The sequence below is a fragment of the Balaenoptera physalus genome, assembly GCF_965194825.1.
Source record: "Balaenoptera physalus genome assembly, chromosome: 20".
NCBI classification, from domain to species: domain Eukaryota; kingdom Metazoa; phylum Chordata; class Mammalia; order Artiodactyla; family Balaenopteridae; genus Balaenoptera; species Balaenoptera physalus.
The window spans coordinates 37,964,498-38,035,911 of record NC_138901.1 but is presented as its reverse complement, the minus strand read 5'-3'; the positions used below and the strand labels follow the sequence as shown (position 1 = coordinate 38,035,911).

At 49.2% G+C, this 71,414-nt stretch overlaps 1 protein-coding gene across 7 annotated transcripts; it reads right to left on the bottom strand.

The window, feature by feature from the left end:
* Nucleotides 1-35,217: 35,217 nt before the first annotated feature.
* AKAP1 (A-kinase anchoring protein 1) lies at nt 35,218-70,650 on the bottom strand. 7 transcript variants are annotated; one of them, XM_082439992.1, is made up of 12 exons: nt 70,430-70,650; nt 60,425-60,748; nt 47,171-48,818; nt 44,543-44,676; nt 42,854-42,980; nt 41,892-42,019; nt 39,838-40,015; nt 38,365-38,515; nt 37,897-37,964; nt 36,939-37,012; nt 36,643-36,705; nt 35,218-36,222 (listed from the first exon to the last, which is right to left on the bottom strand). In XM_082439992.1, the coding sequence occupies exons 3-12, from the start codon at nt 48,792-48,794 to the stop codon at nt 36,148-36,150; spliced, it is 2,622 nt and encodes an 873-aa protein (XP_082296118.1). In that variant the 5' UTR covers nt 48,795-48,818; nt 60,425-60,748; nt 70,430-70,650; the 3' UTR covers nt 35,218-36,147. The 7 variants fall into 7 exon arrangements, with proteins under 7 accessions (XP_082296118.1, XP_082296119.1, XP_082296117.1 ...); XM_082439993.1 differs by lacking the exon at nt 70,430-70,650 and adding an exon at nt 66,037-66,075; XM_082439991.1 differs by lacking the exon at nt 70,430-70,650 and adding an exon at nt 66,037-66,073 and having other exon boundaries at nt 60,425-60,824.
* Nucleotides 70,651-71,414: the final 764 nt, after the last annotated feature.

Sequence of the window (71,414 nt, the reverse complement as noted above, 5' to 3'; positions counted from 1 at the left end):
TACCCCCAAGTAGAAGAAACTTACCAAATCCTGGAGAAGGAATGGTTTGGGGGCCCAGGTCCACTCCCCATTCAGTACTTGAATCCTCTTGAAACCATCTCTGGACACATGCTTCTCCAACAGCAGGAGTTTAGTGTCAGGCAGACCTGGGTTCAAATCCTGCCTTGCAATTTACTGGCTATGTATAGACGTCTGCAAGTTTCTTACTTTCTCTGAGCCTCAATTCTCTTATCTTTAAAATAATCCTTGCCTCACAGACTTTTTGGTGGAAATTGTCTCACGGTAAAAGAAAAAAATAGGAGAGTCCTTGGCACAGAGTAGGCACTACATTGTTAGTTCCATACCCTCTGGTGATGAAAATTAGTCTGAGGTAATTCATGCCATTTTCCTGGCACTTCACTGGATGAAAAGATCTTCCCCAGGTAAAGCTAAACACGCCTCCCTGTATATCCACCCACTGATCTCCTACATGTGCTTTAGGATCACATGCAATAAACTTAATCCTTCTGTCATGTGACAGACCTTAGTTTCTTTTTAATCTTCTGTTCTCCAGATAAGTATCCTGTCTCTGTCAATCATTCCTTAGAGAATTCCTCACCATCCTGCTCTTATCGGTCAGCTATTGCCAGAATAATGTTGTATAACAAACCTCTCCAAAAACTCAAAGGCAAAACAAACAACTCAATGGCATAAGCTAGGCTTAGTGGGGTTTGACTCCAGGATTCAAGATGGGTCCAGGTCTGCTCCAGGTGTCTCTCATCTTCCTTGGACTCCCCAAGGCTTGTTCTTTTAATAACAAAAGGCAGAAGTGTAAGGCGTTATATTCATTTATGCCTGCATATTTCCAGCCTTTGTTGCCTTCACATATCATTGGCCAAAGCAAGTCACAAGATGAAGCCCAAACTCAAGAGGCCATGGCAAGGGTATGGATGTAGAATATGGAGGAGTGAAGAATTGAGGCCAGTAATTCAACCTTTCCACTGCTCACTTTCCCTTTGTCTTATTTCCATTGACCTTGACCTATTTCCGTTGGACACATTTTTCTAAGAGCTCACTGGGATGTGGGGAGTAGGAGGCTAGGGAGGAAAAACAAGACCTTGCATGATCTGTCCCCTACCTACCTCTCTGACCTCACCTCCTATCACTCTCCTCCTTGCTCTCCACTCATTAGCCACAGTGGGTTCCTTTAATTTTCTTGAAGACACTAATTTCTTTGCCACCTCAGGGCCTTTGCAGTGCTGTGCCTTATGCTTTGTGTGGAAAACTCTTCTTCTCCTAACCTCTTCCTCTGCTCCAAGATGGCTTTCTTCTTATATTTAAAATAGAATTTACAAAACAGACGTAGAATCACGGATGTAGAAACAAACGTATTGTTACGCAGGGATAAGGCAGGGAGGGATAAACTGGGGATTGGGATTGACATATACACACTACTACGTATAAAATAGATGACTAATAAGGACCTGCTGCATAGCACAGGAAACCCTACTCTGTAATGGCCTATATGGGAAAAGAACCAAAAAAAAAAAGTGGATATATGTATAACTGATTCACTTTGCTGTACACCTGAAACTAACACAACGTTGTAAATCAACTATGCTGCAATACAAATTTTTAAAAAATAAATAAATAAAATAGAACTTACATGGCATGTCCTAAAAGAGATGTCTTTCTGATCATCGAATCCAATTAAGTCTTCCTCTTTTGTTCTCTAGGGTCTTGTTTATTTTCCTCCTGGTACTTTACCTTGATTTTTAATTATTTGTTTATTTAATTTTGTTTTTCTTCCTCTGCTAGACTCCAAGTTCCACGAAGGCAAAGACCATGTCTGCCTTGCTCACTTCTGTACCCCCATTGCCCAGCACAGACCCCAACACACAGGATATGCTTCATACACATTTACTGAGTGAAGAAATGTAGGATTAAATGCAAAGGAATAAGTGAATGAATGGCTTTCATCATTTTCTTTCCATCATACTCATTCACATCCTCTTGCCCTCTGTTCAATGACAGAAGGCAAAGGAGGAAAGGAAGTATAAACCTGCTCTCGGAACACAGCCCAGCAAAGGCTCCTACTCTTTTCTTAGGTGTATGGCCTTTGCCACCAATGCTTAACTACTTTGGGTGAGGATTTGCTTCCACGACTCATTTTGCTTAGACACTTGCTCAGAGGAATTCATGCCCTCTGACCACATGTTCACTGTCGAGGGAGGTGACCAGATCAAAAACATGCTACCAATCATTCACCAGGGAGATAATTGACAAGGGTCAGCCTAGGGGAATTATGGATAAACAGAGGTCCAGGACACAAACTGCTGCTTGCAAGATAGAGAGATCTGATTTTTGATGCTAAATGTGTCCATTCCGGTGCCCACTTTGAAACCCTTCTCTGTCCTCTCACACAGCCTTTCACTGAGACTTTGCTCTTCACACCCCCATGAACCACTGAACCAAGGAGAAGGCTTGGACTTTTCTGTCTGTGGTCCTTTGAAAACATCTGCACCTGTATGATGAAGCCCTCTGTAGCGTAGAGAACAAGCACAACGGGAGCCAGAAGGTCAAGAATTTTCTGAGTCCCATCTCTCTGCCCATTACCAGCTGGAGGATGCAGGCGGGTAGGTGACTTAACCTTTTCAAACCTCAAGTTTCCTCACCTGACAAACGGGCTCAGTCATACCTACTAACCGGGCAGTGATGAGGATTGGTTGAGACGGGACAACATCAAAGTGTTTCCTGAACCGTGAAAGACAATTCTAATACGTGATGTTATTTACCTTCTTCAGTCAAGTAGGGCTGTGTCGTGGCACATAAGGGGTTAAGGATTCAGGAACCAGAAACTCCCTCTATAATAGAAGAAAAAAGAAAAATAATGCCCGCTTCCAGATGCACTTGAAGGACAGATTGCTTAGGATGGGATTGCAATCGGGTCTCCAAGTGGGAGAAATGATTGCCATCCTCATCAATATTACTGCCGCCTAAGTCTACGGGGGACGCGATCAGGTAATTGAGGTCCCCAATTCAGTTTTTATCCAGACACCAAGATTAATAGGAATGACTTCTTGGAATTAACTCTTTGTAGCTTTCTAACGTACAATGCACTTAGGATTTGACATTAACATTTTAGACCTGCACATTTGGAAGGCAAAGATCTGTTGTCTGGTTTAGCTAGCCCAAATGTTACAAAGGCCAGGGTCATAGGATTTCTGTATAGTTGTCAGTTCTGGTTGACCTGAGGGGGTTCAACTACCTGAACCCCTAGACAGCCACTTCCAAGAGGTCATTGTAGGTCAAAAGGACCGCTGGGAGAGAGCGAATGGTGATGACTGGGGGCAATCCTACTTAGATGCCATAAAAACAACAACAGACCAGCAACACAGAAAAACACAGCTAAACTGTGCAGCAACACCACTCTGCTGTTGTCGGGGCAGTGGCACTTATATCATTAACTCAATAAATATTTACTGAATTTTTATCATGCACCCAGTACCATATTAATAGAAAAAAAAAACCTATAGTAGATACAGACAAATCCCTTGGGGAAAAAAAAATCCAACACCCTTTCATGATAAATACAATCAACAAACTAGGCGTAGAAGGGAACATTCCTCAACCTTTATAAAGGCATCTATGAAAAACTCTCTGCTAACGTCACACTTAGACTGATGCTTTCCCCCTAAGATCAGGAAGTAGACAAGGAAGTCCACTTTTGCCCCTTCTATTCAACATTGTACTAGAAGTCCTCGCCAGGGCAATTAGGCAGGGGGGGAAGTGATCCAGGTTGGAAAGGCAGAAGTAAAACTATCTCTATTCATAGATGATATGATCTTACATATGGAAACCACTAAAGAATTCACACACACCAAAACAAAACAAACTATTAAAGCTAATAAACAAGTTCACAAACGTTGCAGGATCAATACACACAAATCACTTGTATTTCTATATACCAGCAGTGGGCAATCCAAAAATGAAATTAAAACAATTCCTTTCACAATAGCATCAAAGAGAATAAACTATTTAGGAGTAAATCTAACCAAAGAAGTGCAAGACTTGTACTCTGAAAACTACAAAATGTTGTGCTGTTGGTGTTATATTTAAGAAACTGTTGCCTAATCCAAGGTCACAAAGATTTATGTTTTCTTCTAAGAGTTCAATAGTTTTAACTCTTATGTTTATATCTTGGATGGATTTTGAGTTAATTGAAAAAATTAAATAAAGCAAATAAATGGAAAGACGTCATGTGTTCATGGATTGGAAGACTTAATATTGTTAAGATGCAAAATTCTCCAAAATGATCCACAGCTTCAATTCAATCTGTATCAAAAATCTAACTGCTTTCTTTTCAGAAATGGACAAGTTTATCCTTAAATTCATATGAAATTGCAGGGGGCCCCAAATAGCTTGAACGATCTTGAAAAAGAATAACAAAAGTGGGGATCTTGTACTTTCCAATTTCAACACTTACTACGAAGCTACAGTAATCCAAACATTGTGGTACTCATAAGGATAGATATATAGATCAATGGAATAAAATTGAGAATCCAGAAATAAACCCATACATCTATGTGTGATCAATTGTTTGTGACAGGATGCCAAGACCATTCAATGGTAAAAGAATAGTCTTATCAACAAATGTTGCTGGGAATTGGACATCCACATGCAAAAGGATGACGTTGGATCCCTATCTCACACCATAAACAAAAATTAATTCAAAATCAACCCAAGACCTAAATGTAAGAGTTAAAACTACTGAACTCTTAGAAGAAAACATAAATGTAAATCTTTGTGACCTTGGATTAGGCAACAGTTTCTTAAATATAACACCAACAGCACAAGCCAATAAAAGAAAACACAAATTAAACTTCATCAAGATTAAAAACTTCAAGAAAGACAGACACCATATGATTTCACTTATGTGTGGAATCTAAAAGACAAAATGAACAAACATAAAGCAGAAACATACTCAAAGATACAGAGAACAAACTGGTGGTTACCAGAGGGGAAGGGATTGGGCAGATAAGTGAAAATAGATGGGGGAGATTAAGAGGTGCAAAATTCCTGTTATAAAATAAATAAGGCACTGCAATGTAATGTACAACATAGGGAATATAGTCAATAATATTGTAATAACTTTGTATGGTGACAGATGGTAACTAGACTTATCATAGTGATCATTTTGTAATGTATAAAAATACTGAACCACTATGTTTTATACCTGAAAATAATACAATACTATAAGTCAATTATACTTCAATAAAAATTTTACACTCGTGTATCAAAGGACATTATTGAGAAAGTAAAAAGACAACACAAAAAATGGGAGAAAATACTTGGGACTTCCCTGGTGGTCCAATGGTTAGGACTCTGTGCTTCTACTGCAGGGGACACAGGTTCCGTCCCTGGTCAGGCAACTAAGATCCCGCATGCCTCACGGCCAAAAAGTAAAAAATAAATAAAATTAATTTTTTTTAAAAATGGGAGAAAATACTTGTAAATCATACATCTGATAAAAGTCTAGTATCTAGAATATATCCATAACTCTTACAACTCAGCAACAAAAGGACAAACAACCCAATTTTTAAGTGAACAAAGGACTTGAATAGCTATTTCTCCAAAGAGCATATACAAATGGCCAATAAGCACAAGAAAAGATGCTCAACATCATCAGTCATTAGGGAGATGAAAATCAAAACTACAGTGAGATATCACTTCACACACACTAGAATGGTTATAATCAAAAAGGCAAACAGTAACAAGTGTTGATGAGGATGTGAAGAAATTGGAACCCTCATAATTTGCTTGTGGGAATATAAGACGATGCAACAACTGTGGAAAATGATTTGGCTTTTCCTCAAAAAGTTAAACATAGAATTTCCATATGTCCCAGCAATTCCACTCTTCGGTATATACCCCAAAGAACTGAGAACAGATGTTCAAACAAAAATTTGTACACAAATGTTCATAGCAGTGCTGTTCACAATAGCCAAAATGTGGAAACAAGCCATATGTCCATCACTGATGAATGGATAGTCAAAATGTGATGTATCTATACAGTGGAATATTATTCAGTCATAAAAAGCAATAAGTACTGATTCATGCTACAACATGGATGAAACTTGAAAACTGCTGAGTGAAAGAAGCCAGACAAAACAAGCCACATAGTGTGTGATTCCATATAGACGAAATTCCAGAATAGGAAAATCCATAGAGACAGAAAGCAGATTACTGTTAGCCAAGGGTTGGGAGAAGGTGAAACGGGGGTGACAGTTTGAGTGGGGGATTTCTTTGGCAGGTAATGACTATGTTCTAGAATTAGATAGTGGCGATGGTTGCACAATACTGATACTAAAAATCACTGAATTGTACACTTGAAAGTGGTTTAAATGGTCACTTTTATTTTACTTTTTAAAAATATTTATTTAGCTGCACTGGGTCTTAGTTGCAGCATGCGGGATCTGGTTCCCTGACCAGGGATCGAACCCAGGCCCCCCGCATTGAGAGCACAGAGTCTTAGCCACTGGACCTCCAGGGAAGTCCCTAAATGATGACTTTTAAATTACAGTTTAAAAGAAAAAATGTATGGCAAGTCAAGATGTTTGCTGATGGAATACAATAAAGGGAATCAAACTCTTCAGTCCCTGCATGTACAATTTGAGGTCCCTGCTTTTAACCCTGTTATGACTTTGATCACATGCAGCTCTCCACAAGATTGTAAGCTTTATGAGGGTAGGGATGGAGTCTGGATCCCAGAAGTCTTTCTCAGTGCCAAGAAAACAGTGGGACCTCTAAAACTTAGAGATGCCACAGAGACAGCCGATCAATAATTGACCCGGGGAGGAAATAGGGCAACCTTTATTCTTGTCCAAATCTAGTGGTCCCTCTTAGAGTAACAGTACGAACAGAAAAAAAGAAACTCCCGTAAAACATGTGATAGCACAGAAGAACAATCTGAATTTCCTCTTCTTCTTCCCTTCCTCCAAATTCTAAGGCATCAGGGCTGAAAAAGAAAGCATCTCTTGCAATGAATGCTAAGGTTACCGAAGGGAAATCACGTTGATTATTGAAATGTGAAGATCTATCCACTCAAAGCACCAGGAGCTGTTAAAAGCAGAATGAGCCATCTCCATGGAAGAATCAGGCAGCCTTTCAAGGGTTATGATGGCAGTGCTAGAATGCTTGTTTCAGAGCAAGTAGGAAGAAAATAAAAGCTAAAACTGTACTTTATCACCTGACATTTTCACCCTCCTCTCCGGGCATGGCTAAGCCCTACTCTCAGATTCTCAGACACTTGACTCATCTTTTTCCTGCTCCACAGTGAAGGCACATCTTTGGGTATGGACTAGAGTTTCAGCCACGTCAAACTCTCCCAGTTGCCCGTTCAGGTTCTTACCTGGGTTCAGTCTTACAGCCTCTGCATTTCTCCAACCATACATGTCCCTAGATCTTGGCTGAAGCTGTCCTCTCTTCTAACACCACCGTTCCAAGTGGCTGACCCTTATTCTTCCATCAAGACTCAGCTGAGATTTCCTCTCCAGAGGGAAGTGCTTCCTGATCGCAGGCCGGATGAGACCACCCCGTCTCCGTCCTCACAGCCTCCTGGACCATTCCATCAGAGCCCACCCCTGTTTCCTGCCTTTTCCTCACCAGACTGTGAGTGCCTTGAAGGCAAAGAGCTCTGAGTTGACTGCCATATTTAAATCGATAACCAAGTAAACCCTCTAGGGCACATTTCCTCCTCTGTGAAATAATGGGGTTGGACAAGATCACTGATATGGTCTGAATATAGCCCACAGACCTATTTGGCCAACACAATATTCATTGCATTTAAACAAGCCTTTTAAAATTGGGAAAGTTTATATTAAAATCTTGATCTCTGCCTTGTCTTGAAAACTCAGGCAATTTGGCAGCATTGGGCCCCCATTCGTGCATGGAGCAGTCAGCTGCCTCTTTAGGTGGGGTGCACACTGGTCCCTCACTCCTTTAGGCTTCTGAAGGCATTGAGCTTGAGTCCCTGGTCTAGATGCCTTCTGCAGCTCTAGATCTGAGGCTCTACCACCCCCTGATTCCAATTTCTCTTCTTCCTCCCCCATCCAGTCAACATTATCACTATTTTTTTTTAATCTTGGTGCGAGCCAATGAACTGAGACATTCAACTTTCCTTGTTTTTTTAAAATAATTAATGAATTAATTAATTTTTGGCTGCATTGGCTATTTGTTGCTGCACGAGGGCTTTTCTCTAGCTACGGAGAGCGGGGGCTACGCTTCGTTGTGGTGCGTGGGCTTCTCATTGCGGTGGCTTCTCTTGTGGTGGAGCACGGGCTCTAGGCACGCGGGCTTCAGTAGTTGTGGCTCGTGGGCTCAGTAGTTGTGGCTCGTGGGCTCTAGAGCACAGGCTCAGTAGTTGTGGCGCACGGGCTTAGGTGTTCCGCGGCATGTGGACTCTTCCTGGACCAGGGCTCGAACCCGTGTCCCCTGCATTGGCAGGAGGATTCTTAACCACTGTGCCACCAGGGAAGTTCCCTTGTTTTGTTTGATTGTTTGTTTGTTTGTTTACTTTCCTTGTACTTTAAGGCAGTAGTCACAAGCCTCCCCAGTTATTTCCTAAAAATTAATCACCAGATACGAGTTAATCATCCTTGGAAACAATGCCAGCCCTCTAAAAAGCACTGTGGCTTTTAGGTTATACAGAGAACCCTCCTCTTTCCCAGCACTGAACTGGGAATAGCAAACTCCAATTTCCAAAGCACATTTCAAAGGTAATCCAACTGAATACAGAATTCTTAAAAGTACCTCAAATGCTTGAACAAATCCTACCTATATATAACCATTTAAGCAATTTCAAATACATTTCCGTTGCATAATTATGCAAGGGCTTTGGTCATAAAACATGCTGCTGCAAACTTAAGTGAAATCACCACAAATGTTATTCGTAAGAAGAATGCCCAGTTACAAGGACACCTGTCATCAGCTCCTCAGTGGATTTCCATCCTTCATTTCCCACCAACCGGCTGGTCCCAATCAGTCCACACTCAGGTCGTTGGAAAAGCTGCCCAGAACAAGCACCCAGCCCAAAGAGGAAACTCAATTAGCATCTAGCTGGGCCCTGAGTAGATTGGCTCATAATGCTGGGGATTTTCAGCTTGAAAGCAGAAGTCATTATGTTTCTACATATTAGTGAAAAGGGACCATTCTTTCCTCCAGAAACCCGCTATTTCTCCTGTATTCCCTATTGACAGAGTTTAGAGCAGCGGTTCTCAACCCTGGCTGTACATTAGAAACACCCAGGGGGCTTTTTAAAAAATACCAAAATTCGGACACCACTGATGACCAATTCAGTCAGACTTTCAGAGAGGGGAGCCAGCTGGCATCAGAATGTGTAAGTGCTCAGATGATTCCAAGGCACGGCCTTGTTATTGGGATGCAGTGGTACCCAACATGTGGTCCTTGGATCAACCGCATCAGCATCACTCAGGAACGCATTAGAAATGCAGATTCTGGGACTTCCCTGGTGGCGCAGTGGTTACGAATCCGCCTGCCAATGCAGGGGACATGGGTTCGAGCCCTGGTCCAGGAAGATCCCACATGCCACGAAGCAACTAAGCCCGTGCGCCACAACTACTGAAGCCCGTGCACCTAGAGCCCATGCTCCACAACACGAGAAGCCACTGAAATGAGAAGCCCGCGCACTGCTACGAAGAGTAGACCCTGCTCGCAGCAACTAGAGAAAGCCCACGCACAGCAATGAAGACCCAACACAGCCAAAAATAAATAAATAAATAAATATTTTTTTTAAAAAAAAGAAATGCAGATTCTCGGGCCTCACCCCAGACCTACTGAACTAGAAACTCTGGTGTAGGTCCCAGTCATCTCTAGTTGAACAAGCATTCCAGGTGATTCTAATACATGCTAAGGTTTGAGGGCCACTGGTATCATGGATTCAGTCAGGCTTGGGTTTCCATACCAAACCACTACTTACTAACTTTGTGACCTGAGTGCTTTCCTAGCTGAGGCTCAGTTTTCACATCTATAAAATGGGCATAATGAGGAATTAAATGTAACAAAGCACAGAATGCACTTAATATACTATCCGATACAGAATCAGCACTCAATTAAATGTCAGCTAATATTATCCAGGTGTCCAAATTGGAAGTTATCCCCCATTTCCCTTCCCCACCATGCCCCCCATCCAGTCCTTGACCAAGTCTATCCATCTTTTACTCAATATTTCTTCCCTTCTTCTCCCCTCCTTCCACTACTGCCATGGAGTCCAAGTTTTCATCACCCCCCACTGGAGTGAAATGCAGATTCTGCACAAGGGCTGAGACTAGGAATGAGATGACAAAGGAAAAGAGACAAAGGAGCTCAGGGCCCCTCCCTGACACAAGTTCACAAGGTCATCAGGGGCAGGGTCACTTCTGAGGAAGAGGATGAGCCAATGCTGGCCAACTGTGCCAATCCTCTCCTCTTGGGATTTCATGCTGAGTGGCAAGTTTGGCCTGAAATTTTTTTTTTTTCAATCAACAGACAAGATTTAATACAAATAATTTGTTAAATAGATATTGGAGAACTGAAAAAGCAGCTGGGCAAAACAGAAATAATAAGTATAAGAGGCAGCTATTATTTCTAAATCTGGGAGAACCAAGGAAAGGTTTCTCCAGAACCCTTTCAGCGGAATCTAGAAGCTTGGAGAAGAAGCCCTGTGGAGTTGGGGAAATTCTAAAATTGCAAAATTAGAAATCTCATATTAGCTAATTTACATAGCTTATGGCATATTGATCCAAAGTCATTTGTATCCCTAAGCTTTAAACCGGCCCTGAAATTTTAAGAAAACCCTTAAGACTGCAGTACTGTTGCCCCTGCAGCAGAGTCATTTCCAGAACTTCCCGTGTTATTTATTGGAGCTCAAGGCATCCTTGAGACCTACTGCTCTGTTCTCAGCAGCTACCCCCCAGGAAGTGAGAAAGCCACGTGGAAGATATTGGCCAAGGGGCCTCAGTTCTAAATGAGGCCCGATCAATTTATCCACAAAGCCCACTTTCAGGTGGGTCCTCACGCCTTCTCCCTGAAGGGCACGATTGCTCATCGAGAGAAACAGCCCCTAATTTGTCCTTCTTGGGTAATGTTCCCAAACTGTCTCCCCAGGTAACTGTCACGTGGATGGAATAAGCAAGAAAAGGGGATTGGGATCCAGAGCCTTGGTGACACAGGGAATGTGACTTCACCATTGCCGTACTTGTCTGGGCCCCAGTGGCCTCCTTACTGTCCCTCAGGCTCACCAGGCACATTCCCACCCTCGGGCCTCGGGGCTGGTCCTTGCTTCTTCCTGGCTCTTGCTTCCCCTCACAAGCCCAGAGAGCACCGCCCCATCTCCTTCACACTTGGGTTCAATCATCACCTCTCACCGAGCCCACTGTGACCAACCTATTTACAGCTGCAGACCAACCCCCCCAAAACACACACACACACACACACACACACACACACACACACACGCTCTCCATCTCCCTCCCACCCTCCCTCCCTCACTGGGCTCTTCTTTTCGTTGTCTGTCATCTACCATCTTTTAGCTCAGAGCATCTCTAACTTGAGTGGCATCAGAATCATCTGGCGGGCTTGTTAAAACACAGGCTGCTGGGCCCCACCCCCAGAGGGTCTGATTCTAGCAAGTCCTCAAGTGATACTGACGTTGCCCATCCAGGGACCTGGCTTTGAGAACCACCGTGCTGACATACCACATACCCTGCCGGGATACAACCCCGTGACGGGTTGGAGTGTATGGTCTTGGGAGTAGGACAGCCCTGAGTCCAAGTACTAAGTCCACCACTTCCCAGGTGTGACCTTGGGCAGATTATGTATGGGCCTTGGTTTGCTCATTTGTAAATTGAGTATAATCAGGACTGGTACCGAATTTGCAGGGCCCAGTGCAACACGGAAACACGGAACCCCTTGCTAAAAAGTTATGAAGAATTTCCAGGTGTTGACAGCAGAACATTAAACTGAGTGCAGGGCTCCTTCTGAGCCCAGGGACTTGCATGACTACGCTTGCGTGTGTACCCAAGCCGCTGGGCCTGGGTGTGATAATAAATAGTATCTGGTCCATTGGGTTGTTGTGAAGACCAAACAGGATTAGGTATGTGGAAGACCTTATACAGTGCGTGGCATATAGTAGCTGCTAAAAGAACACGAATTTCCCTCCTTGCATCTTACCTTCCTCTTCCACCCGTCTGTTACCCCTCAGAATAAGCCTTCTTGGCTCCACGGCTCCAGTCCTCACCCTTGAGCTTGGTCCTGCTGGGAACGCACAGCAAAGCCATCCCCTGCCCAGGACTTGGCCTTGCCCTGCTGTGGCTGCCGGCTGCTATCTCTGCTGCCCCTGGGAAGTGAGGGAGGGACCCCCTTCCAGCGACCCTTTGTTGCCTGGGTAGTTCAAGGGGCAAGTTCTGGGAGGAGCAGGCTGGGCTGCAGGAGTGAGCAAAGGCCAGCCCACAGCTGTGCAGCTGGCCCCGGAGCTGCTCCCCTGGAATGAACGAGAGATCACAGGTGGGGAGGGCACCACTGTGCCCCCTGCGAGGCCGTCGACGTCCCACAGAATGACTGAGCCCCACACAGGGCTGGCGACTTGCTCCTCCTACCCATCCGAGGGAACAAGCAGAGGGACGGTTATTTCGGGACCTGGAAAGCATCACTTTCTTTCTTTTTTTTTTTTTTTTAATTTTTATTTATTTATGTATTTATTTTTGGCTGCGTTGGGTCTTCGTTGCTGCGTGCGGGCTTCCTCTAGTTGCGGCGAGAGGGGGCTACTCTTTGTGGCGGTGTGTGGGCTTCTCATTGCGGTGGCTTCTCTTGTTGCAGAGCAAGGGCTCTAGGCCCGCAGGCCTCAATAGTTGTGGCACACGGGCTTAGTTGCTCCGCGGCATGCGGGAATCTTCCCGGACCAGGGCTTGAACCTGTGTCCCCTGCGTTGGCAGGCGGATTCTTAATCAATGTGCCACCGGGGAAGTCCCATAGCATCACTTTCTATAGCTTTACTGCGCTAGCTTACCTCACAGACTCTGAAATAATCAGACCTGGCAGAAATGACCAGCCCCTCTGTGGATGCTGAGCTGGCAAGGGTGGTGGTAAGGGGTGGAGAAAGCAAGACCCTGGCCCTCACGCACCACTCCGAATCCTGCAGGCTGTGGACGCCTCCTACCCAACCAGGCCAAGGCAGAGAGCCAGTCGGGGGCCTTGCCCACTTCAGGCCACTGCAGACCAAGGCAGGACGCCGAGCTTCCCGCAATGTACATGTGATGGCGGCAGATGGGGTGGGTGGGAGGCGGAGGGGGTCCATGCACCCCTGCTTTAAGCAAGTGTCAATGATAAAAATCTATAGATTCACACCCAAGAAAAGACAGGGTCACATTTTCCAATGGCCTCACCCTATTAGATCTTTTGTTTAAAAGTCACCTCTCCTGGTAAATAATGTAATGCAATTCACAAAACATCCCTTTGTGCTTCGTCTTTCAGAAAGAGCCATGCCTGTCACAGGAGGTAGTGTTCACACGCACACGTCTGTGTGTATGTGCACACATGTGCACACATGTAACTCACAGTAACAGGGGCTCTGCTGGCCCAGGAACCATGTGGCCTCCCCACTGTGCCGGGCGGGCTGGGGCAGGTCCTGTGTTGGTGCTTCCTTGCTCTGTGACCCTGCGTGGGTTCCTTGTCTTTCTGCTTTGCCTTTTTCTCTTTTGTACGTGCAGCAGTCGTGAAGATGGGTGATAATGAGCATTAACGAGGTGCCTGACACAGGGTAATAGCCAATCATGCCAAATTTGCAAGGTTGTTGGAATGGTCACACGAAGTAGCAAATGCACCTGGCATGTCGGAGCTGCCCAAAAAATGTCAGCTGAAAGGAGTCAAGGACCCTGAGTTAGAGTCCATGTGGCTTTGCCTGATCCCACAGTGAGAAATGGCAACTCGGGATCACTTCCTCTCCTTCCTCCCATCGGGCCGTCTCCTTCTCCGGTTAGTTGCCCTTTCCCGACCTCATTGATTGGGAGAACACTTCCCCCACCCCCATCGCTCGGGTGGCTGGAGGATGAGGAAAGGCTGAAGTACAGCAAGGTGATGGTTAATTTTATGGCTCAATTTGCCTGGGCTGAGGGAGGCCCAGGTAACTGGTAAAATATTATGTCTGGGTGTGTCTCTGCGGGTGTCTCTGGAGAAGATTAGCATTTGAATCAGGAGATGGAGTAAAGAAGATCGCCCTCCCGGATCCAGGTGGGTATCATCCAATCCATTGAGGGCCCTAGTAGAGCAAAAAGGCAGAGGAAGAGTGGACTGCTCTCTTTGCTTGAGCTGGGACATCCATTTCTCCTGCCCCCAGACATCAGCGCTCCTGGTCTCAGGCCTTCAGAGTCAGACTGAACTATACCACCTGCGTCCCTGGGCCTCCAGCTGGCAGACAGCAGATAGTGGGACTTCACATGAGCCAATTCCTATAACAAATGTCCTCTTATAGAGACTAATCGGTCTCTGTTTCTGTTATATAACCTACTGGTTCTGTTTCTCTGGAGAACCCTAGTACAGGCAATTCCTAAGACAAAGCAGTGCCTCTGTGGAGTTTTCTTAACAGATATGAACCCAGTGGGGCACCAGGAGGCTGCCCAGGCCTCAAGGAGGTCCTGTGTAAACTTTGACATCTCTCCAAAATACTCCATTCACAGCGTGACACTGAAAGGACTAAGGACATGACATTTGTCCTCCATCTCTAAATGTCTATTCCATACTCATGTGCTGCTGTGAGAGTGGTAATTGGTACAACCACTTGGGAAAACTCTTTGGCCATATCTTTGAAATCTGAACATACACATACCCCGTCCAAGGGAAACGAGTGAATATGGCCACCAAAAAAGCGTGCAAGAACATTGTCTTAATCTGTTCAGGCCGCTATAACAGAAATGCCACAGACTGCGTGGCTCATAAACAACAGAAATTTATTTCTCCCAGTTGTGGAGGCTGGGAAGTCTAAGATCGAGGCACGGGCAGAGATGGTGCCTGGTGAGGACCTGCCTCCTGGCTCATGGACAGCTGTCTTCTTGCTGTGTCCTCACACGGTGGAAGGGGCAAGGGGCCTCTCTGGGGTCTCTTTTATAAGGTCACTAATCCCACGACCTAATCACCTGCCAAAGGCCTCACCTCTATACACCATGACACTGGGGATTAGGTTTCAACATAGAATCTTGAGGGGAAACAAACATTCGGTGTATAGTAAGTGCCCATAATAGTTTACTCGTGATAGCTCCAAAATGGAAATAACCCAGATGGCCATCTATAAGAGAATGGGTAAATAAATCGTGCATATTCATACAATGGAACGCTACATAACAGTAAAAAGAATAAACCACCACTAAATGCAAAAGCATGGATGATCTCACATATTACGTTCAGCGAAAGAAGCCAGGCACAAGAGAATATACATTGTATTACTCAACTTGCATGAAATTCAAGAACAGGCAAAATCAACCCATGGTGATAGAAGTCATGATGGTGGTTACCTCTTAGGGGGTATTGACTGCAAAGGGGCATAAGAGAACCTTCCGGGTGCTGTAAATATCCTGATCTGGGTAGGGTTACAGGGATGCATGTAAGAATGTAAAAGCCACCAAGTTGTATACCTAGGATTAGAGTACTTTACACATACTTTGCTGTATGTGTTATATCCCAATAAAAACGAAAGAATACTTATATTCCTTTACCAGATTCTATTGTCTGTGTGAGCTGTGAACAAATAAGTCCAGTAACTATCTTGGAAAAAGCACACTTAAATTACTTTATATTATTTTTTGCGCTAATGGCCTTAATTTTAAACATGTTCACATTTGAAATACACTACAATGTTTGCAAGCCATTTTGGCATGTCTTCATTGGGTAATAAACCGAAGCTTGAAGAAAGGGCCTCTCTGGCCCCCTCTGAACCTCTGGGAGGCCCCGTCCTGAACGCAGCCACAGGACAGGTGAAGACGGGTGGGGTCTGTGGGAGCTGGGAGATGGGACAGGGTCTGAGAAAGTGCCCACATTGGGGGCCCTGATGGGGCAGGAGGGTGGCCTCGGGTGCTCAGTCCAGGCTCTAGTCCCAGCTAGGTCTCTTGCTGGCTGAGACATCTCAGCCGAGCTATAAACCTCTGTGCTTCAGCCCTTTGGCTGCAATGTGAGGGTAACAGCAAAACTCCTAGAGAAGATGTCAGGAGAATTAAATCTGCCTTTGGCACCGGGCCTGGCACATTACAAGTGCTCAATAAAGTTTCGTGATTAGTGTTAAGATGATCGAGGGAGGATTATTGCGGCTGTAGTCTTGCCTGGACCTGCCTCAGAAATGCCTTTTCTAAAGGCAGGAGCCAAAGAAAGAAGATTTAGGATTAACTCTTCCAAAATAGCAAATGTTTTCTCTTTGGCATTAGGTCTAACACCAGCTGCATTGTTACACCCCAGGAGAAATGTGTCCTCATCAAGTCACAAAAGGCTGGTTTCAACCCACAGAGGGAACAACAACACAACAAAAATAGTCTGAAATCCTGAAAAAGCCAATAGCTTCAGGTGCACATTATCCAGTCCATCTTTGATTTGGGGGTTCACTGAAGCATGGCTGACGCGTGGTTATCTTGGGTCCTATGTGTCGCTTCTGTAAATAGACTTTCATTAAAAAAAAAAAATTGACTGACTTGGAAAAATGGAAAGAAATACGAGGAGCAGGGAGAAATACTTTTTCTCTCTATCCCTTCCCAGGAAATTGACAGGTCTGAGGAGTCTGGCTGTTCACACATTAGTTAACCTCTCGTAGCCTCTGTTTCTGCCCTTGTACATGGGATGCACACAGTGGAGACTAGGAATGCAGATTCTGGAGTCAGACTCCAGGGGGTGTCTTCACACCATCACTTTCCAGTTGCTTGGCCTGGGACCAGTCGTGGGGCTCCCTGTGCTTCTGCTTCTTCACCTCTAAATGGAAGAAATAATGATACCTGCCTCCTGGGGTTCTTGTGAGGATGATAACACGTTTGGTATACAGAACGGTGCCTGGCATAGGAAGCACTCAATAGATGTTAGCTGCCGGCCACAAGCATACTGCACCCAGACACTGTCGTGCAGAATAAGGAGGGAGTAGTAGTAGCGACCATCGTTATTGCTATTTAGACGGCCCCAGGACCTCTGGTCTTGTGGCTGCAGGTCCCTTTTGAGGAAGCCTTCAAGAAGGTCACACCAGTGATGGTTCACGGCCTGGGAGACAACCTCTGCCTACCTGAGATCCTCCCAACCTTCCGAGGGCAGTGACCGTGCGGCTCAAAGGCATTTTAATGTCAGAGTGAAGAAAGCTAGCCTTAGTGGGCAGCGAGTCCACATTCCTCATTTATATGTGAGGAACCAAGGCTCAGAGAAGGCAAGCGACCTGCCCAAGGTCACACAGCAGAATATGTGACCTGAGCTGGGAAGCCGGCTCAGGGCTCATGACTTGCCATAGCCCTGCCCTGCTCCTTCCCTCCCACAGCTCGTTCTGCCAGAGCTTCTGGCACCTCACACAGTCCTCCCACCTCACCATCTCCCGGGTGGGCTCTCTATCAGGTTATGGGCTCATCTAATTCTTGGCCACATCCTGCTGAAGACCCATTTTTCTTACTGAATCAGGCCGCCATTAGGTCCTGAAAGCCCCATACGTCTTCTGTGGATGAGCACACCCTTTAATCTATTATTCCACAGTCCTATTTATATATATTTATCCATATGGCGATATAAATAGGGCTTTGAGACATATACGTGGCAGGTTATTGCTGTAGCATAGCTGTTCTCCCCAAGAGGAAAACAAAAATGATGTATGGCTGAGGCTCTTTTCCATGCAGAAAGCTCCCATCTGATTTATTAAGAGTTAGGTGGCAGCCACATGCTCTGGAGGTAGAGAATCTATTGCAAAGTTACCTAAGACCAGGACGCTCTCAGCTCCAGACACCAAAAAGCAAGGCTGGGGCGTGGCAGGAGCTCAAAGAGGCTTAGAGCACCTGCTCACAGACACCTGCCATGCCCTGGTCCATTAACTAGGAGCCCTTTGGTTGCAAATTTAAGCAAAAAGGGGGAGTTTGCTATAAAGATACTGGGTGTCTCCGGGAACCCAGAGAGGAACATGGTTGGGTATCAGGAATGGCTGGGTTTGGAGAGATGAACACCAGTGTGTCTGTCTGTCTGTCTGTCTGTCTCTCCCCCTCACACCTCTGCTTCTCTCCATGCCTTGCTTCCAGTCCTCCTGCTCTCTCCAGAGTGACATTGTCCATATGGAAGAAGACACTCCCAAGTTCTCCTCTTACTGCTTCCACAGGCTGACTTTGCATTTTCTCTGATCCCGAGTACAAAAAACCCATGGACTTGAACTCCTGTCCCCTGCTTGGTCCAAGGGCCATAAGCAGGGTCATGAGAGACCAGAGCAGCTACTGCAGGCAACATATGGACAGACTGGGTGTGAGAAGAAGCAGTTCCCAGATGAAAGTGAAGGGATTTTGGTGAAGAAGTGCCAGTAGACAAAGCCACCAGATTGCTTGTTCTGTTCATTTGTTCCATTCGCTGTGTAAACTCAGAAAAGGCACGTAACCTCTCTGTGGTCCAGCATCCTTAAGTGTAACGTCAGAATTGTGGTGTACTCCATAAAGGCAGACATTTGCAACTGTTGCATCTCCAGTGCCTAATCAGAGCCTGGAACATGGTCATGTTCAATAAATCTCTAAATACATAAATAATATCTAAACCTCTATTTAAATGAATGGAGGATAACTCCCTTGTAGGGTTGTTGGGAGGATTAATTGAGATAAAAATAACTAACATTTAGAGAGCACTTACTTGCCAGGAACTGTTCTAAGCATGTAATTTAGTATGTGAAGTGTGCTTACAATAGTGCCTGGTGCATGCACCCACACATAAGAATAAACTAGGGTCCCCGGAAGTTAGGCAACGTGGTGAATGGCAAAAGCAGGATTCAGATCGAGGGCTTTCTGAAGCCACAATGCTACCTTCCCCATCACCGACATCTCTAGTCCGGTAGTTTCCAACCACGGATGGAGAGGTGGAGGAATGTGTAAAAATCCAGGATGTGGAGCGCATGTCCATATGTGTATAAAACATAGTGTTGAAGAAATATGTTGATCACAGATACATTTATGACCATTTCAAAATATATTACATGTTACAGTGTTTAATGAAGTACAAATTCATTGTAAATCACTCATGAACTCACAGTAGCCTAGGATGGTATTGTATTTTCTCAATCACAGAATACTGTGAGTACATCTGTTTTTTACGGGGAAGGTGGTGAAATTTTAATTTTGAGTGAAAACACTCAGATTAGGAACCTCTGAGCTAGCGCTACCTCCTCATGTCACAGATGAGAGTCAGGCTGGGGTGAGGGCCCAGGACTCACCCAAGGCCACACGATGAGTTAGGACAGGCTCAGGGTTAGAACCCAGTCCCGGAACAATCAAGGTTTCCAGAGGGCAAGGGTATCACACACTAGCGGGATGGTGGGGGGGTACAGTCCCCTTCCTTTCTGACAATTCCAACACAGGTGAGGATGGGGAGTTACAGGGGGGTGTGCTCTGCTCTGGAGGGGAGTGCAACTCTTATAAGCCTTGGAGATGATTTAGCATTTTCCGGTGAAGTTGGGGTATATACACCCTGTGATTTAGGATTGTGTCCTAGAGAAGCTCTAGACACATGAATAAGGAAATATGCTCAAGACGGTTCACTGGAGCTTTAAAAAATGGAATAAAGTAAATGACCATCAAGAGGAAAACATAATTTGAAGCATTCGAAGACTTTCTTTCCAGTGGTTAGAAAGAATAATCTAGTTATATCCATCCACAGGAATAAACCCCATGGCTGGAAACAGGACAACCTGGGCTGGCGCTGGACCTGTTGTGAGGCCTTAGTCCCTTCTCCTCTCCAGGCCTCAGTTTCTTCATCTGTAAAATGGGAACGTGTGATTAGACCAGTGGTTTTCAAACTGTGCTTGGCAAAGCCCTAGAGAGGCTTCACAGGTTCTGCAAATTTAGATGCAAATGTCACCTTTCAAAAAGATTTTAAACTATTTTAAAACTGTAGGAAACAGCATGCACACTCCAATGTGCTTTGTACAAATGTTAACCCCTCGCAGACTGGTGGTGCCAGGGCAGTGTGAAGGCTGCCCCACTCCTATTCTACAGAACTCAGAGTGAGCTCCCCGCCTTCCCTGTTTCATCGGAGCACATCCTGAGACGGCAAGGCAGCAGCTGTTAAAATCTGTTGCCATTTTCAACTGCTCAGCTGAGAAAGTCAAGGTTTTGTTTCAATGTCGTGTAACCAAAGCAAAACATAGCAATGATTTCTGTGTTTTAGAAGATGATAATGGTCATCCATAATTTCAAATTTGTACTTTTTGTTAAATTTTACTTACTAATGCAATAAAATTGTTAAAATAGCCTTTTTCTTTCGCTAATTTTATATTCACAGGAGACTTGTAGTCCCAAGAGTTCCTGAATACCCTCATACAATTTCAGTTTCTCCTAATATTTGCCATCATACATTACGGTGGTATATTTGTCAAAACTAAGAAACCAACCTGGGTATATTACTATTAAGTAAACCCTAGATTTTATTCGGATTTCACCGGTTTTTGTCCCCACTAATGTCCTTTTCCTGTTCTAAGATCCAATCAATCCAGGATACCACATTACATTTAGTAAAATTTGTATTTTCCTCAATCTCAATATCCTCCTTTAACAAATAAATGTGCTAAATGTAAGCCCGTAGTTCTTTTTATTTAAATATTTATTTATTTATTTATTTATTTTTGGCTGCATCGGGTCTTCATTGCTGCACGCGAGCTTTCTCTAGTTGTGTCGAGCAGGGGCTACTCTTCATTGTGGTGCACAGGCTTCATGGGCTTCTCATTGCGGTGGCTTCTCTTGTTGCAGGGCACGGGCTCTAGGCTCACGGGCTTCAGTAGTTGTGGCATGCGGGCTTCAGTAGTTGTGGCTCGTGGGCTCTAGAGTGCAGGCTCAGTAGTTGTGGCTCACGGGCTTTGTTGCTCCGTGGCATGTGGGATCTTCCCAGCCCAGGGCTCGAACCCGTGTCCCCTGCATCCAGGGCAGACGGATTCTTAGCCACTGCACCACCAGGGAAGCCCGAGCCCGTAGTTTTATACTAATAAAATTTTATCTATTTTGTGTAATGAAATTCCAGGAAGACTCTCTAGGGGAAAAGAGCAGGGATACACTGTTTTTTTAAACAGTTTGCAAACACCTGGAGGAGCTGATCCTTGAGGTCGGTGTGATCCCAACAGCCCGTGGGGCACAGTTCCAACACTGTTGGGTCTACCAGGACTTGCTAAAGAGAGCTAAGTCTCCAGCTCTCAGTGCAGAAGTTTCATGCCCTCTTTAGGTTGAAATTGCCTCTGGCTATGCATCCTGAAGGGACTGGGATGCTCTTCTCCAATAGAACGAACATGAACCAGGCGTTCATTTATTCATTCAGGTGCATTAAATATTTAAGCACCTGCCATGTGCCTGGCAGTCTAGGATCTGGGGCTACCGATGGGTCAAGTAGACAAATCACTGCCCTCGCGGAGCTTATACTCTAGTGGAGGAGATAATGATAAACGAGAGAGAAGTAAACTATACGATGTGTTAGATGGTGGTGCCTAGAGAAAAAACATAGTGGGAAAGGGACATGAAAGGTTGGTGGGAGGTGAAATTTTAGATAAGGAAGGAGCACATATGCTGGGGAAGAGCATCCTAGCAGAGGGATTGGCAAGTGCAAAGGCCCTGAGGCAGGAACACACCTGTGTGCTTGAGGAGCAGCAAGAGGGCCGGTGAGGCTGTGGGGGAGAGACCAGTTAGGAGGCTGGATGGAACCTGAGGGGCTGCCCAGAGCCTTCCAGAAACGATAGCTGGAGACTTGCGGGCAGCCCTGAGGCTCTAGGTGAGCAGCAGGGGCTGAGCACTCATAGTCTGAGCTTATATACGAGTGTGACCACGTGTGCGTCCCTGGGGCAGCAGGAATACACCCTGACAGACAGTGGAGCATCTCAGATGTGTCCCTACATGGAGCGAACTGGTAGAGTAGGGCTGGCCTGGGTACCATGCTAGGGCGGCTGCTGGCACCTGTCCTGACCCAGCTCCCTGAGGAGCCACAGACACAAGAAATGGGTGTTAGCCAGCCCCCCACGCCCAGCCTGCCCTCGGATGGGGCCCATGGGGGTGGAGTGAGGCAGGGCACTGCCCAGGCAGGTCTCCCTGTGCTGGCAGCAGGCCCTGAACTTAACAACCCACGGAGAAATGAACCCTGCAGCTCTTGGGGCTCTTGAGAAATTAGGAGAAACTTGGGAAGCAAGAGGAACTTCCTGCAATGCATGGCATGGGTGGGGGGGCGGTTAGAGATATTTTCATGTGAATATTAAACTGAAATGTCCTTCTACACATGGATAAATCTACAAAGTGTGGTCCATCCATTCAATGGAACTCAGCAGTAAAAAGGAAAGAGCCATTGATATTGGCACCAACATGGAGGTGTCTCCACAAAGGATGCTGAGAGAAAGAAGCCAGCCAGGGGGGCTTCCCTGGTGGTGCAGTGGTTAAGAATCCACCTGCCAATGCAGGGGACACGGATTCGAGCCCTGGTCCGGGAAGATCCCACATGCCGCGGAGCAACTAAGCCCGTGCACCACAACTACTGAGCCTGCGCTCTAGAGCCTGCGATCCACAACTCCTGAGCCTGCGCTCTACAACTCCTGAGCCTGCGCTCTAGAGCCCGCGAGCCACAACTACTGAGCCCACGTGCCACAACTACTGAAGCCCGTGCACCTAGAGCCCGTGCTCCGCAACAAAGAGAGGCCACCGCAATGAGAAGCCTGAGCACTGCAACGAAGAGTAGCCCCCGCTCACCGCAACTAGAGAAAGCCCGCGCGCAGCAACGAAGACCCAACTCAGCCATTAAAAAAGAAAAAGAAAGAAGCCAGCCAGAAAAGAACACATACTGTACGATTCCATGTATACAAAGTTCCAGAAAACACAAACTAATCTACAGTGACATAAAGCGGATTGCTGATTGCCTGGGGATGGGAGGGCAGCAGGGAGGGACAGGAGGGACTTCAAAGGGACTGGAGTAAATTGGGGGGACGATGAATACGTTCATGATCTTGACTCTAGAAAGGGGTTCCCAGTTGTGTACATATGTCAGAATTTATCAAGTTGTGTGCTTCAAATACGTGCAACTTATGGTATGCCAATTATACATCAATAAATTTGAAAAATGTAAATGGAGTAAACACTCCAAGTAAAAGTTAGAGGTAGAATGGGAAAAACAAAAGGTGTGACTTTATTTTCCAAGATTTTACTTATGCTTTATGTATATATGTACATTTATATATGTTTAAAACATGATTACATGTACATTTATATATGTTTAAAACATGATTACATGTACATTTATATATGTTTAAAACATGATTACATGTTCTATATTTCATGTATGTTATAATTTTATACATGATTATATACTATAATGTATACTTCTATGTATTGTACTTGTATGATATAAATATATTTGATTTTTATGTATCTTATATTTTATCTTACGAGTTTACACGTTTATAAATATATTTAACATACTGTATATAATTTATACATATCGTGTGTTATATAAAATTTTGCATTTATTCATTTTATATATTGTGAACATATATATTTTTAAAATTTATTTATTTAATTTATTTATTTTTGGCTGCGTTGGGTCTTCGTTGCTGTGCGTGGGCTTTCTCTAGTTGTGGTGAGCGGGGGCTACTCTTCCTTGCGGTGCGCGGGCTTCTCATTGCGGTGGCTTCCCTTGTTGCGAGCTCTAGGCACGCGGGCTTCAGTAGTTGTGGCACGCGGGCTCAGTATTTGTGTCTCACGGGCTCTAGAGCACAGGCTCAGTAGTTGTGGCACTACTACATGGGCTTAGTTGCTCCACGGCATGTGGGATCTTCCCGGACCAGAGCCCGAACCCGTGTCCCCCACACTGGCAGGCAGATTCTTAACCACTGCACCACCAGGGAAGCCCATGAACATATTCTTGTGTGTGTATGTGTGTTTATAAAGAAAATCCCAGGCTGCCTAAGGGGTGGTTGATTCAATCGCCTCATTCCATCAGCCAAAGCTCTCTCCAAGATTTCTCCAAATTCCCAACTGTTTGAAGTTCTAGACTTCCAGCCTCTGTCTCCTGGCTGTGGCTTTATCTGCACCCCAGTATTAGTTTATAAACGAGACACACATCACTTCTGCTATCACACCACACCCCTGATACTCCCCAAGTAACCTCGAATACAAAGCTGCTGCCTAAAACCTGAATTTTCTGTGAATGCTAGGGATTCACAGCAGCACCTCACAGCAAGCAACTTACAAGGGCATCTTATTCCTCGGGCCACCCTGGTTGGGGCTTCTCCTCCGCCCCACCGCCCAGCCCCCCTCCCTCCCGGCTCCCCACTTTCCTCTATGCCCCGCCCTGTTGGACCACCTCAGATTTTTCTCTTCAGAGCAGGGCATTCTGCCTGCCCAGAGCCTCCTCCCAAACTCTCAAAATGCTCGACAGAACAAAAGACCAACAGAGAGATAGTTGTGGCCACTGACAGCTATTTTTTTCCAGCCTCCTACATATATATATATATACAGGTTTGTAACTGCACATGCATATGTATTCAGGTGTACACACACACAGGCTTACCCCCCAAACAACTACCGAGATGCTAACCCAAAAAGCAGCTCCCGAGGACTGGCCGGCCACCCCACCCCCTGGGTTCCTTTCCCCTCCCCACGCCCACGTCCCGGGGGCCCTCAGAGCTGCTGCCTCACCCCCTCACTCTCTGAAGTGTCTTTCCTTCCTGTCCTAAAGTGCTACTCCGCATCCCTGCTCTCTCCCTCCGGGGCTTCGTTTCCTGAGTAAGTAGCAAGCCCGCCAGTACAAAGGCTGAATAAACAGTCGGTAGAAATTAACTTGAACGTTCAGGGAGAAGAACAAAGACTTTCACATGAGCCGGGGTGGGAATCATAATTGCCAGAGAGAGAGGAGCCGCGGGCTCCGGGCTACAGGAGACACAGAAGCAGGGGTGTTGACAGTGGCAGAGACAGGCAGGTGCGATGCTGATTTGATAAGTAGAAGGGGGAGAATTCTAATGTAATGGAGATGCTGATGGAAAGGGGAATTGGGACTGAGAAAGGAGAGGGCTTCTGCAGGCAGCCAGCTGAGGATGTGTGCCCGGATGGGGGGGTCCCAGCCTCACTGCCCAGCCCAGCTGGGAAGGAAAGGGCATCTGGCAGCAGGGGCCTGGGTAGCAGGCGTTTTGATGGTGTCATCCCCCTGGAGCCATAATTATGGCCAAGGAAGCAACCCATGGTGGTTCAAGGGGACAGAGGAGAGGGGACCAGCAGTTGGGTTCTCAATGTGGAGGAAAGGATCCAGGGGAAGGGGGTAGACCCCACCCTGGAAGAACCCACAGAAGCAAATAAAGATGGTCTGTTTGAGAGACTTCTTGAAAGAAGCATTCAGCCAATGTTGCCCTCACACCTACCCCATTCAGCAGCTGAAGGGCATAAATAATAAACAAAATATTTATCAAGTGCATCCTAGATGTCTGAAACTTTAGGTTAGAGTTCCACAATTTGAGATGGCACTATTATTATTGACCCTAGTTCACAGATGAGCAAACTGAGGCCCAGAGAGGTTAAGTAACTTCCCTGAGATCACACAGCTTTTAGCCAGTCATAGCCAAAAAACAAGGAAATAGTCATGGAATTCCCTTTGCGGCATTTCATCCTCTTTTAACTGAGTTTCTGTAGTATCTGCTTGAAGGCAAATGCACTTAATCGTTCATTCTGTCAACAAAATATTTTTGCGGGCCTGTGATGCTCTGGGTCCTGTTTCATATACTAGTTACAGAAAGAGAAGACATGTCCTGCTCTCAAGAGACTCACAAATGCTAGGAGGCGATGTCTCAGTAGAAGGGTGCTGCACGTGCTGTGACGGCCCGGGCGGCCGTGAGGGATGGGTTGGGGGTACCGTTTCTCACCTGGGGGGGAGAATTCAGAAGTACTTCCTAGAAGAGGGACCCTCAACGTGTTAGAGGAAGAAGGGACAACCAGAAGCAGAGACAGCTTTAGCAGAGGCAAAGAGCACGAGAACTCGACTTTCCAAAGTTTGGAATGACTGGAGTTGAAGGTTGAGGGGGGGTGGTGAGTCCGGAGGCTCTGAAGGCCCACAGCGTTCTGGAAGCCTTTCTGGACACACCAGGGGTCTCCCCTGAGGGTGGTGAGAATGGCCGGAGCCCCCATCCAGCCTGGAAATGAGGATAAAGAAATCTTCTGGGAGTGTTTCCCTCCCTGAGAGAAATGGAGGCGGCTCCCTAGGACCTGTGGCCGGTCCACTCAGGTTAGTGGGCGAGGATCTGAACATCAAACCGTGACCCTTTCAGAGGAACATCACGCCATGCCGCCTCCGGACGCCCAGGAAGCCGCAGGAGGGACACACAGTGTCCCTGTTGCTAAGTTGCTTCATGTTCTATATGTTCTCAGGTCCGAGGACACACCATAAATATTCATAGCTGGAAATACAAGTGAGGTCCCTCCGTGCTCCGGAAGAAACCACCCAGGACACCTGGCTTTTGTCATCCTGCCATTAAATGCCAGGTCAGAGCCGAGGAAGAACTATACCCTCTAAAACCCGGCTTCATTCATTTGTTTAACAAAAGACGTCTCCATGCTCTGTGGCCTCTTAATTTCCGTAGATGTTAAAGTGCAGAGAATTAAAGAATCAATGGGCAATTAAGGAGGCACTGGCAGATTCTGGCCAAGAGCGTATTATTTATTTATTCAGCCAGCCACACGGATTTTTAAAGCGCTAACTTTCCATTTTGTTTCTGACATCAAAAATAAATCAAACTAAACTGTACACGTCATAGCTGAAAAAAATTATTTGCACGATGCATTGTCCCTTTGTGGGTGGAGCCACCTGCAAAAGGAATTTTTGTCTGTGTCAAAAAAAAAAAACAAAAGATATGAATTCATTCTGGCACTGGCCTCCCCTTAGGACACAGATAGGATTGAAAAGATAGAATACGATTTTAATACACTAGTGATTTTTCCACCTAGTCTCAAGGTTTTTATTTCTGAGCATCCATCTTCCTGGATCATCTTGGGAGGGTTGCAAGATTTTAGTCCATTAACACAGTGGCTGCTTTGGTGAAATTTCAGAACGGGTAGATAAAATAGTAGGGACATAGGCTGGCCAGCCTCTGAGTTTCTGCTCCTGGTCCAGGACCTTTCATCTAAAGTGGGGGTTCCCTAGTGATCCCCCCTTTTTCCCTCCATCCAGCTGACACCATTTGACATGCCTAACCTAAAAAGAAAAATAAAAAATCGCCACCCAGTCTCTTGTTCCTTAACTGCTCCCCTATTTGGACGAGCCCTGTCCAAATATGGACAACGTGGATGTCCCTGCACCAGCGACCTTCACTGTCCCCCTCCCCAGCCTTCCCCCCTGACCCCGCTCACCCCTCTCCAGCAAGACCTCTATCCACTTCCACTCACGTTTACCCAAGCTACCCCAAGGTAGATTCTAGGACAGTGATTCTCAAACTTAAGCGTGCAGCAGAACCACCCGGATGGCACGTTAAAACGGTTTCTGATTCAGTAGATCTGGGGTAGAGCCTGAGAATTTGCATTTCTAATAAATTCTGAGATTGAGACCTTACTTGAAGAACCACTGTTCGAAGACAAATCGGTTGGTAGAGTCAATACCTCCAGAAACTTGTGCTATGGCGCCATCTAGTGGTCTAAGACCACAGTGGCAGCAATCTGTGCTGGGCGAATTGCAGACCCTGAAGATTATCCAAGAAATTCTTGGCTTGCAGGGAGTGCGTTTACCGTTGTTATCTCTACTTTTTTTTTTTTTAGGTAAGCTTTTTATGGAAGTTAAATGATTTCTCTTCATCCTCTGAGCAACCACAGGCAGAACTGAGACTGGAGGACAAGTCTTTTGAAGCCAGAAATTCAACTGTACAGACTTTGGTGTTTGTCCCCCAGATTCTTCTAACCTAAGGCATGACAACTCTGACACACTGGCAGACAGCAAAACAGCCACCCAGGTTACACAATATTTAATTGCTAATTTAATTTAACCCAAAACGGTCCTCAACACTTCCTGGCAGCCAGGTTAAAGAAGGAAATAAGTGTTCCATCTTTTCACAATCTGAAGCAAGGGGGCATAACTGTTAAAGAGGAAAATCAAATTGCCCCAAGTTCTAGAAGCAGTAGATCTCAAATTTAAGAGGGCAGGAGTTTAGCTGGGGGATTTATTGAAAATGCAGATCCCCAGTCCCATTCTTAAGAGTTTCTGGTAGGACTCAGCACTTTGCTTTTTTTTTTTTTTTTTTTTTTAATACATTTATTTATTTATTTATTTATGGCTGTGTTGGGTCTTCGTTTGTGTGAGGGCTTTCCCTAGTTGTGGCAAGCGGGGGCCACTCTTCATCGCGGTGCGCGCGGGCCTCTCACTGTCGCGGCCTCTCGTTGCAGAGCACAGGCTCCAGACGCGCAGGCTCAGTGGTTGTGGCTCACGGGCCTAGTTGCTCCGCGGTATGTGGGATCTTCCCAGACCAGGGCTCGAACCCGTGTCCCCTGCATTGGCAGGCAGATTCTCAACCACTGCGCCACCAGGGAAGCCCCACTTTTCATTTTTAACAGTCACTCCAGGTAAACTCTGAAGCAGATGGCACGAGCCCCTGATTTGAGAAAGACTGTCTGAAAAAGTAACCTCCTGTTACTTTTGGAGGTTACAAGATGTTACAAAATGCTCATGTACTTACTGGATGATTCCATTCATATGAAGTTCCAGAATAGGTGAAACTAATCTTGAGGTGATAAAAGAATGACGATTACCTGGGGAGGGAGTATTGACTAGAAAACTCCATGAGAGAAACTCCGGGAAATGTTCCTCTTTCTTCACCAGAGCATGGTTACCCAAGGTGTCATTATATGCAAAAATGTATACATTCTACACTCAAGATTTGTGCACTTTATACACAAATATAGAGTATACACTGTACCTCAAAGGTAATAATATATATACACACATGTACATATATTTACCTCAATGCCCAGGCTGCAGCCCAGCTCGGTTAAATCTGCATCTCTGAGAACAGGTCCCAGGCGTTGGTAGTTTTAGAAGCAGTTCCAATATGCAGCCAGGGTTGGACACAACCAACCCCCCTGGACCAGTGCTTCTCAAACCCTGATGTGCACACGAATCACCGGGAGTCTTGTTAAGATGAAGATGTGGGTCAGTGGGGGGCCTGAGAGTCTCTCCAGGTGCTGCCGGTGCACTGGGCTTGTGAACCACACTTTGCTGCCCCAATGAGGGCCTTCCTCGTCCACCCAGGGCTCTGGCCTGGTCACCCAGCCAGGAACAAGGCCTCCAGCAGGGGGCAGTCTACAAGACACAGAGCTGCCCCTACAGAGAATCCCAAGGAACCTCAAGATTCTGTAATTCTCAACGTCTGAAGACTTCACGGTTGGAAGAGGCAGGACATACTGAGTTGGATTTTTAAACTGGGGGGACAAGTGCACAAGAGTTTACAGTGGGGGGTGGCTCAGCCAACTTTCTCCGTAAAGGACTAGGTATTTGGGGCTTTGCAGGGCAGCTTCTATCATAGGTTCTCAACTTCGTGGCTGCAGCACAAACGCAGCCCTAGACAACAGGTAAACAATGGCCATCGCTGTGTGAGAGTAAAAGTATTTACAAACACAGGCCTGGCTGTGACCGTGTTTACGTCACACTATCATGCACGCGGCTGAAGAGGAACATGAGAACCTCATAATAGTCTCCCCGGAGAGGAAATGTATGTCTGGGGGACAGGAAAGGAGGCAGCCTTGCATTGTTATCTTCACGTATCTTTGGAATTGTGTACTGTGTACATTCATCGCCTTTTAAAAAACCAAAAACAGAGACAGAACTTGCCCACAGGACGCATTTGCAGACAGCCTGCTGTGAAGCTGTGTCTGCTCTTCTACCAGCCCCTTGTCCAAGTGCCGTGAGCCAGACCCACGGGACAAGCCCCATCTCAGCAGGAGGAGGGCCTTGCTTCTCCTCCCCCTCCCCCCACCTTCCTCGGCCTCGCCTTCCTTCAGCGGAGCCTGGTGGAGGCCGCCTCCTGCCGGGAGCCCCCCGCAGCAGCACAGGAAGGTGGGCCTCACTCGTCCTTGTCCACACGGCTCCTTTGGCTCCATGAAGTGAAGCAGAGGCACTGCATGCAGGGAAAAGCAGTCAAGTCTGGAAGGCTTGGGTTCAAGTCCAGCTCTGCTGATTCTGAGCCCCGGGTGCCCACCTCAACCAGTGGTTGCCAGGATCCCATAGGAAGTGAGGGAAGGCAGCTCCACAGCAAAGCACCATCTGTGCAGACCTCACGGAGCCCACCTCCCAAACAGAGATGCTTCTTAAAGGGCCAGAGTGCGTCCCATCCTTGCAGCCCTCTAAGCAGGATGCTTGGCATACAGCAGGCACTCAATGGAGAGGAAGAGATCAGTGGGAGTAGGCAGAGCTCCTGCCCTTCACCAAGTCAGGGGGGCCGGGAGAGATGAGAAACCCATCCCTGGTCGAGGTGGGAGGTGGTCGCCTTCCCCAGCTTCTCACACGCCGTCTGTCGCCACCAGATGTCAGCTGGGCCTACTGCTAGCAACAAACAGCCAAGATCTCTCCTAGATAATCTGCTTTGTAAAAACACAAAATAAGTCAGCCTCATCAAGAGGAATCTGCAGGAAGGCCCTTACAGATCAGTCTAAAACCAAACTTGGCAAGTACCTCTGTGTACTAATTCGGTTAAGGGGACAGAGAGGGCAAGGAACTTGCCCCAAGGCCATGGCCAGAGCTCTGAGTCCTCAGAGCAAAGTCTGGGACCCAGAATGGTTCTGTTGATCAGGACAAGCTAGGATAGGCCACATGTGACCCCCAGACCTCGTGACTCATGCCAGACCTGCTTCGTACACCACACGAGGTGTCTTGGGTTGGCTGCAGCTCTGTCCTACACCATCTTCATGCCGGGACCCAGGCACATGGACTAGTCTCCACCGGGAACTCGGTGGATGCTGGGCCAGAGGGAGAGGCCCAGTGAGTCACATGCTGGCTCTTGAAGCATCTGTCCTGGGACAAAGGCCACCTCGACCCACCTTTTGCTGAGATGCCCGAGTGCCAAGATGTGCAATCCTACTGTGCAGAGGGGGAGAGAGGGTGAATTTTTTGGCAAGATGTCCACTCCAGCAGAGATGCTCAGCCTGACAAACACTGGTGTGTCAGGACAAACAGACAGGATTCATGCAAGGATTCATACCTGTTCAGAAAACAAAAAAAACTCAAAAGAAATACAACAGACAAAAGTGAATCAAAATAAAGAACTTGGGAACAGGTATATAAGAAACAGGTGAGCAAACAGAGCTCCCAATAGGGAGCTGGACCAAAAACTTTGATAACATGATTGAAGTTCAATATCACCATTAAAAGATTCCTGAGACACAGTCATATGTGAGAAGTTTGTAATCCTGAACTGAATTCTGGATGATTTCGAAACAACCCAGGAGACACAGTGTGTGTGTTTGTGTGTGTGTGTGTGTGTGTGTGCATACGTGCACTTGTAGGAAGGGCAGAAATCTAACATTCTGCTGAGTTTCTTCTTGTTCAGGGAGAAAGTGGATAACTGAAATCCACTGATAACATAGAATCAAGACATTGAATGCTAACTTACTACAGGGAAAATTTTTGACCAAACAAATAATGATGAAAGCAAAAAAGAGCCAATTAGAAAACATAATAGGAAAGTGAACTAAATGACAAATAATATTGCAACAGTGATCACAATCAACAAGTTAAATTCACCTATTGACTTTCCAGATTTCACCAAAAAAGAAAAAATTCTAGCAATGTGCTGTTTACAAACCACCTACCTCCTGTAAAGTGATGGAGAAAAGATGCTTTTGAATATAAGTTCAAAACAAAAAGCACCAAACAGGAAGACATTTTATGTTGATGAGAAAATACCATTCACAAGTTTTGGTTTTTTTTCGGCTGCACCACGTGGCTTGTGGGATCTCAGTTCCCTGACCAGGGACTGAACCCGGGTCACAGCAGCAAAAGCCCAGAATCTTAACCACTGGACCACCTGGGAATTCCCACGAGCTTTTTAAAACTAAGCTTCAACCAAAACTTATAAAAAGCAGCTGTTGAGGAAAAACAGGAAAACATGATAATACCAATATACAATCCTTTAATGTACTTTTCTTAGAAATGGACAGATAGTACAGGCCAAAAAAAAGGGGGGGTGGAGGGAGATAGCAAAAAAGAAAAACAGATTTAAATAATTTACAAGCTGAATTTAACAGATTACATAAAACTTTATACCAAACCAACAATATGCATTGTTTTCAAATGTGATAGAACGTTTTCCATGATCCCCTCCCCCAAAAAATCATTCTAAAGTTCATCTGCAGAAAAAAAATGCACAAAAGAATCTAGCACTTTTTGAGTAAGAACATATCCATGAGGCTGTTAGTACTGGTGTGATGGTGACCAACGGAATAGTCCAGTCCTGAGCTGTCCAGACTGGCAGTCTCCAACCACCTGTAGCTGTGGAGCACCTGAGCTACCGTGAGTCTGAACCCACAGGCTGGAGTGTAAAATACACACATGGGATTCCAAACTTAGTATAAAAACACTGTAAAATATCTCGATATTTCTAATGTCCATTACATGTTGAAAAAATGGGTTAAACTATTATTAATTTCATCTGCTTTTTCCTTTCTATTGAGGCTCCTAGAAAATTTAAACTATGTCTACTGGACGGCACTGGTCCTGAAACGGGCCTGGGTTTTCAATTTTCTGTCCACATCCTTTATGACACTTGTTCACGGAGTCTTAGTCTTTCTTTTTGATCATCATAGAGTTAAGAATGTTCACTCTCTGGCCTAGATGCTGCCAAGTTTCTCCTGGATTTGTTTACATAAATTTTAATTTTTCAAACAGGCAAAATGATGGATCTCTCCCGCCAGTGTTTTTCCAATTCTCAGTTCCAAAGCTTTCCTGTGGGCTGGTCAATTAGCCACTGCAGCGTGTGTTCGGGGACATGGAACGAGGCACCATCATCCTCATGTTGCTGCAGAGCAGTCGTGGTTGAGAACCTGGCTTTGGGTCTCAGCTCCACTCCATCTGCAAACTGGTCTAGTCCCCATCTTCTACCTCTGGCATCAGGCCCTGCCTCACTGGGTTGTCATGAGGACTAAACATTACCTGTAAAAGAGCACGGCGTCTGACAGGAAGTTCTCCAGCTAAACCTTGTTCCATCTTCAGCCTGCAGTGGTTCGGTGCCACCTCTAAGCTGTACAAGGTGCAGCAGTAACCCCAGAACCCAGCCTCCACGCTGACACCCCACCAGGTCTGGTCACTCCTCCCGTACCCAGCAGGGCCCCAAAAACCAGAGAGGGGCTACAGTCCACACAAACACCTGCAATGAGAACAGGCTGGATGCTCTAGCTCCTGGACTCAGCCATCCACCTCTCCCTTACACCCTTCTCCAGCCCCAGCTTCTCCCAAGAGGTCAAGTTCACACTTAAGCTGGCCCCTGGATGGCCCAAAGGTAATTCAAAGAACATATCAAAAATGTACTCGCCCGGAGGGTCACCGTCTGGCCGGGTGGAATAAGCACCTCTGTAAAACCGTAAACCCACTCCTCTGTAAAAGCAGCAAGATTACCAGCAAAATGGTCAAACTCCAACTTTTTCAGAACTCTGGAAATTAATCAAAGGCCCCTAGCAATCTAAGAAGTGTTTATCCGAAAAGTACATGCCTTTCAGCAACTTCCAACTCACTTTTCCTCCAGTATTCCAACCCTGAAGGTTAAAACCCGGGACACCAAGCACAGCCCACCTCCACATCCCCATGGCCTCCCCTCCCCTCCCCCGTCCTGGGGCCTTATCCAAGGATCCTGACCCCATCATTTGTCAGACCAAGAGCCATCCCAGAGGAAGCCTGTCTCGGCTGGACCACCCTGGCTTTGGTCTCTGCTCCTTCACCTCGCCCATTCTCCTCCCTGCACCAGAATCATGTGGTTCCCACCATCAAAACCCCTCCGTGGCTCGCAAAGATAGAGACCAAACCTGCACACCCAGCTTTGTGAGCCTTCCTCAAACTAGCTTGAAGGCTCCCACACACCCTTTCCTGCTCCAGTGATGCAAACTGTAGGGAAAAAGCTTAGACCAGAGTATAATCCACCTTGGCCGAAGTCACACCCAATTGCCGCTGGGACTTAGGGCTGTTGGCGGGTAAGACCACATGAGAGCGGGCAGTGGGCCAAGCTCTGTACAAGCAGAGACATTGGGTTGGCCAAAAAGTTCATTACGGGTTTTCCCGTAACACCTTACAAGAAAAACCCAAATGAACTTTTTGGCCAACCCAACATTTCCATTTCATTTCGTTGCCTTACGAGGTTGGTACCATTACCTGATCCCACAGATGAGGGAAAGTGAGGCTTTTATTTTATCCACTTGGTACCCACAGCGCGGGAGAGTGGCTGCAGCTCTGCAGGAGGACGCCTTCAGTGTGAAGGACCCCGGGGCTAGCTCAGCTCTCCAGAGACCCCTGGAGGGGTGGGCAAGCCCAGAGGCACAGAGGCCTGGGCCTACCTTTAAGAGGAGGGGCCCCTGGATCAAGACTTAGCTCTGCTCTCACCATGTAAATGTATTTTTTTATATCATTCTTAGCACTACAGTACCTTAAATAACTTCACAGATCTATTAAGAATGCACAAAGAATTTGGGAAACCAGTGCTTTAAACTCAAGCCTGGCTATTTGAGACCATCACTGGAGGAAGCCAGAGGAAGCTTGGCTGCCACCATGTGGGGCAAAGACGGGGAAAATACCAGATGGAAATTTCTGGCTAAACTGTCTTCAAAGAGCCATGGGTCTCCTAGTTTAGTTGGGACCCTACAGCCCATCACACTTACAACCATCCTTCACTCCCCTTTTTCACCATGGAAAAAAAGGACTCAAAGTTATAGTGTATACAATGAGATTTATATAAGTTTATAAGTTTAAGTTATTTAAACTGCACAATGCTGAATGCAGTCTAAAAAAGAATCAAACACAGACCACTGCAAGGTAATTCAATGAGCTGCTTTTTTTTCTTTTCTTTTTTTTTTAAACAAATTTGTACAGAAAAAAAAAAAAAAAAAAAAAATCCCCGGATCACACCTATACCATACGGTCACGCTGTCAGGTACGCAGGACGCGATGGGAGCTGGGACGGGCAGCGGTAGCCGGCACAAGTAACTTCTGCTCACAGACAACATGGGATGTGGAAAAATCGTGGGTTCCCTTTGTTCTCCAGTGTATCTTGTACAAAATAATTACATTTTTTAAACATATTTACAGAGTTTGCACAAATAGAAAATGGTTACAAATTACAACCAGGCTTGGCAAGACAACAGTTCCCCCCTCTCCCACTGACTGAGGCTGGAGGTATGATTGCTTTGTATTTACAGATGCATTAAAAAGTCTGCCTTCTTAGAGACCTAGATGGAATTTATAAAAAACGGTTAAATATCATAAATTCATTTGTAAGCTGTACAAGTGATCGATGCCCATCAGTCAGTTCATGTCTTGCTCCCTGAAGAGAGACTCTAAAGGTAAAAGAAACCCTTCCCCACAAGCAACACCTCCCTTGGCCTGTCTGCTACAGGGGTTTGGGTTTGGGGAGGGGAGGAAATAGGAATAAGGGAGGAACGGAATGGAGGGGGGCCGGACAACCTAGTTGAGACAGTTTTCCTTCCACTTTTTTTTTAAATAAACAGCTTGTAACCCGGTTAAGCAGACTGGCTTGTTACACGCCATGCTATCTATGGCTTTGAAAAGAACCCACAGTTCTTTCCTTGTCTCAGAGACGAAACATCTCAACATGACTACAGTACAGAAAGAAAGGATTTCTGGGGAGGACAAATGTTTGTAATTCTGATGTAAAGTCTTTGCCTTGAGTACCAAGCCCAATTTCAACAGTGCAAAAAAAACTCCAGTAGCGGCGTGGGGACGGGGTCAGAGGCTCGAGTAATAGCTGTCCACCCACTGAGCAAGCCCTCGCTCCACCAGCGATCGGTTTATCAACACCACCTAGGAGAGAGAGGTCCCTTGAGAGCATGGCCACGGCACCAGGGACCACTTCCCAAGCCAGCATGGGTTCCCCCCTCACAGCCCAGGCTGCCCCTGCAGGCGCCTGAGTCATGGGGTGGAAATTTGATTCATCTTCTGGGCCAACAGGGGATTCACTTACAGGTTCTGTCGACATGCAAACAGCCTTTCCAATAGGCTGAGGAAATCTAGGCTTTAGGATCAGGAGATGAAGGGGAAAACCCAAATGGACAAGGTCCAGGAAGGCTCACGGACATTCTGTTGTGGGGACTGTCACGTGCCCTGTGGGATGTTTAGCAGCATCTCCGGCCTCTGCCCACTAAGATGACACTAGCATTACTCCCAACTGTGGCCACCAACCGCGTCTCTGGACGTTAAAAGGGGAAGGAGGACAGAACTCACCTCGTCTCCAATCACGCTCCAAAGCTGAATCAGAGGAAGGCCGGCTGGACTGTAACTCGTCACCTGAAAAAAACAAAAACAAAACCCTCCTCAGCACGTCTAAGTGCTACGCCACGCACCTCTCCTTAATGACTGCCGGCCAAGCCGCGGCGTGAGCCACAGGAAAGCAGGCACCGAAGAGTCGGTTCCCAAGAAGCCCAGAGAGTTAGGCGAGGCCGGGAGGGACTGCAGATGCCAGGCCGGAGGCTCCCGAGACAGACCCTGTCCAGCCTGCCCCGCGCCCCCCAGCCACACACCTGAGCCAGCAGTGCTGTATTGCCCGTCATCTCGCTCACAGCTGCATCCGCCTCAGGTGAGAAGTGGTCATCATCTTTAGGAGAAGAAAAAGCAGCATTTAGACTCTCACTGAGGCGAGGTACTTGTCACTCACACAGCTGGCAGGTGTTTTCCAAGCAGAAGACTTCACACACTCCCGCGGACTTAAGAACTCCACGAGGCGTAGCCACACCTACGCCAGGTTCAGAGCCCCAGGCCTCCCCGGGGCTCCAAGTGGGTACACTCGGGGTGCCTGCTGCATGCCAACCACTGGGGGACGGAGGGCCAAAGGGACAGAAACTCTGCCTTCAGCGGAAATATCACCACCACCACCACTTATTTGGGGGCCGAGTGGACTGAGAAGGTTGTATGTGCTCTCACACCAAATCAAGAACACGCTTTACAGGCGAGAACACGGAGACAAAGGCCAGTGGACAGAGGTCAACCAGCTCCCAGAGCGATGCAGGTGGAACTCAGATCCAGGCAGCTGGCCACACAGCCCAATTCAGGCAGTGACTCTAAGTGGGCAGGGCACGTAGACCACATTCTTTGTCAGATTATACAGGTCACGTCCTTGTACAAGGACAAACCCAAGGCGAGAGGCAGTGAGGACGGGAGGGGCAGGATTAAGGTCTGGGAACATCTCATGAACTACGTTCTGGGAGGTGCCTCTGTTGGAAGCCTCTCAAAGCTGGAGGCCTGGGTAGAGTCTACAACAGTGGACCTGGAAGGGTGGTCCACGGACCAGCAGCACTGACATCACTGGAGAACTTGTTAGAAATGCAAGTTCTCGGGCTTCCGCCCAGACCTACTCCATCAGAAGAGTGGCAGCAACCTGTGTTTGCTTAAGCCCTGTAGGTGAGAACAAGGGTCTCAAAGAGAAAGACCTACTTTCAACACCTGCCTGCACCCCCCCAAGCCAGAGGCCCCACCTGTTACCTGACAGGGGCATCACGCTGTCCAGAAGGACCTCTGCTCCCTGGAACGGCAGGGTCACAAAGTCAGACCTAGAAAGGCAAGAAGGGCACAAGCTGAACACGGACTTCACGGCTGACTCACTCTGGGCTGACGGTCACCTTCTGCTTAGCGCCGTGACCCCCACAACCCAGGGTGAAGCCACACGGAGGTACACACGACAGGCAGCAGGCCACAGCGCCCAGCTCGCCCTGCCGCAGGCCTGGCCTCAGAGGCGCTGCTTGCATCCAGCTCCCAAAGAGAAGCCGCCTCACTTTCGCCGAATGACACTTGGGGGAATTCTTCTACCAGACGGGCCTTTCTAGCTCCGTCTGGCTGAGGCGAGCATGGAGTTTGTTTATATCATACTCTGCTAAAACAGAGTAGGCAGCAGCAGGGAAGAATCAACCCACGTCCCAGGCTCCAGCTCTGCAGAAACCACACCCGACTCACCGGATCTGCCGGAGCACGTCTACTTTCACTCTCTTGTATCCACCGTAGTCAACGTAGCGAATCTCGACTTCATTGGTCTCCTCGTAGGAGGCTACCACTTGGGCTCGCCACCAGGCACCGTCCATGCCAGGGGCAGCGCAGATGACCGTTACTGCAGGGCAGGACGAGAGCACATGCAAAGGCCTGGCGCAGGGCAGGGCGACAGCAAGCATCCCCCAAGGGAGGGACTTGGCCCGCCTTGCATCTGTGCCGCCCAAAAAGCTACGCAGACCAAAAAGTGTTCATCCACATCTGTTGACTCTGAGACTTACTGAAGCCAGAGGTAGACACAGATAATTGGAATAAACCAAGTAAATTCCAAACTTCAGGGAATGGACCAGCAAATCTGCCTTATACTCTTAAGGGAATGTCCCAGAAGAAAAGAGAGCCTCCAAGTGCAGATCTCAGTGGCTGGTTGCTAGCACCTGCTCTGGCCCACGACAGCTCAGATGGAGGGTTCATCAGAAGGCTCCCAGGCCTAAACCCCACTTCTTCTGGCCTTTGCTTCAGGAAGGTACTGAGAGCACTAATGCCCGGGGCAGCCAACCAGGCCAGAGAGCAAGTGCCCCCAAGTGTCACCAACCGCACCCTGGGGTAGCAGGGGTGGGGGCCTGTGACACAGCTGGCCACACTGTGCCCTAACCCTTATAGGCAGCCCCTGGCGCAGTCACCTCCTGGCCTCCGGTTTGGTCTTTACTTCTGGGTTGAAGCAACATCAGAGAATCTGACAAAAGTGAAATCCTTATTCCTCTAAAAGAAAAACCAAAAAAAAAGTGCTACCGAAATTTCAAAGGTTTTCTTTACGCCTTAAAGCCCTCTGGGGGCTCCAGGTTAGGAGTCCCTGATGGGGTGAGTTAGAGACACGTTTCGACATTCGATTCCCGCTAACGAGGGCAACAAAGGTAACAGCTCCTGCGCAGGGACCACCTAGGCAAGTCACTGACTTCACTGACTTGAAGCTCCTGCACAGGGACCACCTGGGCAAGTCACTGACTTTCTCACCTGTCGACTAGAGATGACCCAACCCACCACAGGACTTTGTTGCACTTGAGGATCTTCTATGGGACCTGCATCTGCATCAGGTACTGTGCATGTTTAACACATACAGTAGCCAACTGCAATTCCTAGATCAAGTGGACATCAGCCCCACTCAACAGGTAAGTAGCAGAGCTGGATCCAAACCCAGGTGCCAACACTCTACTCTGACCCCTTTCCTCCATCAGCCGATGGAAACGCCATATTGGGCTAGCCAGGAAACTCAGCCCAGCACACTCCATGCCAACAGCAAGAACCCAGGGATGCTGTTCCCATGAAGGGTCCAGAGCAGCCTCCTCCCGCTCAAGACCAAGGGCAGAACAACAGGAGACCCCCAACGCTTCTCCCCAAGCCTGGCCAGAGCCCAGGTTCCCCTCTGACCCCCAGGGCAGCACTTACTTTCCACTGGGGTGGGCAAGGTGGGGATTCCAGGCTGAGAGTAGCAGAGGTACATCTGCTGGTCCAGGCTGCGCAGCGCATGGAAGGTAGGGTGTGTGTGCTGCTGCACAAACAGGTGCCCAGCATTGACCTGGTTGACCACGATCACCTCCACAGTGATGCCATCCGGGAGCATGAGCTGCAGAGAGGAGAGGGGTAGTGAGCACTGCAGCAACTCTTCTCAAGTCCGGGATAAGCACTGAGGCCCCAGGGCAAGTCTCTGAACTGGCACATCTTTGAAAAAGGCATGACTACCCAAAGCAACATGGCACCCAGATGACAGAGGTTCAAGGAAAACTATTTTAGCCGTGCAGTGTTTGGCTCCACTGTGGCCCTTGCCCTGCAATACCACAAGTAACCACTAGAGGCGGCCTCAGCTCAGCTGGGCAGAGAGGCTCCCAGGAGCCAGCTGTGGATGGAACGTCCCGCCTCCCACTGGCCTGGGCACAACTTCCCTCCCTCGCCTCTTCAAGAGTCTATAAGAGCCAGGGAAGGCAAACAGGAATGAGGTGGCCACTGAGAACAAGAGTAAGAGGTAGACCGGCCCTCAGACCCCTCAGCCAGCTAGCTCACTGGGACCGACAGCTGACACCAGGAGTTCCGGTTTGACAGCATCTCTCTGCTCTGCCTTTCTACCACCAAGCAGCGGCCTGAGGTCAGGTCCACTGTCAAGGTCTGCATAGTCCGAGTCATTTGTTCTTCTCGACTCTCCACAGACGTCCTCCCAACTCATTCCCACTCTGGGATTCGGAATGTAGGTTTGCTCGGTGCGAGGTCCCATGTTAAAAGACCCTAGAAGAGGCCAAGATCGGTCTCTCAAAAAAAAAAAAACTGTCCTTAAGGCACTAGCTTCCCTGATACTAAGGCAACATCCAGGTGCGCTGGACACAGTAGGGCATCTATTCCACCTCCCAGCCAGGTGGCCACAAAAAGAGCCTCTGGCTGGGAGTTCTGTGCCTCCCCCCTGCTCCCGCCCCCGTCCTCTCAGTGCTGCCGGCTGAGAGGCACCTCTCCAGTCCCACCCAGCCACAGAGCACAAGGGGAGGAAACCTCACCAACCACTCAATTACTTAAAAAAAGAGTGGGTCTGGGGTCGAACCTCGTGGGAAAAACCCTATGATTCAGAAGTGAAGCATGGAGTGGGGTTCAGCCCATTCCCAAATACCCATGGGAAAGGAAAGGGACATTCACCTCTTCCCGCAAAGCACAAGGGTCTTTGGAAGGAGAAAGATACCCTCCCCTAAACAAAATCCAGAGAGGCCATTTGCTTGGAGCTGCACATTCACTCCACCTGTGAAATGCAGTGTTCTGGGCCTTCAGAACCCTACAGCTCTACTCCCGGTGGGACGGGGCTCAACAGGGCTGGGGGCACACAGCAGAGAAGGGTGACAGGCCCCAGAGAGCCTGCAGCCCCAGCACGCGGGCCCCCGATGCGCCCGCTCCCCCTCTGCCAGGGCTTCCGGGGTGCGGGCGGAGGCAGGGGTTCTTCTCCTTTATGACCCAGGAACCTCCCGCGAGGCAGGAAGGCGAAGGGGATCCTTCGCCACGGCCACCGCTAGACCTGGCTCAACTAGGAGGAAGGAACAACGACACAGCAAGAGCCTGTTCGAGCCCAAAACGGTGGGTCCCAACCAGGTCTCAGAGGTGACCCAGGACACAGCACCAGCTTTAAGGAGTCCCAAGCCAGCCTGCACACACCCAGTCTGGACAGACTATAATCCTTTCTAGGCAAATGCCCTGAAAACACAAAGGGTGCCCAGGCAGCAGAGCCAGGGCAGAGTGGTCCTTCCAAGCAGGGACCGAGAGGCCTGTGGCTTCCTACCAGCACTCCGGCCCTGAACCCGATCCAGAGAACACAGGCTAGAAGCAGAACTGACTGGTGGAGGGCAGAGGTGAGAGGGCACAGGCACCAGTGCGCTCCCAGCCTTCCTGGCCCACGGTCTTGGGAGTCTCCTGTTTGGGGCAGGTTGGGGGAAAGGGGCACAGGCAGCCCCGGTCCCCAGGAGCATGCTCACCCAGGAAGTCATTGGAAGAGAAGGCAGTGCCAGCGAAGGCAGTGGCGGAGCGTAGATGTTGGTGAGGTTCAGTTCCTTGAATTTCTTCCCAATCAAGCTCAGTGCCTTGTCCACATGATGCTGAGAGCCTGAGTGGGGTGTGGGGAGCAGGACACAGTCACAGGGGTAAGACAAACAGCAAAAGTGAACTCAGGCACACCTCCCACTGCACGGGACTTTTCCTAGAGTTCAGGTACATCTTTAATGTGCCAAAATGCCCGGCCTGGGCTTCCCTGCTGGCGCAGTGGTTGAGAATCTGCCTGCCAATGCAGGGGACACGGGTTCAAGCCCTGCTCTGGGAAGATCCCACATGCCGCGGAGCAACTGGGCCCGTGAGCCACAGCTACTGAGCCTGCGCGTCTGGAGCTTGTGCTCCGCAACGAGAGGCCGCGATAGTGAGAGGCCCGCGCACCGCGATGAAGAGTGGTCCACACTTGCCACAACTAGAGAAAGCCCTCGCACAGAAACGAAGACCCAACACATCTATAAATAAATAAATAAATTTATAAAAAAAAAAAAAATGCCCGGCCTCGCCTTAGGATGAAAGGCATCTAAAGAAGCTTGACGCCTGTTGACCTTTCAAACGAGACCTCTATTGTTGTGACTACACTCAAGGTAACAGGAGCCTAGCAGACAGGGAGGCCCGGCCTTCATCCACCATCAACCCAGGACCCCTGGCCTGCCCGAGTGCCCACACCTTTCCTGACCAGAAGACCAGACTCGGGGGGGACCCGAGTCTCCTTCAAGCACCAGAAGTGGAGATGAGGGTAAAGGGAAGCCCCACTCCCTTCATCTAGGGTGAGAAGCAGGGCTTTCCATTCAGAGGCTTAAATTCCAAAAGGGGAGCAACTGGGACTCAAATGCTTCAAGTTACTTACATTTCAGGTAAGAAAACTAAACACAGGGCAGCAGCTGCCACTGACCTTCTATGTGGCAGATCTGGATGTTCTGGGTGTATGGCAGGGTTGAGATGTAGATCTTGGCACCAGATGTCTGCTTCAGAAAACTCACATACCGTCCCTGCTTGCCAATCAGCCGACCAACTAGGTGCTTCCAGAGAGAAAGAAAGTTGAGAACTTAATGAGAAATCAATTCCCTGCATCCCCAAGACCTGCCTTTGTTTTATACCAGGTCAGACTCGAACATAATATCTGTTAACACGTCAGCACTCACTTGCCAGGCACGGTTCTAAGCACTTACATTTACTCAGAGTAAATGTATGAAACAAACAGCATGTGTTTATCACCATTTTACAGTTGAGGGAACAAACCCAGAGAGGTTAAGTAACTCGCCCAAGCTCACACAGCTACTAAGCGGCTGAACTAGGCAGTATGGTTCCAGGCCTCGGCAGTTTCCATTTCATCCCCGACAGTGGGGCCCATATTCAGAAGCTGCAAAGGCAGTTATTTTCTCCTCCCAGATCCACACTGTGAGATAGATGTTTCACTAGCACAAAGTTTGATTTACAAGTCGTCCACCTCTCCAAGTCTGCTCAGGTCCGAAGAAGAGGCTCGATTTGAAAATAAAGGTCTATGAAAGAACCCTTGGGCTCCTGCTGCCAACTCCAGAACACAGGTGCCCCGCAGGCCAGAGGAGCCAAACTTAGCCACAGTGTAAGACAAGCCCTGAAACATTCCCCAACGACCCCACCCCGAGGAGCTGCTAGGGACGTGGTCACTCCTCACCCAGAGCTGCCTGGGTGTGCCCTTTGCAACCACTGAAGGAGAAGAGGGCAGGACTGCCATCAGGGTCACCAGGGGAAGAAACAGCTGAGGGAGCCAGAACCGCAGGGCAGAGCAGCCCCCTAGACCCCGAGTTCAAACCAATCCAAGTCTCCACCTCGGTGGGAGGCTAAGAGCCTCAGGAGAATGCAGTTGGCCAATTATTTCTGAGCCCCAGAGACAAACACCACAATCAAGCTAGTAAGATGTAAGTTAGAAAAGAAGCTAGAAACCACTTGAGCACCCTGGAACTGGGGGACTGGTGAAGTAAACTGACATTCACACAATGTATAATGCAGTTAAAATTACATTTTCAAAGAATAACACAGGAAAACTGAATTGTTAAATATTTAAAAGCATTAATTAAAGCAACATAATCTTAGTTTTGTTTAAAAACCACAGGGTGCAAGATGAGAAGGAAATAAAAGTCTTCCCAGTCACTCTCAGGGGTAGAATTAGAGCTGATTTTTATTTTCTTCCTACACTGCTATACTTCTCAAGCCCTCTAAGATACAGATGTATGCTGTGCTCAATTATAAAACACACTCTGCGTTGGAGAGCATGAGCAGGGCACAGTGAGGGGACTCCTGGCCGGCCCCTGCCCTCAGTCTGGTCTTGCTGGCATCTCCAAACAGATCTGAGCCCCAGAACCAAAAGAAAAGCCCCAGAGGAGGGGAGCAGGCCTGTGAGTTTGAAGAGGATGCTCCCGAAGGCAGCTGGAGGGATTCCACTCTGCAGGAAGCTCTCTGGACCCTGGCAAAGTGGAGCGCTCCCATCCCTTCAGCCTCTGGCTCCCTGGGGGCTTCTTCCGGTTTACGGCCCCTCCCTCAGACCCCTGCCCCCAGCCTGATGACGCTGCACCTGGGGGCACCGAGAGCTCGCAGCCCTTACCTTAGGCACCTCGATCTCCCAGACGGTGAGGTCGACCTTCTTGGGATGGGAGCCTGCCTGGGCATTTTGGAAACCGTCAGGCTTCCTGAGGCCACAGCAGCTGTCCACCGAATCCATGCTGTTCCCGTCCGAACCTGCAGGGGAGGAAGCAACACGCACAGACACCAGCCAGACCAGTTAATAACATCCAACTTCCAAACTCGCATTCCTGGGAGGCCCCCGCCCCATGCCCCCTCCCTCAAACTTGGCAGGCGACTGTCAACTCGCAGTCTAGAAGGCTCAGAACAGTCCCAATGAAAGGAGGCCTGGGGGTGTAGAGACACCTAATTTTAGCCTGTCACTTGCAGTCCCACTTGCTTAATTGGCAGCCGCGCCCAGCACAGCTGCTGGAGCAGAGACAAGTGGTGAACTGGGAAGAGACCGACGCTGGCCCAGGAAGGGGGGTCCACGGGGCGGTGCGGCGGGGGGCCCAGCAGGTCCCACGGTCTCAGCAGCTGGAAGGAGGCTCAGGCCCCCATGGAGACCAACCCGTCACAGCTGGTCCACACCCTTCCAACTATGCAGCCCCTCAGACGAAGGCCTCCTGGTCCCCAAGGCCCCAGGCCTGGGCACACAAGCGGTGGCCTTCAGCCAAGCAGAGCTAGAGACAGTCCTCCATCGCCCTCATCCCGGACAGGGCCCTGCCAGAGAAGGTGACTGAAGGAGGCCCCCCTTCTCTCTGCTTAGGCCTGACTCGTGCCCCTCTGAATGCTCTTCTGGGCTCAGGGTGGGTCTTGGACCCCTGCTCAAAACCGGAGCGAAAGCTCGGTCTTGAGAGGAGAGAGCGGGGAGCGGGACTGGCTCCGACAGGGGCTGCCCTACTCCCATGCGGGGTGTGCCAAGGGGCCCATCACAGGAAGACGGGGGCCAGACCAGCTTCAGAGAAGTGGCTCTGGCTTAAATATGGAAGACTCAACTGCCAGAAGGAGGTCACCCCTGAGAGTCTACTAACTAGGTTATTTTCCACATGGTTTCTCCAAACCCTGGACGGACATAATCCTCTGCCGAGCAATCCACATTCTACCTGGATGCCGAGGAGGCAGGTGTTGCTGCCAGCTAAGGACGAGTCACCGCAAAGTGACTCCTTCAACCCCGGGGGCTCAGACGGGCTTCACGCAGGGAACACCACCCCTTCGGAGAGAAGCCTGCTTAGCCGACCTGCTAGAACCGGAGGCGGCTGACGCGGGGCTCGGCTCGTACACGGCCCCCAGCCGCTGCCCGACAGAACAGGACAGGCCTGTTACCCCAGTGACACCTAGAGGCGGTTCCAACCACACCAGGACTCCGGCAAGGCCGGCTCCACTCAGCTGGGTGGTCCCTGGGCCACTCTAAGCTTTGACTTCCTCGCGCCCAAGGCAGGGCTACTGCGGGAGAATGCTGGAAGGCTCGAGCCTGGAGCCGGGCACAGCTAGTGCTCAGTGGGTGGCTCCACCATGCTCCCACCTGCCATGCCCACACCCCCCTGGCTCACCACTGTCTCCCCTGCAGCCTGGACACATCTGAGTAGCTACTACAATCAAACTGGAGTCAGCATGGTGAGGCTGAGGGGCAAGAGGCAAAGGGGAAAACTCCTTTATTCCTAAAAGATTTTCACCCATTTTAAGATGCTTTAAAATAATTTTAAAACATTTTAACATCCCTGAAGTTGGGTGCATCTTACGGTCTCTGGCTTCCTACACTCATGAGCAGTAGCATTTTTTTTTCTTTTAGAGGTACACACAAAACAGTAGTGTCTTAATCAACAATAGCATCTTACAGGTGTGTGGTACACACCAGATGCTGCTGAAAGCAGTAAAATTCCCAAGAGTCCCAACCTTCCTGGAGCTGAAACGGCAGGGAGTGGCTCCAGGACAAGCAAGCTGGATACCCACAGAGGAATCCATGGCCTCTTTCCGTGAGATAAATGAAAACACCCCAGGGAAGCTGCAAAACCAGGGTCAGGAGCTGCTGACCTGTAAGTTAGCGGTCTGAACTGTCTACGCTGGGGTCAGCACTCGAAAAACCCAGTGGACACTTCGTTACCGAAGTGCCCCTTTCCCGGGGGTGGAACTGCAGCTGCACAGAAAGGAAATGGCTGAGGTTCTCTGCGAAGGAATAGGTGACAGCAACACGCAGGAAGGCGCGAGCCTCCCGCAAGGATTCAAGGCTGTGGCCATTCTCTGGGCACTTACCCCGAAAGAGCTTCTGGAGAAGGAAAGCAGGCGAAGACATGGGAACAAGCACATGATTAAAAGGAAATAAATCATTAAAAAAGCTTACCCATTCTTGGTACTCAAGGGAATTAAAGCTGAGGAGGCCTCTCCTTTTTTTAAAAAAAGCTATTTACGAGGTTAGCGTTTAGGAGAGAGAGACACACTTAAGTTAATGGGTGAACCCAACTTTGAGCTGGTTCCTTTGGAAGGACTGGGAAGGGTCCCTGGCTGACGAACCAAGTTACAGCTCCCGTGGCTTTGGGGTTCAGGGCAGCTTAACTTCGCAGTTACCCACCAGCTCTATGTTGTACCCCGACTTTCTGCAGGCCGGCTGCCTTTCCCGACCAAATAAAGGGAGACCCCCTGGTCCTCTGAGGGACACCCCAGGCCCTCCTACCTCCCGAATGATCTGCTTCCGCATCCACGGTCCATCCATCCTCAGCCCCCAGGTCCGACAGCTCCCCTTTCAGCACCCCGTTGCTGAAGGGCACAGTACTTTCTGGCAGCAGCGGGGTGGTAGCCTTGTCCCTGGGGCTGGAAGTGGTCTCTGTACAAGAGTCTTCGAGCCCCGAAGTGCTGATAGAATCTGAGCACTGCCCAGAGGAGGCCACTGAGGGGACACCCTGGCCGTTGTTGGACATGCAGGTGACACAAGCGGCATCTTCTGCCAGGATGCTTGCCTCGTCCAGTGACTCTCCAAGCGGGGCAGCCGGTGGAGGGCGGGGGGCCAGGGAGATGTGGTGCATGGAGTTCTTTGGCTTCCTGTCCTTGGTGGGGCTGGACAGAGGGCTGGTCAGGCAGCTCACGTAGGTCTTTGGTGGCGGCAGATCCTCTGCCAGCAGGTCTGCGGAGGGGAAGGCGGCGCCCACCGGGCCCGTGGCGGCCTCCGCTGTGGCCAGAGCAGGCTCCAAGGCACGCTGGCCCAGGGCAGTTTTCTGGTTGGCTTGGGCACAGCTCTCCTCCTCCTTCGGCCCTTGGGGCTGAGCAGCCGAGGCCTGATACATCCGACCCGCGATCCTGCCCATCGTGGTGGTCAGCACCTCCTCGGTGGCCTCCAAGATCACTTTGGAGATGATCTGGAAGGCAGCCTTCTCGACCTTCTCGTTTTTGTCCAAGGTCTCTTCCTTGCCCAGCTCGCGGCTGAAGTCTCCGTCCCAGCCACTGCTCCCCCTGACCCGGGGCGTTGGCGTCTCATCGGGCGTCGCCAGCTCCGCGTGGGCCGACTCCACGAAGCTACTCAGCAACTGCCCCACGGGGTCCTCGCCCACCGCCAGCAGGCTGCTCCTCCCCTTCTCTCCCCCTCCTCCCAAGGGAGCCAGGCTGGGGGCTCTGCTGCTCGGCAACTCGGGGCCCTGCTCCCGGGACACGGGACCTTCTTCCAGCACGTTTTCTCCCATCACCGCGTCACCTGTGCCTTCGGCACCACCCATCTCCCTGGTCTTCTCCCCGGGGCCCACCTTCTCTGCGGGGGCTGCAGGCGGGCCCTGCCGGCGCCACCCTGCCGGCCTGCCCATCACGGTCTCTCGATTACACACCTCAGCCGCTTCGTGGGGGAACGGAACGCCTTTTGGGGACGGCAGGGGACACTCTAGAGGAGCAGACTTAGCTTCGTCACCCGTCAGAGCGAGCTCCATCCTTGCACTGTCCTCTCTGCGTGGTCCTGGACGAAACCTCGTGCCCGCGGTGCTGGGAAGGCCGCGCGAGGACTCTGATCGCCGGTAGGCCGGGTGTGCCCGCAGCAGGGCGGGCGGCTCCCCAGGGGGCTTGCTGGCGGTGGGGAGCTCCCTCTCAGGCGGCTGGGCGGCACCGGGGGGCGGGGCCGCTGCTCCGGGAGACGGGTCCTCCACGGGGACCGCCTCCTCCGCGGCAGGGCCAGCCCTCAGCTTCACAGCGCTGGCCCCCATCTGTTTGTTGTGGCTTCCGATGTGCTCTTTTTTACGAGAGAAAAACCACCACCAGCCGAGGAGCGCCAGCACTCCAGGCAGTGCCAAGGGGAAAAGTGAGCGGAACTGGATCGCCATCCTGGAGGCCTGAAGCAATTATACCTGCGAGAACAGGAGAGAGAAGGGGATGCTACGAGAGCCAGGTAAGAGGATCCTGATATGACTGCACAGCAAAGACAGCCAAGAGGTGACGGCAGAGCCTCTGCTCCCCCACTCCCCCTGACCCTGGGTGATCCTTGGAGGTGGGTGGGCAGGAAGACACACCTCCCCCCGCTCCTGCTCCCTCATCCACGCACACTCCCTTGGAACAAGCTGAGCCTTCTCTGGAAACCAAATCCCTTCCTGCCTCACTTCTTGATGCCAAATTCTCCCTATGTTCCCCCAAGGGACTAGTTATGTTTAGTGCTTTAGTTCTCTAAACTCCCAGAACACTTATCTATTCAGATGGTGTTGGAGCATTTTTAGATACCAATGGAATCTACATGTACATGTCTCTCGCGTGCACCCCCAAAATCATGAGTCAATGAAACAGTAGTTTCGCAGCAGTAAAGTCAGAACAGAGGATGAGTAAGAGTTTTAAAAGGATAGGGGAGGACTTCCCTGGTGGCACAGTGGTTAAGAATCTGCCTGCCAATGCAGGGGACACGGGTTCGAGCCCTGGTCCAGGAAGATCCCACATGCCGCAGAGCGACTAAGCCCGTGTGCCACAACTACTGAGCCCACATGCTGCAACTACTGAAGTTGGTGCACCTAGAGCTTGTGCTCCGCAACAAGAGAAGCCACTGCAGTGAGAAGCCTGCGCACCGCAACAAAGAGTAGCCCCCTCTCACTGCAACTAGAGAAAGCCCACACGCAGCAACAAAGACACAATGCAGCCCTCCCAGAAAAAGGACAGGGGATACTCCAAGGTGAGGGACCAGTAAAACACACAGTGGCGTGGAGATAGGGTCATGTTTGAGAGTCAAGTCATTTAGTGGGCTCGATGAGGGTCCTGCACCCGCTGCAGAGTCTGGACTTTTTCCTGTAGACAACAGAGAACCAGCTTTGGTCTGCAAGGCACACACACCAAACTGTGTTTCTATCTTATTCTGGGAGCAGGACAAAGAGTATATCAAGCGAAAGAAAGCTGAAGACCTAGTCCGTTAGATCCAGGTAAGCAGAAATAAGAGCCTAGACGAAGGCGGTAGACATGTAAAGGAGACAGGGAACTGTTTTTTTCACCTGTAAGATGGGGACACACCTTGTAAAGGATGGCTGGTATAAGATCACTTGAGATATGTGTTAATCCTTGTAAAGCAGGGTTAGCTCTCATTAGAGGTATGTGACAAACTTATTCTAGAATACACACTTGTATCCTCTGCCTCCCATACAGCAAATTTTATTGTCTGCAAAAACTATAAGTCTTCTTAAAACCAAAAATCCTCCACTGATATGGTGAATTACTCAATTTGGTTTGTGCTTTGTTGCAGAGATGAATGTAAATGCTTTAACAACTCTTATTTACTTATGTCAATGTTTAATTTACTTATATCAATGTTCTCGGGAAAAACCAGAGCACACAGTTCCCCAGGTGGTTCTAATGTTCAGGCGAGGCAACAAAAGTTCAACCACTGCAAAAAAAAAAAAAAATCCTGGAGACTTTGCTTCTCAAAGTGCAGTTTATGGACCAGAAGCACTGAGCATCACCTGAGAACCTGCTATAAATACAGTATCTCAGCCCTACCCCAGACCATTGAACAAGACCAGCAAAGGATTCACAAGCAACATGACAGCTTGTGAAGGAATCGAGGAAAAGTGTTCTGCTCCAAAGTGAGGGGGTCGGGGAGGGGTGGGAGGGGTCGTCTCCAGAAACTCCTTCAACTGTAAAGATAAACCTTCTTGCTAATATTTGAAGATGAAGCAATGGGATTGGAAAATACAAAGCAGAGTTAATTAAACAATGGCCAGGGCTCAGAAGACTGTATTAATCCCTTCAGGCAGAAAACTTCAATGATGCTACCTTAGAGCTTCAGATTCAAACACGGAACCTCACTAGATGCTTTCCCTTGCATTGCTTAATCCTCAACCACCGGGTTTGGAATATGTATTACCATCCTAAAGGTTAAAGTAACTCAAGGTCACACAGCCAAGAGGTTGAACTCAGGTTCTACTCCACATTAAATCTAGAACCCACTTTAATGAGTCTGTGCAGACGAGGCATTGTACAGGCCAAGGAAAGGAGAAGCTTGTACCCCTCTTAAAACTTGATGGCCCTATTTTTTGACCCACCTCCTCGAGTAATGGAAATAAGAAAAAAATAAACAAATGGGACCTAATGAAACTTAAAAGCTTTTGCACAGCAAAGGAAACCATAAACAAGACAAAAAGACAACCCTCAGAATGGGAGAAAATATTTGCAAATGAATCAATGGATAAAGGATTAATCTCCAAAATATACAAACAGCTCATGCAGCTCAATATCAAAACAACAAATAACTCAATCAAAAAATGGGCAGAAGACCTAAATAGATGTTTCTCCAAAGAAGATATACAGATGGCCAAAAGGCACATGAAAAGATGCTCAACATCACTAATTATTGGAGAATGCAAATCAAAACTACAATGAGGTATCACCTCACACCGGTCAAAATGGCCATCATCAAAAAATCTACAAACAATAAATGCTGGAGAGGGTGTGGAGAAAAGGAAACCAGTCCCACCCAACAGATCACGTGCAACAGGAAGTGGGGTTGGGGTCTGAACACAGGTTTTCTTCTCGTCAGTAAAGTTATATTCTAATTCCTTATTATTTTAATCCCATTTCAGCAGGGCTTAGAGTTGTGATTCCCATAGTATTCTAGCAATTCTCTGCTCTCAGGTAAAAGATTAAATGGAATGGGATGGATAGGAAGAAAAAGAATCCTATGTCTTAACTACCCATAGGGGGCAGTCTCCTCACTTTACACACCAAGGACCCAAGGCCACAGACTTACATTGGTGTGTGTGTGTGTGTGTGTGTGTGTAAGGGGGGAGTTGTTACCAAGACGTAAACTGCTTCTCAAAATAGCTGGAAAAGGCCCCCACCCACCCCCCACTTTGGAACTAAAAGCTGATCACAGGGGTCTGCTCTCCAGCAGGTGTCCCCATCCCACCCCCAAGATCTCAGAAGTTGGCTACAGTACAATGAGGCAGAGGCCCAACACAAACCACCAGTCTAGCTTTGGTTCTGCACTCCAGGAGATCCACACCGCGACCCAGACCACAGCCCACTGTGTCCCGGGCCTCCCGGGCCACCTCCTGCCACCTCATCAGTTCCGTTCCCAGTCCTAGTTCAGACTGAACGCACAGAACCAGCCGCCTGGGGCCATGACACGTGCTCCCTGCCTGCTGCTCTGTAGCCCAGGGACACCGCTGCCACTTGCCCAACTAACCCTGCCAGCCGAGCTCGGTCCCCAAGGGACTGAGGCTCAAGCCCCCAGATCCACCATCTATAGCCCCCCCCGCCCCCCAACAGGCTACTCAGCTAATGACAGCTCAGGAAACACTTTCTGCATTTCCAAGCCAGACGAATACCCCATTGTTGTGCCAGAAGGGCCCCACGGGACCCTGAATGTCCCACCTGATCCCGGTGCCCAGCACTCACCCCAGGGACTGGAGCTGAGGCACCAGGAGCCGCTGCTTCTACGTGAGGAGCAGCGGTGGCCCCTCTTCTCCACGCCCACCGGGACAGGGAGAGCTCCAGGCGCTTGAGAAAAGAGGTGTGAGAGCCCCAGACAGAAGGGGAACGCGGGGTTCGTTCACTTTTCCCTAGCAACCAGGGGATTGTGAGTCGTCTCAGGAGCCGGCTCCACCGAGAACAGAGCCAGGAGCCGCCGGGATCAGCACACACCCCGCCCAAAGGTGGCGGGTTCAGGAGGCTAGTGGGTTTCACCAAGGGCGCGGCGGCCTGGGGGCACCTCACGGAGAGCCCCGCTTCTCACCAGTCAAGAAAAGTCCCTCACTTCCTCGGCCCTTCAACTTCGAAGGGCCCGACCTGAGCCAATTCACTCAGACGGACTTGTGCATCGGTATGGCGCCGTTTTCCCTGCTTTACCCGGTCTGATGGGCCTGGACAGCTGGTGCAGGACGCACCCACCTTCCCTGAAGCCTGACGGGGCTGCCTTCACTCGCACACACAGCTGCAGCCCTCACGAGGCCCACTGCTACCTTCCTTCTCTGGGCACAGACTCATGAGCTGCTCTCTTTGCCCTGGTTTTGTGTGCATGTGGTTTTTTTTTTTTTCTTTTTTAAACCTGAACCTCTGAAGATGTAAGTGGCCTTTAACACTGGAGGTCTAACGGCCTTCACGCTCACTCACTAACGAAGACGGCCTCCTCCCCCAGGGCCTCCCACCCCAGGCCCAGGACACTGAGGCGCAGGCAGGAAAAACCTCGCAGAAGAATGCAGAGCCGGCCCTAGCATTGGTGGGGAGGAGACCTGGCTATTTTGAATCTGGTGGCACTGAATAGCTGCCTGCTTATTTTTAGCATGTCCATTTGCTGGGAAATAGATGCAGGCTGGCTGGCTGCCCAGTGGTCACACAGAGCTCAAGGCAGGCACGTGCCACAGCCCCACAAGGCTGCAGCATTCACCTGGTCTGTCCAGGTTCTAAAAAGATTTCTTCCTTCTCCCAGAGAAGCAGGCAGCTTCTCAGAACAGCTTACCTCTGGAGAAGTAATGGTCTCACTCCCAAGCATGATGACCAGTGCAGTCACTGCAGTCTAGAGCCTTCTGCTAAATAAGAAGGCAAATCTCTGGGAGATTTACTAAACAAGAAAACAAAGAGTGTTGGTTCCACTAAGTCAATTTGGCTGTGGTTATTGTGGAAAAAGAGCTGCATGTGATTAATGATGGGGAAAAAAAAAAATCGATCCTAAAACAAGAGCTTAGGGTGCCAAGAGCCTTACAAGTCCAGTGTGGGCTTGGGCCTGGCCAGTGAAGCCAGATCTACTCTGTGATCCGGGTCTTAGTTGCAGCATGCAGACTCTTAGTTGCGGCATGTGGGTTTCTTAGTTGCGGCATGCATGCGGGATCTAGTTCCCTGACCAGGGATCAAACCCAGGCCCCCTGCACTGGGAGCGCAGAGTCTTACCAGTGGGCCACCAGGGAAGTCCCTACTCTGTGTTCTGAGTGGACTTTTAAACACTCTCCAAGAAATCTGAACATTTCTTCCATTATTCCAGCGTTACATATTCACTTTTGCTGAAGACAGTCCCTGGGTGTTCACCAACAGGGGGTGCAAGACAGCCCATCTCTAGAGTGTCCAGCACATCAAATTCTTGCTAAGGGGCTTCCCCTCTTGAAGGGGGCCTTCCAAGGACAGGGAACAGCTACATGACTCAGAACCTAAAGCCTAGCACTTGCTGCCACTGCATTCAGAGAATAACAGCAGGCTGCTGGCTAGGACCCTGTCGTCCCCCACCTGCCCCCCACCCCAGAGGAAGGCCACATACACAGAGGTCTTTACAAGACTACAAGGGTGTCTCTGGGTTTGTATAGGATGCATTTACCCAATTCCTCATCAGGTTGAGGTTCCGCACATACAAATACGTTTAAGTCGCTGCAAGAAAACGCTTCTGGCCACCAGAAGCTCACAATCCCAATGGAGGAATCTCTTTATGTGTCTCTCACACACAGATGCACCAAGCTGAGCCTGACTTCAGAAGTGGGCAAAGAGAACACAAGGAGGCTGTCTCAAAGAAGGCCATGATTTCCTTAGGTTGTAATGGTGGGCTAACAGCATAAATTAAGGTTCTAAACCCAAGATGCCTTGGGGGATGGAGGGGGCAGCAGAGTAGAGCAGGATGAGTCCCGGAGTGGGAGCTGGAGCTGAATAGCTGGCGGGGCCGGACAAAAGGTGTTTGACCTTTACTGTCAGGACAACGGGAAGAGGCTGTGGCAGCTGTGACACAGCCAAAGCAGAGCAGGTCGCCAAGAGGCAAAGGCCTGGGCCATCCCCGAGGGGCGACTGCAGTCCAGGACTGGTGGCCACTTAAGTCACAGGGGGCTCCTGAGCACTGGAAATGTGACCGGTGTGACTGAGGAACTGAATCTTAAATTTTATTTGATGTTAATTTAAATCTAAATAGCCACATACAGCTGGTGGCTACCCAGTACAGCGCAGTGCTAGGCAGTGTCCCCAAAGACCTGAAGGAAACACAAGAGCTGGATAAATGCTGCAATGGCCAGCGCCTACCTTGCTGAGCAGAGTTTGGTCCTGCCCCTGGGGGTGGGGGACGATGGTGAGCTGGGCCACTGACCCTCAGCGGCATGGCTGGGGCCCAGGAATCACAGCGCTGGGGCCATGCCTCAGGCGGTTGGTCTCGCCCGCCCGGCCCATGTTCACAGGGTTGTTACCTTCATCCTTAGGGGGCCTGGATGGGCTGTGACTCATGTTGGCACCCTAAAGACTCCAAATTAGCTCACAGTGGGGACTGTTCCCCACACCCTCCATTGTGATGGCCCAGCACAGCGGCCAGGGGAGCCAGTGCGGCCAGACCAACCACACTGCCCATTCTGGGTGGACCAGCTGTCCCACAAAAGTCACGGAACACTTCCAGTCTGCTTTCCGGGAGACCGGAGGCTTAAGCCCCCAGTAACATCTGGGTGGGAGAACCTGCTCACTGAAGCCTTCTCCAACCAAAGCGGAAACTCGGGGTCCAGTACCTGAGCTCCAGGTAAGAAGAGTCAGAAGCAAAAAATCCCATCTGGACATGGTCTCAAATTAAGAGCTCTTTCTCCTCCAGCTCAATTGAAAATTAAAGTTCCACTTAGGAAAACTCGAGAAATCAGGGACCCACGCAGGGTTAACTGCCCAACCTCTCTCCTCCTCCTCTGACCAAACCCACAGCCATCCAGTCTCACTAGGCTTCAGATGATATGGGAAAATCAGCATCTCCTACAAAGGGCTTCCCATTGCTTCCCTTAGGGGTAGGGATGTGGTTTTTAAAAACGTGAACGACTATGTCACATCCATCCTGCCCCTTATCCCTGGCTCCTGGCAACCTTCTTGCTTTACAAGTGAATTCTGACAGGTTTCTGAGGACAGTGATAGAGCAGGTGCCAGGAAACTGTTCCCAGGCACATGGAGTTCCCACCCATGACCACAGAACACAAGACTGCCCAAAAGGTATGAAGGTGTGCTCTGACAACAAGCTCACCTGAAAGCTAATAAGGACGGCATGTGCCTTCAGAAGGAATCAGAAAAGATGCTGGTATGAGGCGAAAGACCCTTCCCACCACCGCCTCGGGTGGGAAAAGCAAAGAGGTAAGACACTGACTTTCCAAATGGCAGACAGTGCAATATGACCAACTCAGAAATCACATAAAGGCATAAGGTAATTTCTACTCAACAAATATTTATTGGTACCAACAGGGTACAAAGCTCGGTGGGACACAGACAGGAATCAACAAACGCACTGCCCTCTTTCAAGCCTTTCAATTTCTTTGGGGGCAAAGCCCCCCAATGACCTCTTCTCCAATGGGTCTGGTACTGCCACCCTCTGCCACTGACCAAAAGCCAGCCCAAAAGTCTGCCACAGCCCAAAAGTCAGGCAAGTGTCCTGGCTGGGCCAGGGGGCGGGGGTAGGAATCAGGCTGCCAGACACCCCAAATTAGGATGTTCTAGTGTCCTGGGGTGAGAGATGAAAGGATGTTAGCCTTAATGGCAGTGCCGTGGGAGCCAAGGGGGCTGGGGTGTCCCATTCAGCATGCAGACTTTCATTCTCACCACGACTTGGTACCCAGGTCCAGATCCCCTCTCATTTCAACTACTCCTGAAGTAAAGCCCGGCCTTTTCCTGGTGTGGCAGAAGGGACCTGGGGGCCTGGTTGTCTCTGCCGTCTTTCCACCAACCCTCCGCCTTCAGCTGCACAGCTCCGACCCCCCCCTTCAAAGACGCTTGTCCCTGGGCACAGATCAGCGTGCCTCTGGTTGGCTGCCCACCCTCGCACACTTTCTCACCAAGACGAGGGAGTAAAACAAGAAAGGAGGGGGGGCACCAATCCAGGAAGCAACACAAGAGAAGGGGAGAAGGAAGTCCCAGGATGCAGGGGAAGCAGAGCCAGGGGACCGGGGACGCTTCCCAGGAGCGACTCGGAACTGCTGAGTCTGCGGTAAGTTTAAGCACGAGAGGAGCTTCCGGAGAGGAGCTTCCCGGCAATCGACTGCAGTGGCCAAGGCCCAGGGGAGAGTCAGAGAACTGGTGAGACATACAAAGCAAACCAAGCTAAGGAAACAAAGGAAATTAACTAGGAGAAGAGAAGGGAGGGGGGAGACAAGAGAAGAAATATGGATTGCAGCCATAGCAATATTTAGATCACAACACTGTAATGTAACCAAATGTTGGGTTACCGCTGTACTGAGAAGATGAGGGGGGAAAAAGTGTAGGAATGGGCCAAGTCCTTATCTTCCAGAGCAGAAAAACAAAACATAATATTTTTAAAAAGGAGGGAAGGAAAAAAAGGAGTAGTATACTATTTAGAAATACAGTCAATCCTCCCTATCTATGGATGCAGAACCCAAGGATAGAGACTGTAAGGGATTTGAGCATCCACAGATTTTGGTATCTGCAGGGGTCCTGGAACAAATCCCCCAGGAGACCAAGAGACAACTGTGTAGAGGTAAATGGCAGGGAGGACGGCTGCCTCTATCAGAGAACAGGACAGGGTGCGGAGGCACTCCGGGCAAAGGGCTGTTCTTTCAAACCTTAGCAGAGTCAAAAGTCAAATCTGTCTACAAGCAACGCTTTGATAGAAAAATACATTCTTAAGTATTAACTACAACGGATGCTCTACTACCATACAACTTTATGTTTCTTGTTAACCATTATAACAAACATGTATTAGTGCCAATTCATCTATGTACAAACTTATACTGCTTTATTTTCCCATAATAACTGATACCAATCTTCCTTCAGAAACCCCCAACTACCCCGCTGATGTACCGTAACAATCAGAAAGAGAACAGGCTTACTGACAGCTAGACCCTTTCAGAGACAAGGCGTATGATCTCCCCACCCCGCTGAGCTCTCGCCAGCATCAGGCAGCAGAACCCCCCAGGGCTAGCCATTTAATAAAGATTTTAATACCCACAGCGAGCCAGGTTCCACTGGGGTTGGGGGCGGGGAGGTGGGGGAGCCCTCCGGAAGCAAAGGTGGAGGGAGGGGTAGGGAGTCACATTTCAGATGACGAGATAATACCGCAAAGACGCCGGAACCTGCAGCCTCTCTCAACAGATTCAGACAGCTGAGCCCCGGGCATCCCCTGCATGTAATGAATTAACCATACTCCTGTGCATCCAGAACGGTACTAGTTGGGAGAGCTGAGAAAGCAATCACTTTCCGTGTGGTGTAGATTAAACAAGGAACCCAGGCTGACGAAGGGGCTGGATAAAGTGTGCCTGGGAGAGGGGGAGCTTTAGACAGAATGGTCAGGGAAGGTCTCTCTGCAGAGGTGGCAGGAGAGTGAACAGCAAGGAGCAGCTCTGCCAAGATCTTGAGAGGACACGGAAAGGAGAGGGGGAGAAAGTTCCAGCTGGGAGAAGACGTGCCAGCAACCTAAGGCAGGAACAAGCCTGGCTGACTCAAGAGACAGCAAGAAGGGGAGGCAAAGACGAGGCTGGAGGGCTGCTGCCAGAGACACTGCTCCCCGGCACCACTGCGCAGAAGCCACGCTGAAGGTTAAGAACCTGGAAGAACAGGTTCACCCAACTCCCTCCAGAGAGGGGGACCAACTTGCCCCAAGAGCCAGGGGACTGTAGTTTCTGAATAAACAGAAGTTGACTGCAGCATCCACTCCAGGACAGAGTGCCTCTGTGGCTGGTAGCATGACGGGTACATACTGTGTGAGCCAACAGAGGTCCCCTGAGTTCTCAGCGAATGCATCTGCCAGGAAGCCCTGGGGTCGTCAGCCTTGGAGGACCGCAGCTAAGCCCTCACCCACAGCGCCTCCACACCATCAAATGAATCTGTCCCAGTAAGGTGGCCCAGCCCCCCTCCAGGGGGGGGGCGGTTGCGGATGGAGGACAGAGACAGACACACACACACAGCCCCACAGAAGTCCTTGCCACTTCTTTGAATCGGACTCTACGAAAACAACCTTGTTCTCCAGCCAACATAAACCATAGGCAACAGAGGACCTTATATGGCTCTAAGCTTTCTTAATCAGAAACAAGAGAGATGGGCTGGAGCTGGCAGCTCCAAGTGAGAGGAAAGAAGGGACAAGAAAGGGGGGAGAAAGGAGGGCAGCGAGGAACAAAACTTGTTTGTCAAACCCCTTTTTCGTATCTCTTCAGCCTCAGTGGCTTCCCAGTAAGAATTCCTGCTGAAGGGCATGGGTTTGCCTTCTCTCGTGGTTTGATTTTGGCTTAAGTCAGAGGATGCCAGTTATAAGGCTGCCGCGGATTCACAGTTTTACAGAGTTTTTAGTGGCCTGTCCTCAGGTTGCGTGACTTCCCATGAAGACAGAACTAATGTGATTTTCCTGAGAAATCAGCTGCTGGGTCGTCCTTCCCTAGGACAGCAATCCTGACCTAGGAGTGCCCGCTCACTGGGCTGCCTCGGTCACATGCCTGCCTGGCCCAGGAGGCAGGGGTGGGTCCTTGCCACACGTCCAGATAGAAAAGGCAGCCCAGGGACCTCATAAGTGGCCGCACACACATACACATCCCCCACGACAGTCTCTAGGGTGGCTTTATTCTCCTTCCTCCCCTGATTAGGAGAGGCAGCAGCTCTGGCACCAGGACCTGCCCCGTACACTGAAGCCACATGCACTTGGCCCTCCTAAAGGATACCACCTGCTAAAAATAGCAGGACAGCACATGCTTGGCTGGGCGGGCCTCACCAAAGTCAAAGGACAAAGCAAGGAGGTTAGTCTCAGCATGATCTCTCCTCACTAGAGACCAAGCTCACGCCCATCCCAGTGCAGCTCAGGGCAAGCCACTCCTATCTCTCAGGAGGGTCAGGAAGGGGGGAGGGGCAGGAGATCTGTCTTCCCGGCCAAGGCTGGAGGGAAGGGGCGGGGGGGGGGGGGGGGGGGGGCGGACAGGGCAGCATGCTGAGGGCTGAGGGCTGAGGGCTGGGCTTGAAGGATCCTGCTGCCTGCTCCAACAGGGAGCAAGCCGAGCTACTCTCAGGCGACGGCCCGTTGAGGCCAGGGGATGGTCTCGCAACACTGTGAGGTCTGAGAGGCCACACTATTATTAGCCAGGGAATGAGTGACTTCAAGGCTGCCATTTCAACCAGGTGACCAAACTAAGCCAGAGTCTTCAGAGCAGTTTTCCAGGCCCTAAGGCATGGTTACGTAGCCTAGGAGGCTGTCTGCCCTTGGTCACAATCACTACTTGTGCAGGTGTCACTACTTGTGCAGCTTGAAGGCACTGGACGGTTGCATAATTCTGATAAAACACTTGCCTTAAAGATCCTTAACTTCTGTTTCCTGTAAAATGATAACATCCAAAGAAATGGGATACAAATACCTCCCTCCTAGGGCTGAATGAGGCTGTAATGACCTAACAGTTTGACTCAGTTTGTGGGATTTTCTTCTTTTAAAAACCCAGTTTCACTTTCTGGATGAGGATGGAGGGGTAATGGGGCAGTTAACAAGAAACAGCCTCTAAGCATGGAGCTAGAGATACTGAACCCTGATCTAAGCCCCAAGACAGCCCAGTCCTGTGCCCTAGGATCAGCTTACCTTCCTCAGGGCCTCCGTTTCCACATACACAAACTAGAAATTCTTTTTCTTTTTAATTAATTAATTTATTTTTGGCTGCATTGGGTCTTCACTGCTGCATGCGGGCTTTCTCTAGTTGTGGCGAGCGGGGGCTACTCTTCGTCGCGGTGCGCCGGCTTCTCATTGCAGTGGCTTCTCTGGTTGCGGAGCACGGCCTCTAGGCACGAGGGCTTTAGCAGTTGTGGTTCTTGGGCTCTAGAGCGCAGGCTCAGTAGTTGTGGCGCACGGGCTTAGTTGCTCCTCAGCATGTGGAATCTTCCCGGACCAGGGCTCGAACCCAGTCCCCTGCATTGACAGGCGGATTCTTAACCACTGCGCCACCAGGGAAGTCCACAAACTAGGAATTCTTAACCTCATAGGACTGAGAGAGAATAAAAAGGGAATAACGTGCAAAAACCCTGCTAAGTTATCAGGTATACGGTAGGTGCTCAATAAGTGTCTGTTATGCATCTTCTGCTGTTGGGGTCCAAAAAAAGAATTCACATTATATGCCAAAGGCCAGTCTAGCAGGGTTCAAACTAAGCACACCCAGGACTAGATGAGGGGCATCTGGAAATAAAGCCCACTCCCCAGAGCCGGCCCCACACCAACACTTCGGGATCCCCAATGGGGACCAACTCTCCCCGAGGCCTTCAGTAAAGCCAGGCCTCCTAACACTGAGATGGATTGGAGGAGCAGAATGAAAACGACGCTTGTCCGTAAGGTGTCTGCAACCTGGTTCAGCACAGGGCCCACAATAAGACCTGCAGGAAGTCATCAGGTGAGTGAAGGACCAAATAGCAAGTCTCCTGACGTAACGACCAAGGCCAGTGAGCACATGCCTTGGAGAACCAGCAAGGACCTTTACACTGATAAACAGGCTCTCAAGCCAAAACAGCTTTCCAAAGGCTTAGCATCTGGCCCCTTCACTTCACACTCCCATCCCGAGACCCCTCACTACACTCCTTTCTCAAACTGTTTCATAATTGATCACTGCCCTCCAAGCTGGCAGACCGGAACTTGTTCTGAACATGCCATGGAGAGAGCTGATAAATAACTTGTTACCAAAGCTCTTGGGTTTGTGGAATATGGAAGACTAAGCCCAAACACATGATGCTTTACAAGGCGAGACAATGAAGCTTTTAGAGTTGGGCAAAGAACTAAGTCCAGTGCTGTCCAACAGAGCTTTCTGTGATGATGAAAATGTTCCAGAACCTGCACTGTCCAGTACTGCAGCCACTGGCCACATGAAGCTACTGAGCACTTGAAATGTGACTACTGTCACCAAGGAACTAATTTTTTAATTTTACTTAATGCTTTAAAGAATTTATATTTAACTAGCTACACACAACTAGTAGCTACCCTATAGGACAAGGCAGCTCTAGACCCTCAACCCTAAAGACAGATTTAGGAGAATAAAGATATTGTAAAAAATAAAAATATTTAGTACAGTAGCACCTTAGATTTAAGTGAACTTCAAATGCACCTAAAACAGTGGCTTGTCATTTTTTTCTTAGACTTTGGCTGGTACTACCCAGGCATCCCCAGCCCAAACACACCCTGCCTCCCATACCCAACCCTGCAGGCAAACTCTACCTCCCAGCAGCCCTAAGGCGCTGACTAACTCCAGGGCTCTTAGGGGCACAATCTGAATGCCTTTGATGTTGAGCAACCTTCTTTCACCAGCTGAAGAAACTAAGACCTTGAGGGCCAACAGACCTGCCTGGAACCCCAAGCCAGGTTTCAACCCTGAAAGCGGCACCCAGATCTCAACCTCCACCCCACCCACAACCCCCAATCCAGGGCTCTTGCTAAGCCCAGGGTGAAACAAGACTCATCAGCCCTCAGCACTGCATACCTTTACTTCCAGAACTCTTCTGGGGCCCCGCTTTGTTCTAAGTACATGGGCCTCAGTGAGGACCGGCTAAGTACAGGCTGTACTACCAGATGGGGACAGAATGTTTACTGTCAACTGCTGCAAACTTATCAAACCGAGCTGCAGAAACATTCAGATGGCAAGAACTGGACAGAACGAAGACCACTTAGTAGAACCATTTAGGAGGAGGAAAAGGACACCTCGAAAGTTCCTTATAACTGAAAGCCAGTCCTCAGAATGCTGAATGATAACACACATTCCTTTACTGCAACAAGCTGCTTAGAAAGCAACAGAAAGATTAGGTGAAAAGCCCATGGACTTGATGACTCCTTGTCCTTCTCACGAAAGCCCTCCAGAGGACCTAGTTTAAGTCCAAACCCACACTTGTCGGTTTCTCTATCCCTCTATTTGTATTTTTTATTAGTCATTGAAACAATCCCGAATGAACTCTAGCTTCACCCTCCTCAACTGCACTCAGAGGTGTCAGGATTAAAGGATTAGGGAGGCGTTTGCTTGTAACTCACCTCCCACAGTAACTATCAAGGAAGAGGTGTCCCCTAAATTTTAGTTTCCTTGTACTTCTGCAGCTACTCTGTCCTACCCGAAACACTGTCACTGTTTTACACGGCCCAAGTTTAAAACTAGGTACGAGGGCCAGCAGGTTTGCTCGGCGGAAATGCCACACACAATGGGTACTTGATGTTAAATGATCAAAGGTGAAACCTGTGTGAGACATTACACCAGAAAGGGATGTGGAAGAAACAACCTGCCCTAGAAATGAAGGTTTAGGATTAAAATACATCCCACAAAGATTAGCAACTCAAACAGTATGAAATGATTTCAGTGGGATAAGAGCCCCATAAGGACCCACCACCACCTGCCCAGAGCAGAGGAAAACTCCCTAGAAAGGCAAGCTGAAGGTATTAACTCACACCCAAAACTTCCCCACAAGAGCACAGCAGTCCAAACTGCAGAGAAGCCCACTCATTCTAGACTCACAGGGAAGATTAGGAAGGAGGAGCCTGGGGAGAGCGGGCTGGAAGGCACCAGCTCACCAGGCACATGGGGTGTTGTAGGCTTGTGCCAGGAGGCTGGCTGGCAAACTGTGGGGAAGCCAATTTGTTTTCCCCCTCCTTCCAACCAAGTTTCCAGGTCAGAGGTTGGGGAGTAGGGTACTTTTATTAAAATTCAACTCACTTAACAGATTCAAGGGAAACTTAAAGTCAGTCTCAGAGACTCTTTAGGAAGGGGGGGGGGGAATCAATGCTTGAGCACCCATCATGTACCAGGCACAGTGCCATGCGCCACAAATATTATCTTAATTTGTCTTTAGGATGAGAGAACACTGAAAAGCCTAAAACTAGCCTTCACCCACAAACAATGGTTACAACCTGGCCTGGGTTCAAAGCCCAAGAATAATCTGGGTTACCAGGTAGAGCAAAACAAATTACTTTAAAATATTGATGCTGAGCAACCTTATACCGGAGACACATCCCCTTGGCACCTGAGCAGCCACTTCCAACAGACACCTTCACTGTCACCCTGCAGTGGCCAAGTTTGAGTGTACTTCCTAGAAACAGCTGGGAGGAGGAAATGATATTCACACAAAGGGCTCCAGCTAGACAGTAGACCAGTCTCACTCACAGGCTGGGAGGGGATCAGTTACCTGCAACTTCTGGGCCATCACCTGACAATACATATGACAATAGGGCCTATTTAATCCAGGTAGGCACAAAGGCTTCAAAGATTTGCATACCTGTAGGACCCAGAGAACCTACTCTAGCCTAGGGCCATTCTTCATCCGAGAATATACCCAAGAATTACTACCCAGAACCCACAAAACTAGTTTTGAGGTTCAAGAGGAAAGGTTCAACACAAGTCAGAAAAGCTCCCCCAAAATTACTTCACTTGTTTCCAGTGCTGAGAAAGTCTTAAATACTCAGCAGGTGAACCACCTGAACTTCAAGAAAAGAGGAATCTGATAAATGGTCAAATCATGCTGCCCTCTCTGCATTTCAAAGATGCTCTGTACCTTTAAGAGCAAAGAGGGTGGGTGGTGCTTACTAAGAGTCCAAACTTCTAAATAGAATTTAAGAAAAAAAACTAACTTGGGAAGGTCTTAGTTACAATAACAGGGTAGCAAGGTAAGGTTACTAGTTGCCAGAATTAATAGCTTCTTGTGAATGGTGTTTCTTGATCAATAATTTCGACAAAGGGGGTGGGGGGCTTCGATAGCAAACCAACCAACAGATATGACTGTACCAAGGGTCCAGCAACCCAGATTTCCCTGCAGGAAATAAATTTAAACACCAAGCAGCCTGAACTTCATAGGGGAAAGATGGCTAGTTTAACTTAATTGTCCTGCCCACACACCCTACCCGACTTGAGAGGCCTCCTCTCACACCTGGAGTTAAGTGCACCGGGTTTGTGTTAGCGGAGGCCGAGGGGCAAGAAGGCGCCGGCCAACCTCTGCATCTCCGCGGAGAAGGGAGACCGCGAAACTCCCAGGGCTTCCAAGCAGTCCCAGGTCGATTCGGCACCACCCACCACCAAAAGCTCCTACCCGTCTCTCATGCCTTCCCTGGAGGGGAAATGGGAGGAACCGCACCCAAGGGCACAAAATAGTAAAACTGGTGAAAGCCCGCCCCCAAGGCGTCCAGACCCAGGCCTGCCCAAACACACTTTGATCCGGAACCCCGAAACTAGCGTGGTCCCTCCGGCCCGAGGACCGGAGGTGAGTGCAGGCGGAGCCCGACACGTGACCCACAAGCCCGCGGGCATTAAGTCAGCGGGCACACGGGACAGGACAGCCTCTGCCTCTCCGACACCCTTTAAGGGGCTGCAAAAGCTAATCCTCTTGAGAGACACCAAGCCTTTTACATCGGGACCCCAACTCGGTTCAAACGGTTTCCCTCCGCCCGCAACAGGGTTCCAATCACGACCTATCTCCTAGCTCATCCTCCCGGTTCTGCAAACCGAGCCCCTTCCCCTGGTTCGCCGCACTGAACTCACAGGGGCAGAGCTACCAGCTCCGGTGTGCCACCGCCGGCCTCGGTGGGGAGCACCCCCGGGCGAGATGAAGGGGCCCAGAAGTTGGGCGAGGTTCCTGAAGTGACCAATTCAATTCCAATCCCTCAGGAGGGGGGAAGGAGTGCCCGCAGGCCTTGGGACACTTCCTCGCCCTTGTGAGCACCTGGCCCTGCCCACAGCCCGCCCGCCGGCGCCTCTCCCGGCTCAGACTGGGTACACACGACCTTTGAAAAGTAAACGCGTGTGGGGTTGGGCGACCTTGGGTGGAACACACTCAGGTCCGTCTCTCGGGAGAGTGTGCGCGCTCGGGGAAAGTTAAGCCGCAGAGGGGTATCCCGGGCGTCGCGCCCTCGCCTCCCGCCCCCGAGGATGGTGACGCGCGTGGGGAACACCGCGCGGCTGCAGAGCGCGGCCCCAGCCAAGCACACGCGATTTGTCAGCAAGAGCCCGGCGGAGAAGGACGAGGGAGCGCGCAGGCGACGAAAGAGAAAGGGCCTGCTTGACAGCAGGCGACGGGCCGGACCCCCTCTGCACGCCCTCAGCGTCGGGAGCCTCGCACCCCGTGAGTCCTGGAGCACGCGACGCACCCTGCACCTGCACCCTAGGCTCACCATCACCCCAGCGGCGCCGCCCTCGGGGCCCCGGCAGGTGGTCCCCAGTTCAGCCGCTCCCTGCGGCCCCAACTTACCAGCTCCTCGGCGACCGTCGGGATGCAGAGTCCTCGCGCCGCCGCCGCCCCCCGGCCCCTCGGCACCCCCCACCCCGCCTCTACCCCTCTGCCAGGCCGGCCCCGCAGCGTTGCACTCCGGCCGCTCCCCCACGTGCTCGCCCAGACCAGTGGAGCACAGAGACATTAAATACTGAGGACGCGCAGAGTCGTGCCCGCGGCGCGACGCAAGGCCCCGCCCCCCGCCCTCTTGCCCCCGCGCCTTCCCGGCTCACCTGCGCGTGCGCGCCGCCGGCCGCTCCAGCCAGCGCCTCTGCCAGCTGCGCCAGAGGGGGCGCGGTCTAGAGTGTTCCCCCAACATCCCGCCCCCGCCGCCCGCAGCCGGGCCTTGCTCAGGCTCTCGCGAGATGAGCTGTAATCTCGGCTGGGCTCGGGAAAGAGGCCTGGCTGGAGTCTTCGGAACGCCCCTCGCTCCTCCCCCACCTACGAACCTCGAAGCTCTGGACCCCAGCCCTGCGCGAGTTCGCCAGCCTCGGGTGTGGGAAATCTCGAGGGGCCAGTTAGACCATCTGCCTGGCTCTGTATAGAGAGGCCCCTGGAAAAGGCAGAGGGGCAGGTGATGCGCAGGGCTCCTCTTGCCTCCCTTGCCTATATATACTATATATTATAGATAGAATATAGATCTATATTATATAGATATATTCAATGTAATTCATCATTACATTGTACGCATGATTTAGTGATATTAATAATTGCACGATAATAACTGCGTAACGGGAGTATGTGGCACCACTCAAATGCGGCATTCTTGCGCATTTTCACAGCTTGGTGATGTCAAAGTGAAACAAACTTTCCTCTAAAGGGGGTTGGGTTTTGGAATAATTCCTGCCAAGAGATAGTCATCATGATCTATCAGTGACTCCCTGAGGAAACTTGGGAAAATAAATTGCCCCCAAACAGGTGAACAGGGTGGGGTTCCAGCTGGCCAGAGACATAGGGACTTTAAGTGAAAAGAGATCATGCTAAGAACTATTACTTGGAAACATGGTTAATCCTAACTAGTTATCAAATGCAAATTTAAATGATGATGAGATACCTATTGAGTTGTAAGTATAAGTTCATATATGTATATGAATCCCAATTGCATGGTGTGATTAGGGACATGAAGGAAACAATCAGGAAAGAAATAACAAGAGACCTATTTTAGGTTCTGTGGTTCAAAAAGGCCTAAGGTGAAACTTAAACTGAAACCTACTTGATGAGAAAGAGCTGGCCTTGCAAACTGTACTTGAGAATAAGGGTTGGGGAGTATTCCAGCAGAGGCAGCAACACTGCCTGTGTTGCAGGAAACAGCGTTTGCTGAACTAGATGGGTGTGGATGGACTACAGTGAGGTGGGGAGAGTGCTAGAAAAGAAGGTTGGAGACTATAAAGGGAGGAGGGGTTTTTTGGGGGGGGCAGGGGGTGTGAGGGAACTGGACCACTTTATAAACCATAGTAAAGCTTAGGTTTTCTTCTACTCTGTTTAGCTCTCAGGCATACTTCTACCCCAGGGCCTTTGCACTTGCTATTCCCTCCAACTGGAATATTCTGCAGAGCTCAACTCCCTCACCTCTTTCAAGTCCTTTGCTCAAAGATCACCTACTAAGTCTCAGTGAAACCTTCCTTGGAGTCCCTGTTATTATAATAACTGTAAAGACACACATACACACACAATTCCCTGTCCTTCACGCCTTCTTTATTTTTCTTCACAGCATTTACCACTATCTACATACTACATATTTCTTTTACTTCGTGAGTGGAGGCATTGTTGAGGGTATGGCACATTGAGGGCACTCAGTCAAAATATGTTTAGTGAATGAATGGGAAGCCATTAAAGAGGGTTAAGTAGAGAGTGACACAGTATAATTTCTGTTTGGATATGGGAGCTGTAGCTATTGTGGAAAGAATGGGCTAGAGGAACACTAGCATAGAAGCAGTGAGACCAGTTGGGAGGCTGGTGCAGTGATCCAGGTGAGAAATGATGTTGGCTGAGCCGAGAGTCATGGCAGTGAACATGAAGAGACTGCTTTGGACTCAAGACAGATTTTAGAAGTAGTAGCAACAAGACTCGCTCATGTTGTTGGGGGTAAAGAAGAGGGAGCAATGCTTCCTCTGGCCTGAGTTACTGTGTGAAATGGGGTACAGTTTATTGAGACGGGGGAAGATGGGGGCAGAGAATCATTCGTTTCATTTTGGACCCATTAAGTTTGTAATGTGTTCGTAACATCCAAGTGCAAATAGTAATTAAGCTGGATATGCAAGCCTGCAGCTCAGAGGACTTGGGCTCAGAGGAGTGGATGGGAAATAAAATTATGTATTGAAAACCATGTAAAAAGTGGATATTTTAAAGGAAGACAATGCCCTGGTGGTGGTGGAGGTAGGAAATGTCCACAAGGAAGAAACTGAAAAAATGATGCCAGGGGGGTGAGACCTGGAAAGGTGGCAGAAAAATGGGGGGACGGAGGCAGAGGGGAGGAAGAGGAAGAAAGAGGGAGATGGGGCTATGAGTATGGTTATGAGAAGGAGGAACAGAAAGCAGGGGCAAAGAAGGCGGAGATGTCAGTCATATCTATGCCTGGGGATGAGGGCAAAGCCTGCCAGGATAAAAGGAATGAGGGGAGAAAAGAGGAGTGGGAGAACGGGAACACTAGGGAAGGTACAAGACTCAAGTCCAAGGGGGAGAAGTGAGAACACAGATTAAATCTAATCACAACTAGAAATCAGCCCAGCAGCTGTGGCTGAGGAGGTGGCCACAAGGTCAGGGCAGTTCAGAGGTCAAAGAGTGATCCTAGTATGAGATTAGAAGATAGAGGAATGAGAAGGGAGGTGAGGATGGAATGTGAGTCTAAGAACGTGGCCATGAGGAAAATAGGATTCTATTATTAGACTTAAACTCCAACAGGAGCTCATAATGGGCAAAAGCCTGCTTAAGGCAGGGATTTTAAGCTAGGTTGCCCAAGCTTCTGGATGTCCATGAGCTCCCCGAAATTGCTCACATAGTTTTATAAGTATGGTATTTTCTGTGGAATTAAGGTTTTTTTTTTAATATATTGTTTTTGTCTCATTAGATTAATATAACACCCCAAACAAAGTGAAACAAACCTCTCTTACTCTCCATCCCACTCCCTGTTCCCTTAAACTGCAGAAGCATTTGGCTCTGCCCCAGGACATGTGTGTCTGCAGGGAAGAATAAATGATCTCCTTCTAGGGAAGTCAATGGAAAGAGTTGGGAAGTAACAACACTAATGGCTAATACTTAATGAGCACTTAACGCACAGCACCGTTTACAGCACCTTATTCTAACCTCCACAAACCTCAGTCACACAGCAGCAGAGACAAAGTTTTTAACCCAAGAAATTTGGCTCGGAACCCATGGGTTAACCAGTTCACTATACTAGAGGCGGATCTAGGGATCCAGAGAGCAGTTTTATACAGGAACGTGTCTGCTATAGATTGAATTGTGGCCCCCCGCCAAAAAAAAGATAATGATGAAGTCCTAACCCCCAGTACCTCTGAATGTGACTTTATTTGGAAATACGGCTGTTGCAGATGTAATTAGTTGAGCTGAGGTCATAACTGGAGTAGATTGGACCCCTAATGCAATATGACTGGTGTCCTTATAAGAAGATGGCCATGCGAAGACAGGGAAACAGAGAGAACATCATGTGATGACAGCAGATTGGATTTATGCATCTATAAGCCAAGGAATGCCAAAGATTGCCCACAAACCACCAGAAGCAAGTAAGAGCCAAGGAAGGATTCCCCTGCAGGCTTCAGAGGGAACAGAGCCTGCTAACATCTTGATTTTGGACTTAATCACTCCTATACTGTGAGACAATACATTTCTATTGTTTTAAGCCATCCAGTTGGTGGTACTTTGTCACAGCAGCCCTAAGAAACTGATACAGTGCCCTTCTTTCTTGAACCCACGGATGCCAGGTGGTACAAGAGAATGTGAAGTCATTCAGTAGTTGATAAAAGGTGGCTGTCCCCTTCCTCCCATCTGGACCCAAGGTGCCATGGCTTCACAAGGCAGAGGCCTCATCCAAGTGGCTATGATGAAAGGGCCTCAAATAGGCACTACCCAGGCTCTGACACCATCACCACTACATAGTTCTTGGGAATTTTCCAGCTACATATTTAAGATCTTAATTCTGGTTCTCTTCAGTGGGTGTCTGGCAGGTTGGCCATTTCCCAGAGCCCCCTCCACTCTTCCCAGCTTCTTCCAGTTTTGAAGTGGAGCCTGAGAAACTCTGCAAGCTACTCCAGACAGGGTGAAATTCTACCCCAAACCAATTTAGGTCCTTCAACTATAGCCAAGCTCGTGCATATAGAGAAGCAATTAAATCTTCTATAGATAGACTGTTACCTACCTCATTTTGTTCCACGAGAGGCATCTCTTTGAGGCCAACTGTTGGGATCCGTAAGGCCGCACATGCTGGGTGCTGTATGAATGTTTGAATTGCTTGGACTCTATAAGAAAAACTGCAGTGAGCCCTCTCTGGTAAGGTTAATAATCTTTATGAAATATTTTTGTTAGTTTGCATACCTTGCTGTGCACCACTGCAGCTGGGATGGTCTGAAACAGCAAGATCCCGAAGTCTCAAGTAACTGCAGAGAGACAGGAACCTCCCTGGGGATGAGACATTTCGTCAAGGTGACCCACCTCTAGGAGGGATGGGGCAGAGCACATAGCACTATGGGGCCTCAGACCCCCCTCAAATTTTCCATTGCCCCCAGCCTCCGCATACCCTCTGCTATTTCTCTGGAACCATTTCCTTACTCTATCCATTCTAAAACCTGGCAAGTTTCTTAGTCATCTCTGTCTTCTGTTTGATCAGGCATTCAGGTTTCCCATAGACTAGCACATTCTACCCAGGACTATCACTAGTCTACCCAGTGGCATTGTGCAGATTAGGTAACAAGGGTCCCTTCCCCCAGACAGACAGCTCTGTGCCAGGCACCATGGTGAGCGCAGTGCAATAGCACAGCCTGGATTTCAGTCCCTACTTGCCCTTGGGCTGGATGCCCTTGTGCAGAACTTGACCTGCACAACCCTCCATGACATTGCTGTAGTTGGGAGGCAGCCTTCACAGAACGAGTGCTGTCTACCATGACACAGTCATCCAACCAGACGCCTGAGGGTTTTGGGCACCATACTGAAGTGGCTTCATTCATCTAATTGCTGCCAAAGCCTAAAGCACTGCCTTGCTCAGCACAGGTACACTTGTGACCTCAAGGAACTTTGCCTAGACTCTGTTTCCTCATCTGTAAAATGAGGATAATAATAAGACCTACTTCATGGGATCGTTGTGACAATTAAATGAGATATTCAGCATAAAATACTTTGCACAGTGC

Excerpts from the sequence above, each read along its gene's own strand:
- AKAP1 (XM_082439992.1), bottom strand. The coding sequence starts at position 48,794 with ATGGCGATCCAGTTCCGCTCACTTTTCCCCTTGGCACTGCCTGGAGTG. Across the intron at positions 40,016-41,891 it reads CTCTTCCAATGACTTCCTGG|CTCATGCTCCCGGATGGCAT; the intron begins GTGAGCATGCTC and ends TCCTCTCTGCAG. Across the intron at positions 36,223-36,642 it reads GGAGCGTGATTGGAGACGAG|GTGGTGTTGATAAACCGATC; the intron begins GTGAGTTCTGTC and ends TCTCTCTCCTAG.